We start from the raw sequence: 72,089 nt of genomic DNA on the forward strand, positions 1-72,089 counted from the left end.
CTGTTAACCTGAGTCTTGATGGGTGGAGCAATGTCCACAATGATCCTGTTGTATGTGCTTGTGTGACAACAGAAGAAGGGAATGTCTTCCTTACAGAAACAATTGATACATCAGGAAATGCACACACAGCAGAATACTTACAAAAAGTAGCAGTAAAAGGTATAACAAACTGTGGGAAAAAATTCAAACGTCCTATACACAGCTTGGTCACAGACAATGCTGCAAATGTATCCAAGATGAGAACAAATTACTTAGAAGAGAGTCTCAAGTTAATAACATACGCTTGCAGTGCTCATTTGATGCACCTCCTAGTCAAAGACTTCAGTGTTCCAGAAATAAAGGCTAATGATGTTGAAACTGCAAAATACTTCCATAAGAACCACTTTGCAGCAGCTGCTCTGAAAAAAGTGGGAGGAACCAAGTTAACTCTTCCACAAGACATGCAAAGGAACTCAGTAGTGGACTGTTCTGAGCACTATATCAAGAACTGCCCTAATACGATGACAGTTTGTGAACAAAATTGTGAAAAAATAGATGGCACTGTCACAGCTGAAGTTCTCAACATTGGGCTTAAGAGAAATGTTGAACACACGCTGAGTACCCTGAAGTCTATTTCTGTAGCCTTGAACAGAATGCAGGGAAACAGCTGTTTTATTGCTGATGCTGTTGAAATTTGGAAGGAACTGAGTGAGATCTTAAAGAGAGAAATATGCAATGACAGAGTTAAATTACAAGCATTAAAAAATTATATGGAACAAGCACTATCTCCAGTTCATTTTCTTGCAAATATTCTCAATACTCGGTACCAGGCTCAAACCTTAACTGCTGAAGAGGAGGAGCTGGCTATGGCATGGACATCCAGCAATCATCCCTCCATAATGCCAACTATAATACACTTCAGCGATAAGGGTGAACCATTCAAGAAATATATGTCTGCTGATAATGTTTTAAAGAAAGTCATACCAGTGAACTGGTGGAAGTCACTTAAGCACTTGGATTCAGAGACTGTTGAAGTGATAAGCTCACTTAATAGCAGTAGCTTCTGCCGGTCTAGAAAGAATATTTTCTTTCTTTAGACTAATTCATTCCAAATTGAGAAATTGCTTGGGACATGAAAAAGCAGGAAAGTTTCTTTTTCTTTTCCAAGTTATAAACAAACAGGAAAATGAAGACGACTGAGTTAGCTGCAGAAGCCAATATTTTAAGTTACTCGTGTTGACCTGGCTGACACAGTTTATTTAATTTTTGGTGTTTTTTTTTTAATATTTCATTTAACTATTTTAGTTAACAATGTTAACAAAAACAAACTTGATTTTAAAAAAATTGAACGTTTAACTACATTCAAAAATTCATATAATATTTTAACAAAACAAGCATATGTTTGCTGTTGAAGAAAAAAAAACAATACATAACAATTTGAATTTCTGTCTGGTGATTTTCTCCTAATACAACATGGCAAGAAAATCCTCCAAATATAAATGATTAACCTGTTGAATTGAAAATTGTTCACCTCCCAATGACTTCATAAATATCTGCTTCAATTACCTTTGGTAAATGAAATAACCAAACAATGATTCATTTTCTGATATAGCTGTAAAACTGAAAAGTTATCAAAATAAATCACTTTAAAAATGTATACTGTGTACCTTCTAAAAGTGAAACCTACATCTATCTCTGAGTTGTGAAGAATATGTATTAAGATTATAACAACCAACAAGAATGCACTTTTATGTAGAAATCCATGATTAAAACGACTCTTCCTGACTAGTGATTTAAATCAAACCCACCCTGGTCACAACACTTGTTTCTTGCTCTGAGAGGTCCTCAGATATCAAACCTTAAGATAATGACATTTTTGTACATGGAAAAACTCAATTAGGTAGTTTTTAAAATGTATTATAATTTTCTTCTGTTTCTGGGTTTTGTGCAGTAACTCAGGAAACCTGGCTTTAATAAGTGGAACGTTAAAGTGCCAACTAAAAGTATGATAAAATCTCTAAAATAATTCTGTCTGATGTGGCATATACAGAATATGTAATAGTATGGTGAGGGATAAAGATTTTTCTGACATCTGTTTCAGATGACCAGCTAACTCGCCTCTGAACAAGTCAGTCATCCCAAACTCATACCTGTTATAACCTTATTCCCACATTCTGGACCTTAGCGTCCAAAATATGGGGGTTAGCATGAAAACCTCCAAGCTTAGTTACCAGCTTGGACCTGGTACTGCTGCCACCACCCAAAAAATTAGAGTGTTTTGGGGCACTCTGGTCCCACTGAAAAACCTTCCCTGGGGACCCAAGACCCAAATCCCTTGAGTCTCACAACAAAGGGAAATAATCCTTTTTCCCTTCCCCCCTCCAGATGCTCCTGGAGAGATACCCAGACACAAGCTCTGTGAAACTACGCAGAGTGATTCCCCTCTCCGTTCCCAATCCTGGAACAAAAGCACTTTCCTCTTCACCCAGAGGAAATGCCAAATCAGGCTAGCAATCCAACACACAGCTCTCCCCTTGATTTCTTCCTCCCACCAATTCCCTGGTGAGTACAGACTTAATTTCCCTGAAGTAAAGAAAAACTCCAACAGGTCTTAAAAGAAAACTTTATATAAAAAAGAAAGAAAAAATACAAATGTTCTCTCTGTATTAAGATGATACAACACAGGGTCAATTGCTTAAAAGAATATTGAATAAACAGCCTTATTCAAAAAGAATACAAATCAAAGCATTCCAGCACTTATATTCATGCAAATACCAAAGAAAAGAAACCATAGAACTTACTATCTGATCTTTTTGTCCTTACACTTAGAAACAGAAGACTAGAAAATAGAACTACTTCTCCAAAGCTCAGAGGAAAACAGGCAGACAGACAAAAGACTCAGAGACACACTTCCCTCCACCCAAGGTTGAAAAAATCCGGTTTCCTGATTGGTTCTCTGGTCAGGTGTTTCAGGTGAAAGAGACATTAACCCTTAGCTATCTGTTTATGACAATACCAATTAAAAAAAAACAAAAAAAACCCCCAACCTTGCACTGCATCTCACATGTACATTTTATATGTAGACATATACACCATAATGCTAAAGCCTGATGATATTACAAGAAACTACTGCTAGTTAATCAAATCCTTATCTTGCAATTATGACCCCGTGTGATTTAAGTTACAGAACTAATAAAACGCATACATTGTGGAACATGTCATGTTATTCATATACTTGTTTATCAATATCCAGTATAACAGACAGATCGGTGAGGAAAGGCTCTCTACACAAGCCAATGACTTATGTTTAGAGGTTGGGAAAAATCTGAAGATAGAAAAACAATGATCTAAGTGTCTCAGACATTATATAGTTTTAATATTGCATTATTTTTTGCTCCAGTGGGAGAACTTTTACTTTAAATTTTTTTTTAAAAGTAACTTTAAAAACACCAAGAACAATTTTATAGGCTCTGCTAATACAAGCACAGTAAAACAGGTTATGGAAAAATATTTGGATTAAAACAATAATTGGTGATAAATATCAGACCAAAAAAAGAACACATTTACCACTGAGCTACACCTGCGAAATATAAGCAATCCAAAAAACCAATTCATTTTTTAAAAAGCTGTGCAACTTTACACAGAATTGCTGTACACTTAAAAAAATGAGTAATTTACTTTTCCAAGTAAATCATATATTATAGTGAGTCATGAACGCTTTTCCTGTGTGCAATGATTCATTAAAATTCCCAGCAGAATACACCTTAAAAGGTCAGAATCCGAAAGTAGGGTTGCGTCATTGAGCCCAGTGAGATGTATACGGTCATGCTCATTTCTAAAGACTTGAGCCTCAAAAACTCTCTCAATGTAACAAAGGAGGAATTTCACAAGAGCAGTTGAAAATTCATGCTGATAACACTGTCCAAAAAATAAGAAGAATAAGAATATGTACTCTTGTGGCAGAGTGGAGGGAGAAGAAAAGAGGGTGAAGAAAGTGAGTTTAAAGGTTACAAATCAGACTGCCTGTCCCATTTTAATTTGCATTTTAAGACTTCTGCCTATTTACTAAACAAACACACACAGTTTAACAATATAAGTAATCTTGGCTGATTCTTTATTTCTGTGAAATTTGATCTGATTATTAATGTTGCTTAAGCAAGTTCTGTATTTAATTTCATGTCTCTCTTTTCAGAGGGGACGAAGAAAGATCAGGGTTCAAAACACTGCATTTGCCCAATAGTGTGCAGTCCCCCTTCAGAGTTAGTTCAGACTAGTAGCAAATAAGAATCAGGATTTTTTTACAAAGCATAATAATGAGTGGAGACTGTGGATAGTATTCCAGTACAAGACCACTACATCTGCATTCTAAAAATCCCCATGAAATTTGATTGGAGAAGGTATATTTCTCACACTGCAATCCTTTTCAAAAAAGATACAACAAAAAAAGTAAACAGAGCAAAAGCAATTAATTTACATTATGTAGTCAGGCATGCATTTTTAGCATTACATCTGGAGTTGTAGCCAAAGTTATCATCATTAATGTTAATAGCCAAGAGCTGTGTGTGTGTGTGTGTGTGAAGTCGCGTGTTATTCCAGATACTGTACACAAAGATACTCATCTCAGGCTGTGGAATACCACTGCTCAATCATCCCCCTGTAAGCTTTGAAAAGAAGTGTAACAAAGAAGAGGAGGGTACTGTGTTAAACCATGGTAGTCACAGGGAGATCTAAGACAAAGTCAAGAAAGGCAGCACAATACATGGCTGGACATGGAAGCTATTAACTAGTAATGACTATGAAATAATAGTCACACACAGACAGTAGTATACAAGAATTATATGAGGCACTGAGCCAGATGGAAATATCAGCGGGGTACCACACAGTAAGGATAGCAAGCAGTGTAATCAAACACCAATCCAGCGACTCTCATGGCATCCATGGAGATCTGGTGTACTGAGTAGTAGTGAGATACACACGGCCTTTCCACTCTTATGAAACATGCTTCCACTTGCTCTCAGCCTGCATGTGCCCTGAATTTGGACAAAGTTCTAACAATATTCTCAGGAAAAATGTAATGCCTAGAAAGCATAACTCCTCTTGTAATATGTCTTCAATGATAACATTTTACATATTAGAATTTTTAAAACATTCTCACCCTCTGTCAAAAAAGGGAATACTTTAATTTTGACAAAGGATGGGAGTTGTTAGGGGAAAGACCACAGAAGGGCATCCTTCAATTAGTTCCATGACATGTTTTTATTGCTTTGGCAATGCAGTGGAAAGTGGCGGCTGCTGCTGCTGCTGCCACCACCATTACCCCACCTGAGTAAAAGGTAGCTAAGTTCCTGAAGAAAATGTGTACAATTTGTTTTGGGGAAAAACAAAAACAAAAAAGTCTTTAGTAATACTCATTTTTAATGCAGTTATTAGTTTGCCTGATTATTCAAATTCCACATTAAAGGCTGAAATCTTCGTGACTCTCATATTTCTTAAAGTATGTAATCAGAAGTTCTCATCTGCCTTATATTTTAAATGAATTATATCCAAAAATGGAAGGAAAGCAGATGCAAAAAAGAATTGAAAAATAGAAAGCAAAAGAAAAGAACGGATGAGCAGATTAATACAAATTGCACTAAAAGAAGACTATATCACACCTTGTAGCAAAGGCTTCCTGGAGGAGTCCAACACCTAAATGAAATTCACTCCATTACTACAGTCATACACAACAGGAATGTTTCAAGACAAATTAACAACAAAGAATTATTCAGTGATAACAGCATCTAGAAAACCAGAGCTATTGTGTCAAATGACTAAGTATAGCTTACATTATACATTAATGACAAGATACTAGGCATCTTCTAAGGTCCTTTTGCCCTGTTGAAACAGCACAAAGGAACATTAAACTAGCTATAAAAGGGATATTGATGATTTTCTCAGTGTGGGAGAATCCTCATGGGCATAAAGCGTGTGCAGCAAGTATATCGGGGTCCCCCTCCATCCCAGTAAGGACTACTCCAGCTAATGTATTCCAATGCTAGAGGCCTCAAGAGAAGGTTAGCTGAAAGATGGTTGTAAACACAGCTTTCCTCCAGCTGCACTGAGCATTAGCAACTGAAGATTTGGCCCCAATATATTTTTTAAAATACAAGTATGTAAAGAAACCATTGCTAGTTCAAAATACAGAATATTCATATACTGCAGGAAGTTAAACTATGCGATAAAGATCTGAGATATACAGGATTCTCTGAATCTGAAGATGCATTGAATAAGATCCTCTGAAAAAAATAAATTGGATGAAACAAAGGCAAAGAAATCCTAAAACTGTACAGAAGAAATTGAGTAAATGCCTCATTAAGATCACATAGAATGTTTGAATTTCAGCCAAATCTCCAGTAAGTAAATCAAACTTTTGTGTGTGCCAAACTTTGACCCAATAATAGGGCCAAGTTCAGAGCGGTTTTCATCCTTAAAAACAAACAAAAACAAACCCCACAGTTGAAAAAGCACATAAAATAACTACGATGGCAACATAAACCTTCCAAATATGAATTTTGTTAGAGGAAATGTAAGAAAAAATTTTGGTAGCTAAAAAACTAGAAGTTTTTAGACCAAACATACTAACAACTTAAGCAAGGAACATTATATTGTTCTCTTGGAATGAAGTTAACTATAACTCTCTACTCCCAGAAGCAACCTGTGCAATTGGGCTTTGTACAAGAAATTCCACCGTAGGGGGGAGAGCAAGTACATACATAAGTATCTATTCAGGCTGGCCATGCAGTTTCTCCATAGCCTATTTCAGCCTATACATTGGAGTACTGAGCAAAATCCCACCACACCATCATGAGGCACTTCTACACACTGGATTTATGTGAGGAGATGTTACTCCTTCCCTCCCCCCAAGTGCCTGCAATACACACACCACCTTAAATGAAGCTAGTGTAGAATTATTGCTCTCTACATTGCAGACAGGCAATGTAGAGCTTACATGGCATGGAGGTAACCTCTCTACATCTGGATGAGTGTCATCCTATATTAGCAACAAAAACAAAAAATTTCTTCCTGCTTACCTTAACACAGCTATCTGAAAGTTAAGAGCAACTTCTCTCACCATAAATCAATTGTTCTTGAAAACAGTGGTCCATATTCTGGCCAGAGCTATCATACAACTCAGTGGCAGGACATACAAAGATGGCTTTAAGACACCTTTAAGTTCTCCCAGTATTCTTGGATGGTCCTACCGCTGAGCCAGTTCCCAGAATAAATCAGAGTAACATCAAGGCTCTTTTTATATATGCTAGCTGCCAACAGCTCCCAAGAGATTGCTGGGTCATAGACATATTCTCACCACTCAAGAAAGAATCAGTTTAGGCAGGGGAAATCCTCAAAGTGCCAGTTTACAACTGCTTTGTGCTGACACAGTAAAAAAAGTTTTTTGACTGTAATTGATATTTCTAAGCCTCTAGTCACAAATGGTCACTTTGTTGCAGAATGGCATTTGTGATCATGACAGCATAAGACCAATGCAGAAAACATTAGAAATTAGTTTCTTAACTACTGGTCAACTCTAATGTGCTTCCAATTTTTTTTCAAGTGTATTCTAATATGAAACTATTGCAGCCTGGAAACTGGTTTCCAATTTAACATTTGGGTGCCATATTCAGTGTTCCAAATGATAACACTTTGCATCAATATGATGGTTCAGAGATACTGAAGATAATACACATTCTGGCACAATTCCTATTGTATTCATGTGAAAAATGTCATCTGTTTTGATTTTTCATATTACTGGATTGAGCCAAATATCTGTATTTTCGTTTAAATCTTGTTCTATCAAGTTGACTTACAGACTAAAATATATATATTTTTTAAGAAATGCAATAAGCACTACTGATACAGACGTAAAGTGACTGGCTACTAATATATTACTACATACTTATTTAAGGAAGAATACACACAAAGTTACAAACCTGTTTTGACTATAGAACACATTCACATTTACCTGATAGCTGCTACCTTGCCAAAACTTCTTCATCTCCTTGCGTCTCCAGGCAACAAGTGAGCTGGTAATGAGTGTACATGGTACCAAATAGAGAAGGGCTGGCTGTCCCATCTTCATCAGTGCCAGAACAACAAAAGTCAACACCATGCCAACAGCATAAGCTATTAAAAAAATTCAGGACAGCTACTGAATAGTATACAGCACTACATCACTCAATGTATTTCAGATATCCTTTGCATACAGGACTAATACTATAGCTATTACAGTATTTTCCATTTAATTATGTAAATGTGCAAAAATAGTAATTTCAGTGTGCTTTAAATATTCACGTTTTCAAGAGTACTGATTTCTAACAACGCAACTCAGATACAGACAAGTAAAACAAAACTAGAAATTAAAGTATTAACAGTATTCCCTTTTGTAAAATTTAAAAAAATGATCTAGTAATCTCACAAAACAGCTTACAGAAAAACACACTTTGCCAAAATAATGTATTAAAATTATTTACCTATAGTGCAGGAAACATAATATACAGAAGACGATCTTGTCTGAATATCAAATCTTCGACAATAGGCAACCAGGAGACCTAAAGAGAGAATATGGAGAAAGTATTTATTGGAAGAAGTTTAAGTTGCCATAACAAATTTACATTCATACTTCCCATTATAGCAACAATATGGAAGAAAACAGTTAACTATAAAATTGCAAGTTAAATACTGTGGACAGCTAGAACACAATTAGTTTTATTTGAGAAACCTTAGGCCAGGTCTATACTTAAAAACTTACATCAACATAGCTACTGTGCTCAGGGGTGTGAAAAATCCACACCGTAGCTATGCCGACCTAACCCCAGAGCAGACACAGTTAGTTCCACAGAAGAATGCTTTTGTTGACCTAGCTACTGTTGCTCAGAAAACCCCCTTCCTTCACTGTACTCTGCATCAACTGTACAGAATCACAGTGGCATGGCTATGCTGCTATAGCACTCTCAGTGTAGACATGACTCTAGAATAAGCCTGTCTCCAAAGTCAATATGTCCATTTAAATGAGTTAATGTGCTTTGCAACTAATTAAATATAAACGACAGATCTGCACTACACAGTGGTAACCAACACCCAATACTTAGCACGTATGCAGTGCCTTCCATCAAAGATTCTCAACACACTTTAATTAAATTTTGCCTCAGTACAGGAGAGAAAAATTAAAAAACACTCATATTTTACAGATGAGAAAGTCAGACAGAAGTTAAGTGATTTGCCCAAGGTCTCTAAGAAAGTCTATGGTGGAGCCAGGTGTAGCACTCAGGTTTTCACAAGATAAGCCTTCTAATCTTTTGTAAAGTGCTGTGAGATCTATTGATGAAGAAAGCTAATTACTATTATGATGTTGATTAAAAGGCAAATATATTTTCTCCTTCTATGAACACTGTAGAAATAATTTGGTTATGTAGTATACATTGCTCTTTTAAAATGAGGATTTTGATTGTACCATACATCATAGAATTAGAAATTAAGTGATGATAATCCTTTGCTATGTTACATTTCCTGTAAAACCCAACTTGATTTAAAAATCACTGATCCTGATTATTATTATATTAATGGCACTATATTCTACAAATACAAGTGCCATAAAAATAAATTTATATGAAAGCAGATTGTTTTACAAAATCTTAATACTAATTGTACTTAGACTACAGACTATTATAAAAATACAGAGATTGTTTTACAATGCATTTTTATAGATCAAAAGCTAGAAATCAGTATTTAACTCTGGAGTAGGCCTGAAATATAGAAAATCCACTTTGAGAATCAGGTTATTATGAAAAAGGTTCACAGATAATTTTGTTTATAGTTGACAAAAACATTTCTTTACCTGGTACAATGATGTCTCCGAAACCCAGTAGTGAAAACGGCATTCCACATATCGTCAGTGCAGAGTATTCAAGTCTAGGTACCCTAATAACGACTGGTAACTGTAAAACAATATTTTTAAATCCCACATGAATTCAATCTAAATCACATTTTTTTTGAAAGAAATATTAAAATATTAGAACTACTTATTCATCTAGTTTCTGAAAAACATCAAATTAGGAAGAACCTAAATTAAGAAAACAGGAACCAACAAACTGAGTGTTTAAAATGTGATTTTAAGATTTAGAGTAGAAAAAAATGGATTTGCAATTTTACAGATCATACACATGAAAAAAATTAAGAACAATGTAACCACAAGCAATGGGAATATTAGATATACATTGATATCCTGACTATAAACTATTGACCAACAATGATATCCAGGCCCTGAAGAGGAAAATTTTGACAGTCAGGTTTTCCCCAAAAGAACAGCCTTTTCAGAGGATGCAATTTAAAGTCCAGTGAACATATCTGAAATACAATCCTTACTTTCTCATGGGGAGCTGAGCGTTCAGCAGGGCCTTCCACCAAGTTTCCATCATTCTAGGATCAAACCCAAGTCAACAGGTATTTAATACTTTAACAAAAGTAGCAAAAGCTGGCTATATTTTGTGAGAAAATTATTCCTAAAAGCTACTTGAATTTACTGACTTTCCATAGCTAATTCAGTTAGTGTTATATCTTGCACATATGTATCCATATTGCATTCATAATACAGAATAAGACTATTCATACCTTTTCACTGTTACCAAAAGGACCAGCTGCAACTTCAACCATTATACTTTCCCCATTCTGAAATTTAAGGTTATTTTTCAATTAGTGATTTAACACTTATTTAAAAATACAGTGTAACACTTCAATATTACACATAGAATTGCTGCTTGCACCTCAACGTCCTCTAATCCTCTTAATGTACTACTGTATGCAGGATTATTTTGTCCAGGATGTCATCCAGCAAACCCATTCAAAATGGAATGCACTGATCCAAAACAGAACTTGTTCAAATTCGAGCAAAGTGCACGGATTAATGAAGTAAAGATTTATGCTTTTGTTTTGTAGTAAAACTGTCAGACCTAAACTGGCTACTATAGTTTGTTTTCTAATGAAAGCAGCTAAAGCTGTTATTTAGCTGAAGAACGTGTCAGCAATCTACTCCTGCCATTGTAGACTCTCTTTCTACTTTGAAATGTGGGCACTTGCAAATAATTTGTGCCACAACATGTTAAAGAATCAACATTCTACAAAGCACCAAAACCTCAACTGATACATAAGGGTCTTAAAGCAAAAGATGGGGTATAGAAATAAGTCAGAATTTAGATAGGATGCAGTAATAAAAAACTGAGAATTTGAAAAACTGCAGGTTGCTGTATGACTGATAGCATTTTTAGAATGTAAACTATAGCAAGTAAAAACAGAGCAGCCTTTTGGGGGCTGTAGCACAAAAGAGATATACAATCCCATTTTTGAAGGATTAACGACCATCCTGAGGCTAGTTTCCCTCTCCCCTGCCCCCTGCCATTATATCAGTGCTCCTTACCTCCTATTCCTACTATAATCCCTTTGGATGTATCTATTACTACTACTACTACTATTACTCCCCACCCCCTAGGCTGTATTTAGCTTGGATCCACCTTATTTTTGTTACACTGTTTCCATCCTTTCCCCTTTGTTTCGAAGTTTAAATGAATGAGACAAACATTCCTGTGCAACCCTTCATTAAGATGTTGGTAGACTGAGAAACGTAGGAGAAATTACTTCACAGATAAACTCCTGTGAGTAACAGACTGGAATGTCTAGAATGGTAGCCATGTCTGGACAATATTTAAATGCATAAAATTCAGTGCACAAAATATAAAATGCACCAGCAGGCCTCCATACCACAAATCTTTATCACAACTGTGGACCTACCTTGGTGATAAATGGTGTTATGAAGACGAAAAATACATCGTACAAAAGAAGGAGACCTAGAAGTATCACACATGACTGGCAAAGAGAGAAGGAAACATTAAACACAAGTTTTCAAAGACTGCATGATAATCATAATTAATACATCAATACTTCCTAAATGCCTCTAGGTTACCTTTAACATTCTCTCATAATATTTATGTAAACATTTTCTATTGGTAGTTTTAGTTTATGATTTATAAGAACATTCTGTTGAGTCCTTTTGCTAACTTTCCTTTTTTCCAAAAAACATTAAACATTATTTTTCATTCTTTAATTTACCTCCGGTTACTAGTATTTCTATGTGCATATCAACATGCTTTATTTAGGTAAACTGTTTACTGTACCTTAAAGTTGGGCATTTTCAGTGTTTTAATAAAGTTTAGGCAAAAAGCAACTCCCAAGATATCTTGTAAAATCCAAGCCCACCTACAAATAAAAAATGAACTCTTTACATTTTATTTTTCTATATTTTCAGAATACTGTAGGTTTGTTTGGTCTTGTTGGAATAAAAACCAAATTCTATAATCTTACAGCAAGATATAACAATGAGAGGAGTCTAGTTTTTATATCTACTTATTGATGTTCATTAATGGAAGACGGTCTTAACCTATAAAAGTCACTTCTAATGTAAGTCTTTTATCTGCTATTATAACAAGTAATACTTAAGACTAATGGAAAAAGGAGCAAAAATCTTCAATTTTGTATATAGTCAGTTTCTTATTTGCCATGCATAAGCAATTAGGCTTCATTCCTGCAACTTCTGGGAAATGAGTAGGCTGCTGTGCCCATGCTGAGCTTCAGTGGAAATCTGCACAGCTGCAGCAGTCAACTCACACAAAAGAAGTTTCAGGATTGGAATCTTAGGGTATGGCTACATTTGGAATTTCGCAGCGCTGCCGGGGCAGCGCTTTGAAGTGTGAGTGTAGTCAGAGCGGCAGCGCTGGGAGAGAGCTCTCCCAGCGCTGCATGTAAACCACATCCCTTACGGGTGTAGCGTGCAGCGCTGGGAGCCGTGCTCCCAGTGCTGGGAGCCGTGCTCCCAGCGCTGCTGCCCTGATTACACTGACGCTTTACAGCGCTGTATCTTGCAGCGCTCGGGGGGGTGTTCTTTCACACCCCAGTTGCTGCGCTGTAAAGTGTGAGTGTAGCCAAGGCCTTAGTAAGTTTCCCCAATTGTGTGGGGAAGAAGAAAGTTTTTAAAAAATGGAAAAATATGATTGTAAGTCCCACAAAAATGGCCAGAGGAACACGGGACCTAGTGCAGTACCCGAAACTACTTTGAACTTATTTTAAGAGTAAATTTCAAGTTCACAGTGTCCATTTAAGGGCCTTAAATCATTGCAATGCCAGGAAGGTGAAGACCTATTTCCTTACTCATACCAAAATTAACTCAGGGATTCCTCATTTCCTACCTCAATTAAGCCACTGAGAAAGCACTAATAGGTAGAATTTGTCTTTATAAACTGCAGCACTGAGCTTGTGTGTAAACAATCCACTCTTCACTATGAAGATTATTTTCAGTAAGTTAGCTGTTAGGAAGCAGCGTTAATGAAAACATGAAGAGACTTATTTCAAGATGGCCCATTTACACATGAGCAACCTCCTCTGATAGAATGGTCAGACTCCCCTGACCAGCATGCTGTAGAGTATATCAACTGCAAAGATGAACTGGGTGGGAAGATACTGATGAAATAGCTGCCAACGTCCCTCACCCATGTTAGACTAGTAGAGCTATATTTTGTGCCAACCCGTGGTATACCAGCTCCTTTAGCTTTGCTTCACTTCTGACGCTAATATTAGCCTTATAGGTTGTTCTGCACAAGGCTTCAAGTCATCAGGGTCAAGAGACTTGTTTTTAGTCAAGGATGGTAGAAGACGACCTGTCAGTCTTTTCCAAAAAAGTAACATGTTCCTGTTTCTGCATCCTTCTTTCTTCTCCTTCTTTCAGTATTTATTCTTCCGTAGTAAGAAGAATTATGATTTCCCTCACCACTATGAATTTCTTTAATTTAGTAACTACAAATAACTATATAAACATGAATTGTATAGGTTTGTTTTAATATTACCAGTTCTTTTCATTCATCTGTTTAAGTTTAGTAAAGTTTTATATACACTTTTTAAAAACTAACAATAACAAAAACTTAGAAAGGACACTGTGCTGCAGGATTTTCTATATGGATAACATTTGAGTTGTTGTCATGACACCATTCAAAATTTTCTCAAAAATCATCACATACCTATCTTCATTTCGAAACACTGCCCAAACAACAGCTGTGGCTATGCAGAATCCAGCAAGAAAAATAAGTCTCACTTCAATACTTTTGTTGCAACATGAAATCCTAAAAAATGAAATCGTTAAATTAATTTGTCTTAAATACAAAAAAGGCCTACAATATAACAACAAATAAAATACACAGTTAAATTCAACAGAGGTGCTCACAAGGCACTCTCTCTCTCTGAGGAGTCCTTCATTTTGAAACTCATTCTGCCCACTTGCTCCGCCAGAGTCCAGATTTATTAACTTTGTAATCACAGTGCAAAGCTCTCAACAGCCCAAGAGAAAAGCAAAGGCATGGGTACCTATGGGCAATTCTTTGCTTGTTTTGCTTTTTAGATTTATGAGACAGGCATCCAGAACACAACTTGGATGACTTTCGGTATATTATAGAAACTTGGAGAAATAAAAAATAGTTAACAGAACAGTGCAAATGAAGGACTGTTATGGCTTAAAATGTGCATGAAACATTTTAAAGAGGTTAAAGAGAGAAAATTATAATTAAATGTAGTGCAAATGACACTGGTGGAATAGGAAGAGTATGCAATCAGGCAGATTCATTTACATGCCACACATGCAGTTCCATGCTCACCACTAATTCCACAGCATGTCTGAAAACAGATGAGTCCATATAACCATAACACACTGCTTGAAAAATACATCTCAGATATTACAATTTAAACCCACCACTGCTGCCAAGAAAGCATAGGTGTGTTTGTTCAGCCATGGGTTTTCACGATCCCAGATTTCTTTATGCTAGTATTCCTTGCTGACACAGTAGTCCTAATGAAGTAAGTAAGGACTACTCAGGAACCATTACTTTAAAATTTTATTAAAGAGCCTCATTTCACCCCCTGGCACCCTTATTTTGTGTTACAAATCTAAAATATTGAATACTGTACATAAGCAGCTGCAAGTTTAAATTAGTTTCTCAAACCATTAGCACATTTCCTCCCAGCAGTTTTAGTAGCTACAGAAAAATATCCAAAACAAATAAACCATAACAAAGTAAAGAGACATACAATACCTGCATTGCCCAAATGATATTTTTCTAATTAGAGCAGAAAGACAGTTGTACAGGCTCATTGCAGATGCCAAACAGAAAACTGATATTATTACATACACTAGAAGGAAGAAAAATGAAAATAAATAAGTGACAAAATGTATGCAACACAAAGATGCTCTGGCAGGAAGGAGCCAAGAGCTAGGAAATACCTGTGATGACAGCCTCTTTAAATCGAGATTGTATCAATAGGTTTTCAATAAAACAAATACTGAAACTTCAAAGGTCTGTACCATGCTGTAAAAATTCCCATTAACTAGAGATTTGAATTGTAATGTTTTAAACATCATCATTTTTAAAGGAAAGATAAAGTTCATGCTCACATGTGGTTTTCTTTCCACCAATGCCACTAAGAAACAGAACAATCCCATCCTTGGAACACCAGAGCCTAGATTTGTAAACCTTGTGTGCACTCTCCAGGACTCAACTTTTCTTGCAGGCATCTAGAAAAGCTGGGATTTCACAGGTGGAGGGGCTGAGCATAGGCACAAACTCTGTGGGTGCTCCAGGGCTGGAGCACCCACAGAAAAAACACAGTGGGTGCTCAGCAACCACCAGTGGGTCCTTCCAATCAGCTCCTCCCTCTCACCTACAGTACCTCCCACCTGCTGCTGATCAGGTGCTCAGCAGCAGGCAGTGGAAGGGGAGGGCAGGGCACACTCAGGGGAGGGGGCAGAATGGGGAGAAGCAGCGCAGGAAGATGCAGGGCAGGGTGGGGCCTTGGGGGAAGAGGTAGAATGTGGGTGGAGCCAGGGACAGAGCAGGGCTAAAGCACTCCACAGGAAAATCAGAAAGTCAACGCCTCTGGAGCTGAGGACTGAAAGTTATTCAGGTGGGTTCTTATGAGATAGTTAAATAGAGTATCTTTAAATTTCCTAGGTGTCTCTCACTTAGAAAAAAAACTAACGAACTAGAATATTGTACTAAAAATTGTGTGTTATTAATTCTGCGTTTCAAATTTTGCAAAGTCCCTAGAGTTTTGGAGAGGCAACAGAAAAATAGAAAAAGTAAATAAGACATAATTATTTGTAGTTACACTGTGTTTCTCAGTCAGTCTTATCCTACCAAATAAAGGATTCATGCCTTTTGCCATGGAAGTTAGTGGTGAAACTCCCACTTACTTCAATAGGAACAGCTAAGAAAGTTAGACTTTGATAGAAATGGATACTTCACAGACATGCCCAATAGTTGGATTAAACACTAAAGGATCTATTACGCTCTACCAAGCCTGTGCCCCTCAGAGCCCCTCAATGCCCACTGGCAGAGGGCCCACTATACTGTACTCATAACAGGCCTGACACACTCAATATCCCCAACATACTGCCATCTTAATGTTTCCAAAAGGTATCTAGTAAGATATTGTATGTAAACTGGTGATGCACTGGTCAGGAATTTCACTGCATGATTTATGTATAGGTTGTGTATAAAGAATTATGTATGCGTACTGGAAATATGTTCTTAAAACATATTTGAGAGGCAGTGCATAAAATAAGCTTGCCCTGGACTAAGGAATGGGGATTTACCTGTCTGATCGACAGAGGACACTGAAAGTACATGTACATATACATATAACAAACAAAGCAATCAAGTTAAGCAGAAAACAGCTAAGTGAGCATGCTGTGGGACAAAGACAATGGACTTTGAGGAAATACGAGGAGAGCAAAAAAACCTTTTAGTTTTCCATCACTTAGGGAACAAAGGGGACAGCATCCTGTGATTCTGTGAAAATTGGCTCCGCAGCCTGGGGAGCTAGAGATGCTAGTAACCTGATACAAGTGAGAAAACTGCATAGGCAAAGATTGTAACTTGCTAAAAATTTAATTTTAGTCACTAGAAAGCATGGTTTTTGTTTTGTTTGTAACCATACCAGTCTCTTTTACTCTTGCTTAGTATCACTTACATCTGTTCTTTATGACTCAACTTATTCTTAATTTTACATAAACTATAAACCTCAGTGCTGTTGTACTGAAGAAAGTGTGAATTTTCAGGTAAGCTAACAGGCGGATTTGTGCCCTGTCTCTTTGGAGGCAGCAAATTTAATAATTTCTGAGAGGGAGATGTCTCTGGGCAACTTGGGGTTCACTGATTGTTACCTGCAAGGCAATGTTTAGCCTGGCAGAATCTCAAGGAATCTGCTGGCAAGGCAGACAGCCTGGAGTGCCGGGGAGCTGACAAGAGTTTAGCACGACTTTCACTCGCTGAGGCAGGGAGTTAACACAGTGGCTTCCACTTCTGGGTGTCCTGAGCAGAGCATCACAAAAACATCAGTGTGTAGAATAAGGATTTAGGTTCCTCATGAGTCAGTTATATATAACCAGGCTTAATATGCATATGATTTTCCTCAAAAGATGATTTCTCTCAAAAATACACATTAATCATTTAATTAAAATTTAATATATATTTTAGACAGTGTTGCACGATTATTATTTATTCAAGTCTAAATGTGTGTTCTACTATGCACCTCAAAATAATTTCCTCTTATAGTACCATAAAAAAGTTCAAATACCAAAAAACCCTTCCATTTAGACATCTCTGGGCCTTAACCTATAAAAATCAATGCACCTGTGCAACTTTACACATGGGTAACCCGGGGGGAATAACTGCTTGCCAATAGGTTCCTTGGTTGTAATAGAAACCATTAAAATTCAAGAAATATAAAGTTAAGGTGGACACTCCCTAAGTACACTATCTTATTTGTTTGTTTTTTCCTCCATGCCCATCAGGTAGTTAGAGCATTAGCATCTGATTTGAATTTCCTGGGTTTTAAACCATTTAGGCCACAACATGAACCTGCTGAAGGAGTTCACTCCAACTATTGGAAGGATGTCAAATAAAACCCTCAAGAATGCCATCTAAATTCAGATATATGGAAGGAATTTAGCAAACAGCCTAGAATAAAGACAGACCCAGAAGCAACCTATATTAGTATTTGTATATAACAAAAACACTAAGGTAGCAAAGACATGCATCCAAAAGTTAGGAAGTGCCAGAATTATTATGGTTGCATGAGCAACCTTAATTCAGCCTCCTTGTAGATATGCATTATGATGCAGTCCTCAATAACACAATTATACCATTTATTTTCTACAGGACTCCACACCTCATTCAGCACACAGGATGGACAGTGCTCTCTGAATGGATAGCTATTCAATATTTATTTTTATCCATGCCATTTAATATATACCACCATGTATTATTTACTGCACACCATCCAAACTCTACACCGTATACAGACTTATTAGTTCCTTCATGGGTCTCTCTATAGTACTTTCATATCATCTTAGCTCTTTACACACTTTAATTTTAACCTCCCTGTGAGGTAAGGTGGTACTACCATCCCCATTTTGCACATAGGGAACTGAGGCACAACCATCAACAGGCACTGTCAAGCAAGGGAGTTACAATTCAATGACTCACCTGCATAAGGCTACACCAGGGGAATTGCTCAGCTTTGCTTGGAGACTCAGTAATGCCCACCAGACATACCTGGGCTTGTGTTGTCCAAGCACACGGACTAAGGATATACAACAGAACAGAAGGGCCAACTTCTTGGCCTTTCTCCTTCCCCCACCTACTCTGCAAGCAACAAGGACACTCAGAAACTGAAGACTCCAACAGAGGGAACTGGCCCAGGTTTCAAGAGTGAGATCTGTGTACTGTGAACTGCAATATCCAGTGGGGTCAGAAAAACTGATTAATCTAGATGTTACTCAGTCTAATAGAGTTGAGAGTTTAGACTGCCTGCTTATATTTTTTCTTCTTTTGGTATCAAACTCTGAATTTTTCTCTATCACTTATAATCACTTAAAATCTATCTTTTGTTGTCAATAAATTTAACTGTTTATCTTTACCAGTGAGTTTGCCTGAAGTGTTTGTAAACCTGAGCAAACACCCTTACCAAAGGCTGGTGTATATCCACTTTCAATGGATGAAGTGGTGAATCAGTAAATAAATTTGCACTGCTAGTCTTGAGCAGTGCAAGATGGTACATTCCTGAGGTACCAAGCTGGGAGGATTTGGCTGGTGCCTCTCTCTGTGATATTAATGAGTGGCTCTGAGAGCATTCATGCATTCTAGCTGGGTTTGGGATCCACATGTGGTTGTGCTGAGTGACAATAGCGCCTGGAGGGGTTTGCTGCTCGTTACTAGCAAAGCATTGTCCCTATGCTGGAGAGTTAAGGGAACACAGCGATCGCACAGTCCCAGGCTGAACCCCCGAGATCTCATCACACGTAAGACCTAATTTTTCCAAGTTCTTTGCATTTATAGTACTTAGTGTGTTCAGAAAAGAACTCCCATGGACTTCTGTTGCAGTTGTGAATACTTAGTACTTCTGCAAATCAGATCCCAGGAGTCTCAAGATGGCAACCCAGAAAATGAGGAACACACAGTGGCCACCTATAGAATTTTTGGAGAAGACATTTCCCCAGCCTAGGAAGGATTAACGCCATACCCAGAGAGTCTGTTCAGCCCCTTTCTTCAGGACACCATTTATTGGGTGCACTGATGATCTTCAGAAAACCACAAAATAAACCAATTCAACATAAATCCATCAGCTAATTTTCCCCTGACAAAGGGACTTTTTGCCAGATCATCTCTGCTCCTGGCAACTCTTCCTATAGGCCTGGGTAGTCCCCCTGCTCTAGAGCCTGACATAGGAGCCCATCTCCTTCCTGTAACTCCTCCAGCCTTTATAGCAATCAGGTGTTCATCAGGCAATCACCTAGTCCCTTCCCAGCTGGGTCTGATAAAGTCTTTCTACCAGGTCCTAATGCTGTTCAGGGGGCTCTCCCTAAGAACAGAGCTGGCTGGCCTCAGGTTCCTGGCTGTAAAAGGGATAGACCACTCAGTTACACTCAACTTCATACAGAACTCTGTGGCAGAGGCAGGAATAAAATCAAGTTCTCCAGGGCAGCATTCAACTGCCTTAATCATCAGACCATCCTTTCTCTTCCTGCTATCCCCTGCCTTAATCACCACACCCCTTCCAACTTCTGTAACAAATGAGGCAGGGATCCTACAGACACCAGCTTCATTCATTACACAACCCACTGAACGAGGCATGGAAAAAAGTAGTACATGATTACGCAAAAGTTTCCTTGGGACTGCATCATCTGGAAAATTATTATGTCATCAGTAGCACGTCCAACTCTGTCTAATTACACCAGGTTTACTTAGGCCATTAGGACCTACCACAAGGAGTCTGATGAAACTACAAATCCAAAGTGAGTCTAGATACAACTCATTAATGTAGGTAAGCAGTTGCTCTAAGTATTCAGCTATCATGTTCCCTCTACAAGGATGAACAAAGGGTATCGTATACTCTACTACTTTTTTTTTTTTTTTTTTTTTTTTTTTTTTACCATCAAGGCAAGAGATTGTCTCTCATATATACTTTATCCAAAATAACTATTGCCTTGGCAACCTCAATGGAGAAACAAATTGGCAGGTGGGGGGAGACAGAGAGAGAGAGAGAGAGAGGTTGCCCCCTCTCCATCCCCCCCTTTTTAAAAAAAAATAACTCACCTTACTCTGCTCCATCAATAAATTGAGGGGAGAGTTATTTAAAAAGAAAAAAAAAGTTAGCTGAACTTTGACTCTGAAATAAAACTAAATTCCATAAAACTGTTAACAATGGCATTTAAAGGAGAAAATATATTTAAATATGAAATCAAATAAGATTATATATTACTTCTTACCTAGCCATTTGTAGAAGAAATAAAGTAAGAGTAGCATGGCACAACAGATTACCACAAATATGATAACCGTTAGAGGGGTGAAAGTAACGTTTTCCTCTTTCTTTCTTCTCGTTTCTCTGTCTTCAGGGTTTGTCACTGCCTTTAAATCCTCACTGTATAGACAAAAAATATTTCATTTATAGAAATTGAACATGGACATAAAAACAAAGTGCTTACCTTGCGCCCAATTTTTGTTGTATTAAGATTTAAGTAGTCACTGGAGGATCAATTTAGCAAGGTAATTAACCACACGCCTAACTTTAAGCATGTGCACAGGGCCACTGACTTCAAAAGCTAGGCATATGCTGAACTAACTTGCTGAAGCTGGTTTTGATTTGTAAAATAACCCACATAGCTGTAAGGGCAGATTCAGGCAGAACATTAAGATTTGATAGCCTAAAGGAAAAAACCTTGAGGATTTATTCTGATCTTTCATAATACTATTACTGCAGAAAAATATGAAGTTGGAAGAAAACGCCAAATTCCCATCTCATCCTTTGAAATTCTCCCCCAAAACTTTACTTTTCTATAGGTCCATGCTGTTGTTCCACAATAGGTCATGATGAAATATTTAATTCCTTCTATTAATCTCTGTTTTTGAGGAGAGGGAGGGTCGAACTTTAAAGAAAACATTCCAGCAAAAAAGTCCAAGTTAGCTCTAAAAGAACAGTCTCAAATGGAAGGAGCCTCTCACACCTTTTTTTAGGAGCCACTGGTCCAAAATCTGCTACAAATGCAAAATCTGGCATTAGAATAAAACCAGAACAACAGCTAGTTTACACTTGAAATACTACAACAGCCCAGCTGCAGCTGTGCCACTGTAGCACTCAATATAGACACTACCTTTGCCAACAGGAAGGGTTCATCAGTCAATATACCACTGTCTACACAGGGACTCGGACTGGCTTAAAAATCCACACCCTTGAGCAAATAGTTCACAACTCCGAGCAACACAGCTGGGTCAATCTAATTTTCTAGTGTAAAGTAGCCCCAATTTCACTCATTTTAGTGGAGTTTTCCTGATTAAGCCAGCAGTGAATTTAGCCCAGGAACTCAAAACCACTGAAAATGTATCTGTCACTGACAGGCACAAGATCCAGTAAGTGTTTTGGGACTTGTTCCATCTCATTAAGTGTCTCAACAACATTAGTGTCAGCAAAATCTAGTCAGTCAACCATCAGTTTTCTGCCTCTACAGTCCATAATTAAACAGGGAGAGAAAGAGAAATAAAGCAGTGTCATTAAAAGTAACATTTCTTCAAGGTTATAATACAAACGTGCTCCATATTTACAACTTACCACAAGAAATAATCACATTGAAACTGCTGAAGTGTTGCACCAAACAAAACAACTGAAACCCTTTAACCATACAGGCAAACTACCTCTCTCACGGTATGGGATGCTTGTGAAACTTTCTCTGTCAGACATCACACTCTCCCCAATCCCAAGGCCAATGTATTTACAAATGCTGACATGCTGAAAAGGCAATAGTTATCAACAGGAAAAAGAATTTCCTAAGTGTATTACATACTTCCTGTGAGGATTGGTTTTAAGTTAATGGCTTACAAATCTTACAAGGAAGCCCCGCCACCTGGGGCTGGAAGCGGAGCAATGTGGTCCCAGCCTGCTCCACTTTCCTTGCCCCAGCTTCAGCCGTGTTGCTGTGGGGGAGTTGGGGAAAGGTCCCACACTCACCTGCGGCAGGAAGCAGAGAATGACTTCTCGCGTCTTGCTCACGACACACCTGTTAATGCATCCCAGAATCTTGTTTGTTTTTGCAACAGCATCACACTGTTGACTCATATTTAGCTTGTGGTCCACTGTAACCCCTAGATCCCTTTCTGCCATACTCCTTCCTAGACAGTCTCTTCCCATTCTATATGTGTGAAACTGATTGTTCCTTCCTAAGTGGAGCACTTTGCATTTGTCTTTATTAAACTTGATCCTGTTTACCTCAGAACATTTCTCCAATTTGTCCAGATCATTTTGAATTATGACCCTATCTTCCAAAGCAATTGCAACTCCTCCCACTTTGGTATCATCTGCAAACTTAATAAGCGTATTTCTATGCCAATATCTAAGTCGTTGATGAAAATATTGAACAGAGTCAGTCGCAAAACAGACCTCTGCGGAACCCCACTTGTTATGCCTTTCCAGCAGGATTGGGAACCATTAATAAGTACTCTCTGAGTACAATAATCCAGCCAGTTATGAACCCACCATATAGTAGCCCCATCTAAGTTGCATTTGCCTAGTTTATTGATAAGAATATCATGTGAGACCGTATCAAATGCCTTACTAAAGTCTAGGTATACCACATCCACTGCTTCTCCCTTACCCATAAGACTCATTATCCTATCAAAGAAAGCTATCAGATTGGTTTGACATGATTTGTTCTTTACGAATCCATGCTGGTGTAGTAAGATGTGGCCCTGAAACAAACTCTTGTGTCAGAGGTCCAGTCTGAGGCCTGAAGCCTGAACCAAAGTACTTCCAGGCATTGCTAAGCAAAAGCTGGGCTGTGAGCCAGAGGCAGGCCCCTCACAGAAGTTGGCGAGAAGAGGGTTGCTAGAGGCAGGTGCATCCAGACAAGTGCTAATAAGAGGAACTTGTGCCAAGATAACATCAGAACACTCCACGGAGATAACGAGGAACAGGCAGGTGCATCTTAAAGACAGGGTCAAAAGGACAGCATGATGGATAGATCTGTTTGAAACAACATGATTGAAGGAGGTGACAGCACCTTAATGAGCCAAGGGGCTGTACTTCAATACATCAGTAGGGATGAGTAATCTGTCCTATAACTATAAAAGTAGGTCCCGGAGTGCACATCTTTGTCTAGCCTACAGGGCAGTGGAAAGTCCCGCCACTGACTGAGTCGGTCCATTGCCAGCGGGCACAAATTCATAGTATGTCTTGTAGAATGTATGGGAAACTATTACTGTGCTTGGTTTGACAATAAACCTGGCTCAGGTTCCTCCGTACCTTACTAGAGTCTGTGGTTTTTGGGGGTTCTCTTGGGGTTTGCTGTGTCAGCTATCTGCGCAGAGCTAGGGCAGCACACAGATGGAACATGCACGCAGCCGACTGTTATCATCAAACAAGAGCAGAGCACCACACCAGTGGCTAATGACAACAGCTGGCTATTCCCTATCACCTTACCACCTTCCAAGGGTTTGCAGTTGAATTCTTTAATTACTTGCTCCATTATCTTCCCTGGCACAGAAGTTAAACTAACTTGTCTGTAGTTTCCTGGGTTGTTTTTATTTCCCTTTGTATAGATGGGCACTATATGTTTATCTTCAGCATATAAATTATAGATTATAAAACCAGAAAGGGACCACCGTGATCATCTGCTCTCACCTCCTGCATAACACAGGCCACAGAACTTCCCCAAACTAATTCCTGTTTGAACTAGAGCATATCCTTTTAGGAAAACATCCAATCTTGTTTTTAAAGATGCCCTCTCATATCCATTACCACTACCACCAGATATTTAGATCTACATTTTACATTGCTTAATAGATTATATGGTTTAACAGAACTTACAGCTCTGATACTCCACTCCAGTAGCCTCCCAGCGCCACAGTGAGCACAGCAATTAGAAAGATGACAACCATACTGTAGTCAAACTCTGGCAAAGATGGTGAATAGAGTGTCACATTAATGCTTGCTCCAAGGGCCTGAAAAATGATAAATGTATCAGTTACATATAACAGCACAGGCTCTTTATGACAGGCAGAATATGCACTGTTTATCCTGTTTTTTAAAATCAGATGTTATCTTCACCTTCTGCTGCAAACTGGGTCAGACTGTCAATTTTACCTACCTACTATGTATGAAGATGTACTATACGTGACAAATATGACAAACACAGATATAACTTGGGGACTATTGTAGCAACTTTATAAATGTTACCTGAATTTTTGTGAGTTAGATCTCAGATGCACAAAAACGTCAAAGACTTTTTATTAAGACACACTAAATATGGGGTCCATAGAATATTTATAGACCTTTGTATCAGTAAGTTACGAGTATGTGTGTGTTCCTGATTGGGTTTCATGTGAAATATGGAATCACTAGAGAGTGGTTAATGCAAAAATCACTTGAGGTGGTTAATCCAGTTCTGTTATACAGATATCCAGCTGCTGAAGCTCCACACCCTACATATTTTCTGTGTAATGTTTCTGTCCTAAAATAAGTGTACCCTTCCTTGTGAAACCTGATACCTGGTAACTCTGCCATTGTTCCTGGAGAGAGTCAACTGCAGGTGCTGAGCTACATCAGACCTTCTGGGATAATCACAGTGAATTTCAAGAAGACGAGAGCCTACATCTCTGTTCTGATGAGAGATAGATGATGGCCCTGTCCTGAGAGAAGTAATGGCTAGAGGCTTAAGACCTAAGAGAGTATCCCCAGAAGAATCCAGAAAGTGGGTAAACAGATTATCCTGATGGGCCGCAGGCTGCCCACCACCTCCTTAGATGCTTTCACCCATACAGACAGAGAGGACTATAAAGATTATAAACTACCTAAAAAAGCCTAATTGTGAAAGTTTAAACTGACCTCCCCGGCCTAAAATCATGGTTAGCAGATAGAAGCCCTAGAAAATTGTGTTTAGCAGGGAAAATGGCAGACCATTAGCCAATAGTCAGTTTGAGAGGGATAAAAAACTTAATAGGGATGGAACTGGATCACAGAGCCTGGACTGGGCCCAAGCAGAGACCCATACTCAAAGGGGAGGATCTGCTCCAAGGCAGAGAGGCCACCTCAGAGGAAATCCTGGGGCAGATGCGGAAAAACAACATCATCTGTGACAAACTGCAAGGGATTTCCTAATCAACTACTGAGACCCAGCGCAGTCCTGCAAAGCCATCCTGCACTCCAACCTTACAATTAACTGGGTAACAATCTCCAGAGAAAGCAAGTTCAGTGGAACAGTTCACTTGTTCCATATGATGTGCATGCTGATGTGGATACACCTCAAAATCACTCCACCCATGTCCTGCTGACCCTCCTTGGTCAGATCCATACAGTTCCCAGTGGGAAAGGAAAGTGAAAATTAATGAAAAGACATTCCGAGACCACCGGGACCATAATTAAAAACCCAGTAGTGAAAGCCCCTGAAATGCTGAAAGGCTGTGAAATCTGGTTTTAAGTTCCTGATATAAAAGCCTTCACTCTACCTGCAGCACAGATTTCTGCACAGCCCCAGGAAGGGTCAGGAGTGCTCGCTGTAGGTGTATGAAAGGATACTATTTTTGGTCTGCATCTTGGAAATGACACTAACTGTCAAACAAAGCCCGCTCCCCTTCTCCTTGTAAAAGCTACAGGCCTGTATCAGGTGCTGACAGCTATCTGTAATCATGCAGGTAAGGGTGTCAGTGACTATGCAAGTGGAGGGGCTGAGAGAAGGGTGGGGGGTGTAAATTAACTGTAACATACAGGAAGCCCCATTAAGCTCAAGTCACCTTCTTAGCACAGCCAAACAAATATCTGATACTAGGAGGTGGGGAAAAGAGACAGCCAAGGTAAATTCTCTGAGACCTGGAGCGCAGGCAAGGGGGATCATTCTCTGCCCATCCATACCAGGGACCCTGAGACAGAAGAGTGGTGGCTAAGTCTTCAGCTGAAAGTGGGGACACTGAGGCAGCTAAAAAGCACTGCCAAAACTATGTCACCCACTCAAGTAAAGTGTAAAACAGCTGCCAGGGATATTTCAGAGGTTATTACAGCCAGGACCTTGGAAGGGGAATTTTCTTTCCAGAGTCTGTAACTGCCCAATGATCTCTGAAAATGTAAGTGCTCTGAGCAAGGCAGGAGAAGAAAAACACTGCTCACCTCATCTCAGTGTAGGAACAAAAGGCCAGCCCAGTGGAGTGAAGGATCAAGCTCAATACCCTTCCTCCTCCACCCCCAGAGAACAAGGTTATACTACAGGAGTCTCCTGGCCTGATGCCTGAGGTTGTGAGGCAGATAAATGAATTTGGTTACGGGGAGGATTGAAGATATCCTTGCCCACGACTTGGGATCCCTTGGCTGTTAAAAGCAGCATGTGGTTAAGAGCCACCTCACAGGGAGCCAGAACTCAACTAGTTCCCTCTTCTCTCCAAAGAATTGCTTCCTAGGCTATGCCAAGAAGATGTGGGTGGGGAATTCCCAACCCACCATGGAAGCAGCTGACACTTTGAGGAACAAAGCCTTAGCATCTTCACTCCCTGAAAGCTTCATGGGAGCTGGAAGTGCAAGGACCAAGTCTCAAGTTCTCACCCAAAGGTTTTGGGGTGACCAGGGCAAGCAGGAGTGCATGAAAGCTCCCCCTGCAGATCCATCCCATAGGTTCTAAAGAGAGAATATACATGGGATGGTCGTCAAATGGTGCCAAACACATCTGTGAATCATGCATGCCTGCTTGTTGTGAGAATGTTTATTATATAAGTAGGTGAAACATGAAATTGTAAGAGGTAATGGCAGACATACCATGCAGGAAATACACCTGTGTGTCCCGCTAAGATGTTGGTCGGGCACCCTAGTAATCCTTCTCTATGGTCATATCTGTCCCATCTCCCCCAGCATAGGCATAACTTTGAGACTATTTTTTCAACTTTAAAAATATTATCTACATTTTTGAAAGCCAGACTTGGAAGCATTAAAATTTAAAAAACTATTATACTGAGATGTTCCAAATGACATAGGTCTATGAATATGTTAAAAACTTTTGTATCAATAAGTGTGATATGTTCCTGGTTGAGTTTCCCATATAAGACTCAGGGAACGCTTTGTGCTAATTGGCTGAGAACACAGGAGAGCATAAATGTTACGGCGTCTGAGATCTACATACTAGTTCATGTAAGGTCTCCAGCAAAAGCCTGTGTAATACTGGTCATCATAATCATTGTGAGATCTATGTTCAGCAAATATGTGAGGAGTTATGTATATATACTAACAATTATGTTCTAAGTCTGTGAGTTAATGCAGGTCACCACCAGGCAGCTGGAAAGAGAGGAAAGCCTCTCTTTCTCTGGCTGGTCATGTGCAAACTGAGTATTGTATGGTTCACAATGGACGTCCATTTATAAAATGAGCAAAATGCTAGTCAACAGATTGTAGCCACTGCAGTAAAAAACAAAAACAGCAGGGGTTACCCCATTTAGGATTAAAGAAAATGATTTTTTGGAACTACATCTGGGGAGAGCAGATCAAGCCCATTATCCTTCACTGGGGGAGGCAAGCTGCCAGTGTGCTTGGCCTCATGAAAGAAGGGTCTCGGCCATCCTGGTCACACTGTGAGAAGGACTTTAGCTTAAGCAGTATCTTATTAGACAAGAAGGCATCTTATACGGAACCCTTTCCAAAGAAATACTCAAAATATTCTTGTGTTTGCTACCATATGAACCTTTGTTCTTTGTTAAAAAAAACTTGTAATTTTCTTTATTTATAAAGAAGTCTAAGTGCCATATATTGAGCAGAGCTTTGTTCTAAGGTACAGCTAGTAAGCTGTACTGTTCCCTTGGGAACAGCAGGCCTGCTAATTCTGTGAGTGTCCAGGCTACGGGGCTGAACACCATAGGGAGATGCTTGAAGGACTCAGGGGTTGGAGTGTACCTGTAGCATGTTGGTATGCATGACAAATAGCGGAGCCCACATGGGTTGAGAACACTTGTATTGCTGTGGCTGTGAGGGTCAAGCAGCTGATCCCTGGCAGACACGTACACGGTTTCCTCACACTAAGGGCAGGTGGTAGCAAGGTGCCTCACAACCTTGGGTAACCCAGGAAGTGTCACATTGTGGGGTGATTAATGCAAAATCCCAATGCTGTTATGCAGATATCCAGTTGCTGAAGCTTTGCCACCTAAGGAAAGGGGCACTGATTAGTTTTACCTGTTTCAGGAGGCCTCGGAAACAAAGGCCCCAAAATCATGTAAAGCAGCGTTTCCCAAGTTTGGGACTCCGCTTATGTAGAGAAAGCCCCTGGTGGGCGGGGCCGGTTTGTGTACCTGCCGCATCTGCAGGTCTGGCCGATTGCAGCTCCCACAGGCTGCGGTTCGCTGCTCCGGGCCAATGGGAGCTGCTGGAAGCGGTGGCCAGAACGTCCCTCAGCCCATGCCGCTTCCCGCAGCTCCCATTGGCCTGGAGCAGTGAACTGCGACCAGTGGGAGCCGCGATCGGCCGGACCTGCGGACGCGGCAGATACACAAACCAGCCCGGCCCACCAGGGGCTTTCCAAGTTGGGGAAATACTGATGTAAAGCATCAGCCTGAACTGACTAAGCAGCCCTGATTTTGAACCAACAAATGGACATAAACCTTTAACCAAGGGGGCAAACTCTACTCAAAGGGTTTGAAGGACTTTGACCTACTACATCCCCACATGGAAGTTGGGTAATATCTGGTAAACTCAATATGCGTTTAGACTGTTTATTGTTTTGTTATAGGTTCTCTGCATAACGGTTTTGTCCTTTAAGTGTACTGTGCTCTGTGAAAACGGTCTGGCCGCTGTCACTGCTCCTAGAGAAAGAGAGTGAACTGCAGGTGCTGAGCTAGGTCAGACCTGCTGGGATAATCACAGTGAATTGCAGGTGGACTGCAGCCTGAATTCCAGATCTGAGGGGATAGGGCACAGGTCCCTGCCCAGAGAGAGGTGACAGAAGTCTGAGACCTAAGGGGGCAGCCATAGAGCAGACGACAGCATGGGTCCAAGGTGCTGTTACCCTGCAACTGTAACGCTATATACTTATAATGAATTGATATAGCGGGATAACAGCATTTCCCACTGCGACGCTGGAGACAGAGACCTGGAAGCAACCTTATAATTCATGCTGTGGGAGTACACTAGGCACTCCAAGGAGGGATTACACTCCTAAAACAACTTGAGAAATTGTGCACCTGGCCCATGTACCTGTTAGTCCACTATAATATATTTAGTGCTGTCAAAGTAATCTGCACTGTACAAAAACAAGCAGACACAGAAGGAGGAAGCTGCAGTAGTCAAGGTAAAACATAACCATGGCATGGAAAAGAAATTCTGCAGTGGGAACACAGAAGGAAAGACAGATATCAGAGATGATGCAGAGGAAGAGCTAACAGATTTGTGAATAGCCTGGATGTGGGAGAAGAACAAGAGAGGAACCGAACATGACAAGGGAATACAGTACAGGATACAGGAAATACAGTAACTCCTCACTTAACGTTGTAGTTATGTTCCTGAAAAATGCAACTTGAAGTGAAACAATGTTACGCAAATCCAATTTCCCAAAATGAATTAATGTAAACAGAAGGGGTTAGGTTCCAGGGAAATTTTACACACACACACACACACACACACACACACACACACACACACACACACACACACACACACACACACACACACACACACACACACACACACACACACACACACACACACACACACACACACACACACACACAGAGTTTAATACTGGTACACAGCGATGACGACTGTGAAGCTTGGCTGAGGTGGTGAAGTCAGAGGGTGGGATATTCTGCCTTACTGCTAAATGATGAACTAGCAATCGGCTGAGTCCTCGAGGCTTAGCACATTGTTTTTAATGCAGCCTCACATTTTACAAGGCAGCATGAATGGAGGGAGGGGAGACAATAACACACACAGTGTGTCAGAGAGAGAGAGATGCACATTGCCCCTTTAAGTACATTGACACCACTCTAAGTACATTGCCTTTTTAAACAGATCAACAAGTTGAGACAGCAGCTCCTACCAGCAAGCCCCCTCCGTCCTGAGCCCTGTCACGTGTCCCCCTGCTCTTTGGAACTGGCGTAAGCGGAGTGCAGGAGCAGGGGGGAGGGGGAACACTCTGACATTAGCTCCTCTTCCTCCCCCTTTCCCTCCCATCCTCCCCCCCGCACAGAAAGCAGGAGGCTCCAGAAAGCAGCTCCAAGGCAGAGGGTAGAAGCAGCATATGGCAGTGGGGGAGGGACAGCTGAACTGCCAGCAATTGATAGCCTGCTGGGTGGCTGCCACACAGGGAACCTATGGAAATAGGGAGCTGATGGGGGGCTGCCAGTCCACCCTGGTTCCAAGCCCTCACCAGCTAGCTCCAACTGGTTGCTCTTCCTGCAAGCAGTGGACAAAGCAGGTGGCTGCCAGACATTGTAAGGGAGCATTGCGCAACTTTAAAATGAGCATATTCTCTAATTGATCAGCAACGTAACAACGAAACAACATTAACCGGGATGACTTTAAATGTGGAGTTACTGTACAGTGGAGTTGCCAGCAGAGATGAGGAAGGGAGGATTCAATAGTGAATGAATGGAGTGTACTAGCAACATAGTGATTATTTTACTTTCTATTCAAGAAATATCACAAATTTCACAAAGATATAATCTCAATTATCTGAACATCACAGGGGCATTGAATGCATTTGGAAATCTGAAGTAACTTTTGATGCAGTTAATAGAACTCAGGAGAAATTACCTTGTTTTGAATTACTGAGCTTCAGATAATCAAAGTTGTATAAAATATGAAAGAAAAGTCAATTGCTATCTGTTATTGAACGTTAGTATTATATATTGCATTATCACACTATAATAAAAGTAATTCACATGTAATGTTTGTTTTGTCTTACACAGTATCCCATATGTCAAAAGGAAGAGTTGCTAGCTATTGGTCATGACATGTTCAGTTCTATATTCTCTTCTAATTCAGTGTCAGTCTTTTTCTAATCTGTACATTTCAATAAAGTGTAAAAACAGATCACAGTGCATAACAAGTGGACAACTGAAATAAAGTCTGCTCTATAAGCTGAAGGAACACTCTTACAGATTAGCCTGAAAGAATCAAAGAGCGAGTTAATGCTTTCATGACTGAAATCTCAATCCCCTTTCTCTGAAAAAGATAGAAGACAGATATTGTCTAAACACTTGAACCAAGGAAAAAATACAATATGCATGCCTAACTGGCCACTACCTGATAAAAATATTAGGGTAGATCATAATAATGATAGATTAAATGATTACAGTATTTTATCAGTCACTTACCTGCTGCATATCCATTATATCATAATATCTTACAAGAGCAACTGGAATGGTTACGTTTTGTACATCAGTCTTGTTACCTGAAGGAGAAGACTAAAACATAAAACCTGTATGAGAGAACTTGATAGCATATTTGCAGAACACAACTCTATATGCAGATTATCCTCTGAATGCCAGTATTTATGTTCACAAACAAAAATCAGCAGACACGATTCAAAGCTACAGAGAAAAACTCTCAGATATTTTAAGGAAAACTATGCTACAGACACTGAAAGGCTGACATTATAGACCCAGAGATGTTCTGGTAAATGTCTTATGCTTTTATGTAGATAATCAAAACTCAATAGTTTGACTCTGATAACCCACCTTTTAGAACAAGTTTAACTCAGTTTTTTTTAAATTAACAATTATCAGTGATGCTATACTATCAATATTGTATTTTGCTGTATATAAATGTATTTGCGCAAACTGCAAATACAAGTATAATGTACATAAATAGATATCCAATATTTTAAAAGAGCAAGAAAAATAGGACATGCATGTCTGGCAAAGTGATAAAACAGGATCTAAAAGAACTGTTCTTATCTTGCAGTTATTACTGTCAATTTCTCTCCTTTTGTTCTTCTGTATTAGTTGATATTTTTAGTGATTTTGTTTTCTGTAGCAATGATTGTGTACAGGTACTGGATTATATTAATGCTTAATAAAATGTAAAATTTTCACTTAAAGGATTATGCAACTAAAATTAGTAGAAAACAACAAAGATAAGCCTTTTCATTTAGTAATTTTGAGTATAAAGAATAGACAACCACAGAGGTCAAAATACAATAAATGCAACTAAGACAATGTCACTTTAACAAAGATTAAGCTATAGAATGTTAGAACTTACTAGACCACTTTTACTGGCAATCAGCAGTATTTTAGCACCATGACTTTGAGCAGTTCTCGCTTTATCCACAAATGAGCAGTTTCCCCTCATCACTACAACTGCCTTGTCCTTTATTACAAGAGTAGAAGGAACTTCAGAATTACTGCAGAACACTTTAGAGGTCAAGTTCTCCAAACTACTGGAAGTCTACAAAAAATCAAAAGTTGTATAAAAGTTAAAACTAAAAATCAAAGATTAGTTTCCAGTATGGTTTCTCCCATTTATTTATAACACAAAAACATTTATTTACAGGGAGTAAAGAGACCTATTAAGAAATATAATGGAATAGTTGACTCAGCATGTTGGATTCAAAATAGGAAATCAGCAGCGGGAGAGGAATAAACTTTCTGGGACATGTTCATGCGAGTTCATTGCAATACTAAGATCACAAAAACAATTTAAAAGTATAGAAATAAGCAACTAAGTATATCTGAGATTTCTGAACCAGACTTAACCATTTTACAGCCTATTCCAAGGCCAATGCTACTCTGTAAACTAGTCTTCAGAATATGCTTATGCTGAGCAGCAGACAGCAACTCTCTAGAGAATCCAACTATGTCATAACACGAGTTTCACCAGCCAAAGAAGCAGTGACTCAGATACACATCCAAACTCTGGTTTTCTTGCAACACTCACACCAAGACAGTAGCCCAGCCCTAAAACAAAGTAGTAGTAGTTTAAATATTTTTTCCGTATATTTAATTTTAGTTTTAAAAACATTTACTAAGTCCTATTTAAAAAAAACAAGCTGTCTTCTTTGGCTAGTCAAGCTATGTTTGGCCACAGTAGGTCCTTGACAGAAAGATGGCTGTTACACTTCCTCTGGTTTTGTACAGAGTTAGCCTTGTTTATGAATCAAGGGAAAAAAACATTTCTCTCATTTCCAAACCTCTAGCATTTACCAATCACATCAAGGGTAGCAAAAGGAAAGGAAAAAAAACGGCTTTAACATGTATGTGTGGGATTTTTCTAATCTTGGCTCAAGGATAAGTTTTGATCAAGACTAAGGCATGGTGATATAAATTCCAAATAATCATTAAAATACTGACACCTGAAAACCCATTTGAAATTAAATATATTTTAACATATACATTTTAGTATTTTACCCAAATGCACACGCTGATCAATATTGGCAACTCTTGTTCTAAACAGATCAAGTTCTAAAATAAGGTGTATTCCATACAAAGTCACTTCAACTCAAAGTGTCTCCAAGAACACTTAACTGAAATATTTTTAAAATCTAGTTTATTTTTCTCCATTTTGACGACATTTTTTTTTTTTTTTTTTGAGATTCATTCAGTCTGGAAAACAACAAAAAAGTCAATTTCACTTTAATTTATAACTTTTTTTTTTTTTTGCCAAGAACTGACTTGATACTCAAAAATCAGAGTTACGAACACTTGGGGAGTAGCTGAGTATTTAAATCTAAACATGAAACTTTGAGAGAAATAAAAATCAGCAACTTTTATTAATGCATTTCAATATTAGGCTTTGAAAGGTTTTTTAAAAACATTAAAATTTGGTGTCTAAACAGCATGACAGTATCATTTGGGGTACTGTGGAAGTTGGGCTTAATCTTAAATATACACTCACAGTGCTAAATTCAAGAAATTCTTTTTTATGATTATTTTTGACAGCAGATAAGCAGTGGTACCCATTTAGAAGTTATCCTAATGAGAACATAGAACATAAGAATGGCCATACTGGGTCAGACCAATGGTCCACCTAGCCCAGTATCCTGTCTTCCGACAGTTGCCAGTGACAGGTGCCCCAGAGGGAATGAACAGAACAGGTAATCATCAAGTGATCTATCCCATCGCCCATTCCCAGCTCCTGGCAAACAGAAGTTAGGGACACTCTGAGTATGGCACTGCAGTCCTGCCCACCCTGGCTAATAGCTATTGACGGATCTATCCTCCAGGAACTTATCTAGTTCTTTTTTCTTCTCCAAGCTGAAGAGTCTTTCTAATCTCTCCTCATACAGAAGCTGTTACCTACTCCTAATAATTTTAGCTGCCCTTCTCTGTTCCTTTTCCAATTCCAATATATCTTTCTTGAGATGAGGCAACCAGATTTGCATGCAGTATTCAAGATGTGTGTATACCATGAATTTATATAGAGGCATTATGATATTTTCTGTCTTATCTGTCCCTTTCCTAATGGTTCCTAAAAGTCTATTAGCTTTTTTGACCGCCACTGCACACTGAGCAGATGTTTCCAGAGAACTATCCACAATGACTCCAAGATCTGTTTCTTGAGTGGTAACAGCTAATTTAGACCCCATCATTTTGTACGTCTAGTTCAGATTGTTTTCCAGCGTGCATTACTTTGCATTTATCAATACTGAATTTCATCTGCCATTTTGCTGCCCAGTTACCTAGTTTTCAGATCCCTTTGTAACTCTTTGCAGTCTACTTTGGACGTAACTATCTTGAGTAATTTTGTATCATCTGCAAATTTTGCCATCTCATTGTTTACCCCCTTTTCAGATAATTTATGAATATGTTGAACAGTATTGGTCCCAGTACACACCGCTGGGGGATACCACTATACCGCTCTCCGTTATGAAAACTGACCATTTATTCCTATCCTTGGTTTCCTATCTTTTATTCAGTTACTGATCCATGAGAAGACCTTCCCTCTTATCCCAGGACTGCTTAATTTGCTTAAGAGCCTTTGGTGAGGGACACTGTCAAAGGCTTTCTGAAAGTCTAAGTACACTATATCCACTGGATCACCCTTGTTCACGTTTGTTGACTCCCTCAAATAATTCTAATAGATGGATGAGGCATGATTTCCCTTTACAAAAGACATATTGACTTTTGCCCAACAAATTGTGTTCATCTTGTGTCTGATAATTCTGTTCTTTACTACAGTTTCAACCAGTTTTCCTAGTACTGAAGTTAGGTTTACCAGCCTGTAATTGCTGGGATCGCCTCTGGAATCTTTTTCAAAAATTGGTGGTCACATTAGCTATCCTCCAGGCATCTGGGACAGAAACTGATTTACATGATAGGTTATGTACCACAGTAGTTTTGCAATTTCATATTTGAATTCCTTCAGAACTATGGGTGAATATCCTCTGGTCCTGGTGATTTACTACTGTTAACTGTATCAATTTGTTCCAAAACCTCCTCTAATGACATCTCAGTCTGGGACAGTTCCTCAGATTTGTCACCTAAAAAGAATGGCTCAGGCGTGGGAATCTTCCTCACATCCTCTGCAGTGAAGACTGATGCAAAGCATATTTAGTTTCTCTGCAATGATTCTGTCTTCCTTGAGTGCTCCTTTAACAACTCGATTGTCCAGTGGCCCCACTCAATGTTTAGCAAGCTTCCTGCTTCTGATGTATTTAATTTTTTTGATGTTAGTTTTTGAGTCTTTGGCTAGCTGCTCTTCAAATCGATTTTTGGCCTTCCTAATTATACCTTTAAACTGGACTTGCCAGAGTTTATGCTGCTTTCTATTTTCCTCAGTAGGATTCAACTTCCAATTTTTAAAGGATGCCCTTTTGCCTCTAACCGCTTCTTAGTAGTTTAGCCATGGTGGCACTTTTCTGGTCTTCTGTTTTTTAATTTGGGGTATACATTTAACATAGCATTGATTTTACTCAGTACTTTCTCCTAGAAATTCCACTTGATCCAAAACTGTTCTTGGTTTTATAATTCTTAGACAGTATAGCTACATAATGACTTACAATGTTATCCAGGGTATTTGGAAGAGATACCCAAGAAGGACTGTAACGTATGCAGTAATCCTTTGTTAATGGGGGTATCCCATTTCCAGAAGCATGCAGGATTCCCTCCTGTGCATTTACCTATAATATGAAGTTTCTGCGTTAGACAAAACAGTTTACACTATCAGTGGACAAATAATATTCTTCTAAATAAGAATAGGACAACTTAAAAGTTTCAATATCCAAAAAAAAAAAAAAAATGGAATAGGTAACAAGATTAACCTTGACAACTTGGTTTTGATTCTGTAATACAGGTAAAAAAGTGGAAAACTGATAAGAGTTTGCATGGCTAACCATAGCAAGGAAACAGTGATGCTCAAGTACATTTCAAATGCAGCATATTCATCTCTCACACACACACGCAACCTAAAGTAACAGAAACCTTCAGGCAAGCATTCTTAGATTCTACACATAAGATTTTACATTCCCTTTAAACTGTAAAAAAGGTTATTAAAAACACAACTGATATAGCCAGCATAGAGGATGTGGTGTACAAATCTATATTTCAAGTCATGGGCTCCATCTTAAATACCTTCTCTCACATGCTTAGTCCTCACTGGGAATGCTCATATAAATTTATTTTTGTGAGCAGTAGATGTATGATTAAGCCTTATGTTTTTCCTGGAGTCATAGCAATTCTAAAGATTCAGTCTTGGCCTGGAAGTTTTGGTTTGCTAGTTGGTTTGGGGGGGGGAGGGGCTGTGGGATGGGAGAGAAGGGAGGATAAACAGCACCCCCACATTGATTTAAATTTTAGACTTAATTCTAAATTGTGGGAATACTTGGTTGCAGATTATTTTGGACACCTGTAAACCAAAGTAGCTATATTTTATACAGTCAGGAAAACTTGATATAATCATGGATTTCTACATAAAAGTGCATTCTTGTTAGTTGTTATAACCTTAATACATATTCTTCACAACTCAGAGATAGATGTAGGTTTCATTTTTAGAAAGTACACAGTATACATGTTTTAAGTGATTGACTTATTTTGAAAACTTTTCAGAGGAGTTTTACAGCTGTATCAGAAAATGAATGATTGTTTGGTTATTTCATTTACCAAAGGTAATTAAAGCAGATATTTATGAAGTCATTGGGAGGTAAACTAACTCCAATTCAACAGGTTAATCAATATTTGGAGGATTTTCTTGCCATGCTGTATTAGGAGGAGATCATCACTAGACAGACATTTAAATTATTTTATTTAAACTAAAACAACAACATTATGTATTCTGGATTTTTTTCTTCAACAGCAAACATATAATATTTTAACAAAACCAGCATATGAATTTTTGAATTTAGTTAAACATTCAAGCTTTTGAAACTTTGCACTTTTAGAGAGCGATAAGGGATTGACTCTGTGTACACAAATTTGCAGAGGAACCGTAGGGTTGAGGTGTTATTTCTCACCTCTATATATATATATTTATTTATTTATTTTAAAACAGTTTTGCTGATAACAAGCATGTTATCTCCGGAGACACAAATCCACAGTTTGAGAACCGCAAAACTAAGTATCTTTGACAGTATCTTCTAGACCGGGGTGGGCAAACTATGGCCCATGGGACGGATTCGGCCAGTCAGCGGTGCTAAACCAGCCCTTGAGCTCTCGCTGGGGAGTGGGATCTGGGACTTGCCCTGCTCCAGCACTCCAGCCGGGGAGCAGGGTTGGCAGCCACTCCACACAGCTCCCAGAAACAGCCACATGGCCCCACTCAGGCATTCCAGCCGGGACACAGGGTTGGGGGTTTCTCTATGTAGCTCCGAAAGCCGCGGCATGACCCCCCCCCTTCGATGTTCCAGCCAGGGAGCAGGGTCAGGGGCTGCTCCATGCGACTCCTGAAAGCTGTGGCATGGTTCCCCCTCTGACATGCCAGTGGGAGCTGCAGGGGCAGTACCTGCAGACGGGGCAGTGTGCGGAGTCACCTGGCTGTGCCTCCACATAGGAGCCAGAGAAGGGACATCCCGCTGCTTCTGAGAGCTTCCTGAAAGCTGTGGCATGGTTCCCCCTCTGACATGCCAGTGGGAGCTGCAGGGGCAGTACCTGCAGACGGGGCAGTGTGCGGAGTCACCTGGCTGTGCCTCCACATAGGAGCCAGAGAAGGGACATCCCACTGCTTCTGAGAGCTTCTTGAGGTAAGCACCACCTGGAGCCTGCACCTCTGAACCTCTCCCCATGCCCCAACCCCCTGCCGTAGCCCTGATCCCCCTCCCACCCTCTGAACCCCTCGATCCCAGCCCAGACCACCTTTCTGAACCCCAAACCCCTGATCCCCAGCCCTAACCCAGAGCCTGCACCCCCAGCCTGAGCCTGCATCCCTTCCCACACCTCACTCCCCTGCCCCAGCCTGAAGCCCCCTCCTGTACCCTGAACTCCTCATTCTTAGCCCCACCCCAGAGCCCACACCCCCAACCAGAGCCCTCGCCCACTCCCACACCCCAACCCCAATTCTCTGAGCATTCATGGTCCACCATACAGTTTCTATTCCAAGATATGGCCCTCGGGCCAAAAAAGTTTGCCCACCCCTCTTCTAGACTGAGCACTGAGTCGCATTGGATAAACAGAAACATTAACCTAAATAATCTATACAGAAGCCCCTGGAGCTCCATAAGATTGGGTCCCTAATCCATTAACTATTGGAACTCATTTACAAAACTTTTCTTAAACATTACATGAATATATTGTCTCATACTATAAAATTAGAATTTATAATCCCTATTCCATAATGAGAGATCTTTGAGCTATACTGTATCTTAACTAAAACTATCTTTAGATATGCTTTTTTCCTCAAAAAGTATTTTATCAAAAAAATCTGATTTAAAGAAAAAATCCAATTTTTTAAAAAAATCATTGATTTTTATCCACCCTGATTTTAAAGAATTTTTAAGACAGGATTTTATAATTTATAATTTTGCGTGTGTGTAGGCACAGAATGAAAGAAAAATGAAGATGCTAAAGTCTGAAAACTGATTTCTGAAAGTGCTCAGTAACCAAATTTCATAATAAATTTTCTGATATAGCACTCTCCACCTGTATTTCTCAAAGCTGGCCACTAACTGACAGAGACAAGGTTATTGTATGTCAATTCCTATAATTGTGTTTTTTAAAAATGAATATATTATTCACAATTCTTGCCAACGGTCTTTTGGCAAGATTGTTGGAGGGGCACATTACAGGATGGATTCTGAAACTATATTTATTATAAATACTTAAAAGTCTTTTTTTTTTTAAAGTTAAATTCCTAATTTTCCAGTTTGATACACACTTGATTAAATATAAAACAAACGTAGACTCACAAAATAGTCAGGCACTATATGAATTTGTCCACAATAAAGGAAATATGTAACATTTCTTTTCCATGTTCCAGATAAAGATCTATAATTCAAAAAAATTATATCTAGAAGGTGACTAATGAAAGAAAAGGTGTCATTTCTTGTTAGGTGTTGCCAGAAGAAAGAAATTGACTGGGAACTAAGGAAAATTAAGCCATAATTTAAAACTGGTCATCTTAACTCTTCTTGAAAGAGGCACTTACCTTAACATCAGGAATTAATTAATAGAACAAAAGGAGTCGGCGAGCCCTGTTGTAGGTTTTAGATTTCTTTTTGTTATCAGACAGGTATAGACTTAAGCCATATTAATAAGCAAGAGAGAAGTAGAAAAAAAAGAGGTTTGGAATTTGATGCGTGCCATGTATATAGGAAGTTCACTAATAGCTTTTATTTCTCTGTGTTATTGACCATCTCCTACAGCAAATGAGACCTTCAGATAAAAGGAGAGAAAAGCCAGAGGTGCTCCTGTGTAGTTGTTTCAGAGTTCTAGGTCTGTCTGGTTTGAATGGCAAAAATTCTTATTAAGAGCAACTCATTTCATCAGGCTCCAAGAGTGAACATCTGCTTACAAGGCAAAGTGTGAAAATAGTCAGAGCTTGTTACTACTTTAAAGGTACAGTCCTTCAGTTACTAGATAAAGTCAGATCTTGAAGAGTTATTTAACGATTTATAATAAGCAAAAGCAATGCCAATCTTTACCTCTTAAACTAAGCCCATTCATCTAAAAATATAAACTGCTGGCAATTAAAAGTCATGATATTCATCATCTTGCTTCAAATGGAGACAGGAGCAAGTCTGAGCAGCAAGAACTAGAGGCTTTCACATTAGCCCCTTCCATTTTCAGAACTTTCTTGTGTATGAATGAGAGAGGTATAAATAAATATGGTGTTATGAAAAATTAGCACTGCAGCTTTCCTAAGTAGTAATCTTTTTTCTAAACAAGTGATCACTTCTTCTTCAACACTACACTACTACATTGTTTCGCAAAACGGTCCCAACACTGCTATCACCATTTAACTTCCATTAGGAGTAGTCATAGTTTCATTGTTAATGTATATAGGCTCTAGATGACAGCCAGTGTTTTACGCATGTTGCATAATCCTACTAAGAGCATGTCAATACAACACTGTACTTCAAACAACAGTTATACTAACCTGCCCGCTGTGGAGCTGATAAGTTGTAACAATAGGGTGTTTATAAAAAGTTTCCTCCTGTGGGCAGAGGCCAATCAGCACTGACCTATCAATAGAATGGACCTCAAAAGAGCTGGTGTGAGGTTAGGAAGCATCTGAAAGTTTATATATTTATCTGACATTTTTCTGACCTTTAGTCAGCAGAGTTGGACTGGAAATACCCTGACAATCCAGGCCCAGTTAGAAATACTACCAGGATGGCCTGTCATAATGTTTAAAGCAGTTTTAATTCTGATCCTGGATACGAACTGGAAAACCCAAAAGAGCCAATCCATCTTTTTCAGACAGACATTCAGATCTTCAACAGCTAAGACTGAGTTTGGTTCTGAAAGTGAGCAGAGTTCCCAACAGGGGAGAAAGTGACTGGTTCTCATCACAACAAGTTCATCAGCTGGGAGAGAAAGACATCTTTTGCACACAGCAGAATTGACACAGAGTCATATTAGCTCACACAAGCAGTCCTACACCCAAACCCATTCACACCAGCCCACATGACTAGGACCCATGTCCACTACCACCTCATCATCCTACTCCACAGTCTTGCAATTGTGACCAGCAGCTCACACTGCACAGTCCAGGACCTTGAACTCAACCACTCTCCACATGATGCCAACCAACCTCTCCTCAACATGACATCATGCCACACCCCTCCCCCAGGTCTATCACCCCCTCCACCTCCACACTGCATCTACCCCCCCCACAGCTCCAGTTCTCCCCCACAGCCCTCGCCCCCCCTCCGCTCTTCCCACAGCCCCCTGCTGGCCCTCACCCTCCCGCCAGCTTCGCTCCACAACCCCCCGCCAGCCCTCACCCCCCCCCAACTCCAGAGTCCTCGCCCCACAGCCCCCTGCCGACTCTCGCCCCCCCCTTCCCACATCCCCTGCCAGCCCTTCCCCTCCCTGCCACTACACCGGCCCTCGCCTCCCCCTGCAGCGCCAGGTCTCTCCCACAGCGCCCTGGCGGCCCCCGCCCCACAGCCTCCGCGCCGGCGCACCCCCTAGGACCCTGCCGGCCCCGCCGACGGCCCTCCCCGCCATCACCGGGGCCGGCGGCCGGCCGCGGCCCGGCGTCGCCCGCACAGCAGCCCCTTACCCGCGGGAGCAGCAGGGCCCAGAGAGCGGCCCACAGCAGCCAGGCGCGCCTCATCCTGCTCATCCTCCTCCGCCCGCCGGGGCAGCAGCCGGCCCCCGCTCGCCCTCCACCAGCGGCCTTCCCGGACCCGCCGCCGCCGCCCGCACACGGAGCCTGCACAGCGCCGCCAGCTGAGCTCGCCCCGAGCGCGCGGCACTTCCTCTTCAGCCGGCGGGATAGGAGGGGGCTGCCGCTGCCAGCGCGGCCATGTGACAGCCCTTCCCCCGCTTCCGGGAGCACTGGGCGGCCGCCTCCTGCGCCTGCGCCTGCTCCTGCCCAGGTTGTGTGCCTCAGCCAGCCTTTGCCCGGCCTCTCTGCATGTCCAGCTCGCCCATCCCCTAGCGTCGGGGTCCCCTGAGCACCCGCAGCCCAGAGGATTCAGGGGGCCTAGGGCAAAGCAATTTCAGGGGGCTGATCCATAAAATAAAGTTGCAATACTGTAGAGTACTATATTCTTGTGAGGGACCCTGCAGGGCCTGGGGCAAATTGCCCCACTTGCCACCCCGGTGGTCCTGCCTGAGCATGCCTTGCACAGCAGGGGAGCTATGCCCCCCCCCAAGCCTGAATAACCCTTTTAGGTGAGGGTGGGGAATTAGGGAGGGTGTGCTCTTTGGTGAACCAGGGAAGAAGGGCAGGACTGTTGTCCCTATTGACCTCCAGCAAAGGGTTTGGCTGCTGCTTTGTATTCCTAAGGCTGTGGACAAGACCAGAGGGCCCCCCCCCCCATCCTGCATACTGCTTCCAAAGTGATCCTTAGCTGGGCCACAAAATGGGCCCCTACCCCAGATGAGTGTTTCCCCTTTCTAGGTGACCAGATGTCCCAATTTTGGGGTCTCTTTCTTATATAGGCGCCTGTTAACCCCCCATCCCAATTATTCACACTTGCTGTCTGGTCACCCTTCTGACAACTGCAGCATCCATCTGGAGTGTTGCTGCTGCAACACTAAACAAAGAGCCTGTGGCGCATGAAAAGGGCTTCTGTGATGGCTTCAGTTTCTGTTGCCAAACATAGGACCCCCTGCCTGTTGCTGAGCTTGCAGGTGGCCTTCACTGCCCTCTCAAACACATATACACTCAGGCTGGGCTTTCTGTACTACCTTCCACACTTTGCTCCCTTCTGGAGGCTCCTTCCTTTACTGCTGTCTCTATACTCTCCTCCTGTAATCAGGGAAACAGTTGATGTGCTTCCCACTCCACACACACTGTCTCTCCCTGTTTGATGCTTTTCTTTAGTCCCAGCACTCAAGTAAGAACATGACATTCTCAGCTTTAATTTTTAAAGTTTGTAACTCTATATCCCTATGAGGATAATGGCATATTCCAGTGGTTTCTTCGTGGGAGACTGATCTCTGTGTTTATGCCTTTTCCTGCCAAGGACAGAGCAGAAAGGGAAAGATAAACTCTTTTCAAAGGTTTGATCAGCAAGTGTTGCTGTAGAATCCCACGAAAACTCACAGGGGCTATGAAAGAGGTGGGGTTCTCGAACAATTTGTATAGTGGGGATGCTGAGAGCCATTGAACCAAACTAAACCCCATATATAATGGAAACCACTTCAAGCCGGGGGTGCAGCAGTACCCCTAATTCCAGCACCTATGGAAAGAGGGGAGGGAAAATAGTGAAACAACAGACAAAAAATTAAAAAGAGTATTAAATTACACTCAGAACAGCTGGGAGGGGGGGAATGGCTAGAGTTGCGAGGGTAGAGCACTTGGTATGAAATCAATCTGTCCTTTGGTTCTTTGATGAAAATTGCTTTTACACTAGCCACTGGAGCAAGCCCACCAACTCTTTACACAGAGCTTTGGATCAGGGTTGTGATGGTTCCAGAGGAACACTAGTTTCCAACTCCAACTGCATATGAAATAGTGACCTAAAAATGACACGCTGTTACCAATATTCCAAGGCATCAAGTCCCTGATGCATAGCTCAGTGTGTGCTGCCTTTCCTTTGTGTCACCTGACAATTTCTGGATAATAAACTAGTAGCCTGTCTGTTACTCATTTTTAATAGAACTGGTGTGAAACTCTTATTTATTCTTTATAAACCACTATGGTTGTATGGACCTAATCAAAACTGAAAACAAAAAGCTCAATCCTGCAGGATGCTCAGCACCTGCCAAAGTGTGAGTCAAGGACACTTAGCACTTCTCAGCATCAGGCCCAAGATCCCTGCAATCTTTTCTATTGAGCATATATAACTCTTCATTAAACCCTTTTCAAATGTGATTCATCATATGGTAATGGGAACGATGACTGATGAAGATAGAGACTTCTTTTATAGCAACAATGCTGAAAAAAACAGGGAAAACCACTGATATTATCAGCTTGTATATTAGCTTCAATAAGGTGAAGTAACTGGGGAACAAACTTAACAAAATTATAAAACTACTGTATTCAGGAACAAACAATGGTCATGTTGTTTTATGGGGGTGGGGGAAGAGGGAAGAGGGCTTGTGTGCATGTGGTTTTCCCCCTCATTGCATATGGTGGATTTAAAAACCAAATAGAAATAAAAATGTAGTATTGAGAGGCAATTCCCCACCCTATTGTTGCAAGTTTACAGTAAATCACATTTTGGCCCTAGGAATTTGAATAATCTCGAAATGTAATTCTATAAATAATTACTATTTTGATCTACAGAAGTTCTTTTTACTTTGACTATGCCAAACAAGCATTTTTTCTCAGTAACATTCAGAACTTTGTTCTTGTGTCAGCAACAGATAGACTGCAAGCAGTCCAGTCTCCCATTTTAGCATGCTTAAACAGTGAAAAGTAATGAGACACTGTGACAGACTGACAATATCCTGAACAAACCTTATGGAATTAAAATAAACTGTACTGAATTGGGGTTAATACTGTTGGGGTACTTTGTATTAAAAATTCAATTGTGCAGGTAGTGGTGTGGCATTATATGTAGCTTCTGTAGTAGAAAGGGTAATGAACTTCCTCCATTATCAGCCTTTGAAATCATTCCCTCTGGAAAAATATGGATGTATGACTTGTTCAAACTGGATTTTCTAGAGATCATGTGTTTCTAAAAGGTATACTCTAGGAATTATTTTGGGGAAGTTCTAGGGCCTGTCTTATACAGGAAGTCAGACTAGATGATCACAATGGAACCTTCTGGCATTGGAATCTATTAATTTATTTTGTTGAAGAATCTAGGTGGTTTCCATTCATATATTTTTGCTGGTGTGGTGTAGTGCTGAGTTTCTTACAAATGTCAGCTTTAACAAGGGAGATATTTTCAGGTACCAAAACCCACTCCTGATAATTATGAGTACATTTCAGATCAGGTTCTGGCCTTAGTTACAGCAGTGTAAACCCAGAGTCACCCTATTAATTTCATTTTAAATCCATATGGCTATTCCCATTCACTTATCTAGAGAGAGGACAGAATCTCTGTCCTCTCTCTAGATAAGCAGAAAGATGATCCCCTTTGTGCTGGCAGTGGCAGTAGGTTACTATTTTTTAGGTCAGCCACCTGGATAGATACAGAAAAGCAATCCCAGAATTAAAGTAGAGCACACATATTCTTAATAAACTATTGATTATGTATGTAAATGAACACATTCCAGCATTACTTCACTTAGAGGAAAGTATGTTATTTTAACATATTATGTGGAAAATAGCATTACAGGGCATAACTTCACTGGGAGCTTTGCTTGAATAAAGAGTGGGCCTTTAGTAATAATCTACCCGCATAACCTTCTTGCCTGTCCAGTATAGTTTTATATAGAAGTATAATAGGTGAATTTAATATTAGCCAATGTAAAAAAAAATCTAGAAAAGCTTCTTGCTTACATTTTCATGAAAAGTATTTTAAAATACAGTTGCCAAACCCTTTAGTAATTAGAATATTTGGAATACAGGTTTGAAGCCTGCAATTACTATGACATTTCAGACAGGTGATTAGGAACACAGAGCTGGCCCCTCCATCCATAGACTGCTTCCTTCTACCAGACAGAAGTTGAGCTACAAGGTGGGCAAAGTAATATATTTTATTGGACCAATTTCTGTTGGTGAAAGAGAAGCTTTTGAGTCTTTCAAGTCTGGGAAACTTAATCAGACTGGCACAGCTAAATACAAGGTGGAACAGATTTGGGCAAAGTTCAGTTTAAGTTTAGAAAACATTCTCTTTATTTTTCTTGTAACCATTTCTGACTTTAATACCTCATTACTTGTAGTATACTCACTTAAAATCTCTCTTTGTTATTAAATAAACTTATTTTGTTCTTTAATCGGAAGTAATCCAGTGTTGTGAATTGTTTTGGTAACTTCATTTAAAGTGGAAAGCTGTTGACTATTGGTTCCCTTAGAGGGACAACAGACTTAGTATATCTGGACTGTTCAGGAGAAGGCTGGACAGTGCAAAACATGTTTTTGGGGGAAAATTCAGGAGTGAGAATGTGTTGGGGTCACCCTGCAAATAGTAACAAAGGCTGCTGGAAGCCAGCGTGTGGCTGGTATTTGCTGACATGCTGCTGGGGTCAGAGCTGCTGGACCAAGACTGTGGCTCAGAGTGTCACCTGCATGGGTATGAACTGCATGCCGACAGGCTGATTATGAGTGACCCAAGTTGGAAGTTACAACAGCAAAGCATTATGAGGGCAACCAAGGTTGCAGAATTGGAGCTAGTCACACTAACAGCCATAGTTGAGTCTGCCTTAGCTGAAGTAGAAAGGACCTATACTTTTGGAGCAGACTTACAGCCGTTTGGTCACTTGTTTTCAGTGGCCATGGTGTATAACACGAACAACAGCCATGAAGTAGGCACTGTGGTAATTCCAATAAATAATACAGTAACATCTCACTTAACCTTGTAATTATGTTCCTGACAAATGCGACTTTAAGCAAAACAATGTTAAGTGAATCCAATTTCCCCATAAGAATTAATGTAAATGGGGGGTTTAGGTTCCATTGAAATTTTTTTCATTACACAAAAGACATTACACACACACAGTAAGTTTTAAACAAACAATTTAATACTGGTACACAGTTGTTGGGTCTAAACTTTTGGTGAACTTTGGGGAGCCAAAACACACCCAGACTGGCTGTCTCTGCATAATCCTTCCTGAACCCTTTTGAACAAAACACTGACCTGCAAACTACTCATGACACCCCCTTTCTCAAGTAGCCATTAGCCTTTATCTCTATGCATTTACTTGTTAACTTGCTTTTCCTGTAAAATCTTAATTGATTATGCATGACCATTATCTTTTGTTAATCACTTTGTTTACTTCTGTGTATAAATACTGATGCTCACCCCTAATAAAGGCGCCACACTTAATCTAAAGCTTTTAGAGCTAAGGATAGTGTGAGCCCGTTGATCAACGCATTGGTGTCTGGTCTCTGACAGAATTGTGTGCCCCATACCAACTATGCACGAACTCGGGTGCTGGAGAGGTGAGTGAGGACTTGCTTTATTTACCTAACAATTTGGGGGCTCGTCCGGGATTCCTTCTGGTGCGGTACCTCTGTCCAGTGGTCAGACCACTCATATATGAATTGGCAAGGCGCCACAGGAGATTTCTCCCAGCCAATTCAATATTGAGGGGTCGTGTGTTGGACAGCAGGGTAAACGCCAGTTGGAGGGCTCCTGTCAGACACCATGGGTCAAGGGACTAGCGTGCCTCTTGAGAGTCCGTTGGGGATTGTAAATAAGTTATGGAACGAAGGGAAACTCCCAGTACAGACAGGAATGTCTAGGAAAAAGTTGTACACACTATGTGTAAGGAATTGGACTGGGTATACCGCGGTATTGGCCGACCCGGAGATTAGGTGGCCTTCATATGGCTCTTTCGAACAGGCTGCCTTAAGAGGAGTAAAGAGCCAGATCGAAAAAGACCATCCGGGACAGTTATGTTACTGGTTTTGTTGGGACACAGCAGCAGAGCTGTGGAAATCTTTAAAAATTATGGCAGTCAGATACTCTCCCGAGAGTGAACCCCCCCCAGGTTATTTCGATGAAGGGTGTAGACCACGGCGTGTTTTGACTCGTCAGCTGGTCCCCTCTGCACCTGCCCCTATTCCTCCGCAGGGGGACTCTTTCCATGTAGCAGAGGGGAATCTGCAGGATCCCAGATTGAAATTTCTGCAGAAGGATGAGGAGGAAATGAAGGGGCAAACCTCGGGAGGAGTAGTTACTAGGCTAATGTCCAAGCAGATACAGCAGGGTGCATGCCCCCCCCCCTGAGGATAGCCCAGAGGATGTCCCCGTCAAATCTCTTGCGAGTAATAAAAGTATAGTTAGAGAGATGCCTTTACAGGTGCACGATCAACCTTATATGGGCAATGATGGACGGTTACAACATGCTAATATTGTGGAATATAAAGGATGGCTAGAATGGGATTTGAAAGAGTGGGGACGGTTGTCAGGGTCTTTTGGGGAAAATCCCCGAAAGATCATAGAACTTCTAGAAAGATTGTTTTTAAGTTATAATCCTACTTATACGGATGTGGATCAGTTGTTAAGTAGAGTTTTGACCGGAGAGGAACGTAGTAGATTGTGGATGGCAGAAAGGACATGGGGAGATAGCAATGCAGTTAATCTTACTTGGATGGATAGGCGGGATCTGGCCGCTGGCTGGAATCCCCTAGACTGGACTCAGCCAAGGCTGACTCAGCTGCGAACAGATCGAGAGCGATTGTTAGAGAGACTCAAAGAAATGGCTCGCCGCTCGCCTAATCAGGCTAAGTTCATGCAGATTCGGCAGGAATCTGATGAGCTGCCCAGAAAGTTCTGGTCAAGGCTATTGGAGGGGGCCCGAATGTTCACTCAGATGGATCCTGAGAGAGAAGCAGACCACCCTACTCTTATTTCGTTTTTTGTGAATCAGTCGGTGCCCCCTGTAAGGGATTACTTCTTAAAGTTTCGCCCTGGTTGGGGAGGTGAGTCAGTCACTTCAGTGTTGGACGTAGCTGATTTTGCCTGGGAGAAAGAAAGGGAAAGTAGTAAAAAGAAAGAGAAAAAGGAAGAATATAAGCTGATGGCTTTAGCTTTTCACGGCGGTGTTCGAGGCAAAGGCCGTGGCCGTGGCAGGGGATTCCAGGGTGCTCGGGGAAGAGGGTCCTGGCGACCCCAGCCATCAGGAAATTGTTTTCAGTGCGGACAGCCCGGTCACTTTAAACGTGAATGCCCCTGGGGACGCCCAGAGGGTCTGGTTGCATCCGCAGATGCTTACACAAGTGAGGAATACACCCCTGCACCACCAGCTCAGCCCATTCCCCAGGCCTGGATCAACTACGGGAAACAGCAGCAGCCGCAGCAAACTCAGCCTCCTCAATGACGGTACCCCGGGGGCGAAGGCAAACAATGTGATGGTCTTATTTCCTTAATGTCTTTAGCCGGCTCCTTTCTCACTTTCTCCCCCCCAGCAAAGAGCCTCGTTTAACCCTTTCAGTCCAGGGACTGCCTGTCTCTTTCCTCATTGATACTGGGGCTACTTTCTCTCTTTTAAATCATGCCCTCTCTCCCTGGCTATCCTCTGAGATTAAAACTGCGACTGGGGTGGAGGGCAACCCACAGTCTCTGGGACTCACTTTGCCTTTGAATGTTATTTATGCTGATAAATGTTTTCCTCACCGTTTTCTTTTTTCCCCAGCTTGTCCGATCCCTTTGATGGGCCGGGATTTACTCTGTAAGCTTGAGGCTACTTTAACCTGCACTCCTGAAGGGGTAGGATTATTGATGACAGTGTTAGGAGATTCGGCCCCTACTCAGGGTAATTGGGAAACACCCCCCTCTCTCTCCCCTGACCTCACTGACTTGCCTCCAACCCTCTGGGGAATTTCTGACACTGATGTTGGCCTGCTCCTTTCGGCAGAGCCCGTAAGGATTCAGGTGAAGCCTTCCTTAACCCCCCCGTCAGTCCCTCAATACCCCCTGTCGCTGGAAGCCCGGGAGGGCATCCGCCCCATTATCGAGGGATTCATTGCACAAAAGCTAGTCCGCCCTCAGCGCACTCCCTGTAACACCCCTATACTGCCTGTCAAAAAGCCTCCTAAAAAGGACAGAGACCCTGTTCGTTGGCGCTTTGTACAGGATCTACGAGTTGTTAATCAGTATGTGGTCCCCCTCCATGCAGTAGTTCCTGACCCAGCTACTATCATCAGCCAAATCCCCTGGGATGCTGAGTGGTTCACTGTTATTGACTTAAAATCAGCTTTTTTCAGCATTCCTGTGCACCCAGACTCTCAGTATCTCTTTGGTTTCACCTGGGAGGGACAAAGTTATGTCTGGCAACGACTTCCTCAAGGCTACAGAGACAGCCCCACGATTTTCAGCCAGTGCCTCCGCCACGACTTGGAAGGTTTCACCAGTCCGCAGGGATCCACATTGGTCCTATACGTAGATGACATCCTATTAGGTAATCGCGAAGAAGCTGCCCTCCGCATCGATGGTAAGGCACTTTTATTATACCTACACACCAGAGGCCACAAGGTAGACCCTAAAAAGATTCAGTGGGTCTCACAGAAGGTCCGATATCTGGGCTTCCTGTTAACCCCAGAGGGAAGACAGATGGACCCAGCCCGCATAAAGACTATTCAAAACTGCCCTCTACCGAACACCAAGAAACAACTTCGAGGTTTCTTAGGATTAATTGGCTTCTGTCGCCCCTGGTTGCCGTCCTGCGGGGAGTTAAGCAAACCGCTCCACCGACTCACTGCTAACCTTGCTCCTGACCCTTTGCAGTGGTCCCCGGACACTATTCAAGCCTTTCAGTTACTCAAGGACAGTGTGGCCTCCTCCATGTCTCTCCGCCCCCCCAATTACAGCAAACCCTTTCACCTTTTTGTCCACGAGAGGGGCGGAATTGCTAGTGGTGTCCTTACCCAGCTGAGCGGGCCCCACCATTTCCCGCTTGCTTTTTACTCTCAGCAAATCGACCCTGTCGCTCAGGGAACCCCATCCTGCACCCGGACTCTGGCAGCAGCAGCCCTGCTGATCAGAAAGGCAAAGAGCCTAACCCTGGGTCATTTTACCACGGTTTGGACCTCTCATGCCTTGTCAGCCCTTCTGCGTAGGGGCACAACCCAAGTCTTTTCGGCCCATCATCAGCAACAGCTAGAGGCCGAACTCTTAGAAGACACTAACCTAATTTTTGAAAGGTGTGGACCCCTTAATCCAGCTACCTTGCTTCCTGACCTGCCAGTCCTCCAGGATCAGCACGACTGTGTGGAAGTAGTTTCCAGCATCTTACAGATAAGAGACAACCTGTTTGACGTGCCACTGGACAATCCCGATTGCATCCTCTTCTCGGACGGAAGCTCCTTCTATGTTGATGGCAAGCGTTTCACAGGTTATGCTGTCACCTCTGAATGGGACATTCAAGAGGCCGCCTCACTGCCAGGCAACTGGGGAGCCCAAGCCGCTGAACTCTATGCCCTGGCCCGAGCTTGCCAGTTGGCCGCTGGTAAGACCGTTACCATTTTTACTGATAGCAAATATGCTTTTGGAGTTGTGCATTGTCATATCCACCTCTGGAAGTGTCGAGGTTTCCAGACAGCTGCCGGTAAACCCATTCAGCACCTCCCCCTCATCCACAAGCTTTTGGACGCCCTCCAAAAACCCTCAGTCCTGGCTGTAGTTCACTGCTGGGCCCATACTAAAGATAGTAGCCCCGTTACCCGTGGGAATGCCCTGGCTGACGCCTCCGCCAAGAAGGCTGCCACCTTACCTTTAGCCATGCCCACATTGGCTATTGCAGCCTCCTCCTTTACTCCACCGCACCCCGTACCAGTACCCGCTGCTGAACTACAATCGTGGGAGAGCCTCGGGGCCACTCTGGTCAAAGGGACCTGGCTTATGCCAGATGGCCGAGCCTGCCTCCCTCGCTCCACATACCCCGTGGCAGTTCGCTGGCACCATGATAAAGGGGGTCACTACGGCACGCACGCCCTCGTGGACACCATCGCTCGCTTTTGGTATGCTCCAGGCATTCAACCCTATTGCCTATCAATAGTGAAAGCATGCAGCACATGTCAGCGTAATGGACCTGCTCCGCCTCTTAACAAAATTAAGGGTGGAAGACCTCCGCCTGCTGCTCCATTTCAACATCTTCAAATTGACTTTGCAGATATGCCAAAGGCTTTTGGGAAAAAGCACCTCCTTGTTTTGGTTTGCCCTCTGACTTCCTGGGTCGAAGCTTTTCCTACTGCTAATTGTACTGCTGCCACAGTGGCGAAGATTCTCCTTAAAGACATTGTACCCCGTTTTGGCATCCCTCTTGTGCTCGACTCAGATCGCGGACCTCACTTTACTGGTCATGTCCTTGGCCGTTTAGAACAAGGACTGGGCATTTCACACTCCTTTCATACACCCTACCACCCCCAGTCTAGCGGGAAAGTTGAGCGTATGAATAGGGAACTTAAGTTTACATTGGCTAAATACTGTCAGGAAACAGGATTAAAGTGGCCTCAGGTACTTCCTTTGGTCCTGTTTCACCTTCGTACTCGCCCAACCCACGCATTGGGATTATCCCCCTTTGAACTGCTCTATGGACACCCCCCTTTCAAAGGCGGGGCGCTACCACATGCTGATGTTTCACTATTGGGAGGGGATCATATGACCGCGTGTCAGTTTCTCTCCCTACAGGCTCGCCTCCGTACCCTTTGGAAAGCCTCGCAGTTTTCCTAGACCGTGCCGCTGGAGGAACAGATCCACCCGTTCCAACCAGGGGACTTCGTCTGGGCCAAAAAGTTCATTCGTGACGACACCCTCCAGCCAAGGTTTACTGGACCCCACCAGGTTCTTTTGACAACCCAGACTGCAGTGATCCTGGAAGGACGCAAATCTTGGATCCACCACTCCCACGTCAAGCCAGCCGTAGTGGACCACAGTGACGGACCAGCAGCTCGTCACCACTGAGGACACTGCCTTCGACCAGTGGACCAGCTTACCTCTCTCAGACATTAGACTTAAATTGACTCGAAAAAAATGAGAGGACCCTTTATTCTGACAACTGTATGGTTTTTTTTATGCTTTTTTAGTTTATTTTCTGCTTATGAAGATAATGCTTTTATTAGATATTCCCACGAGGTTAAAACTCGTATTTTAGGAAATAGAAGTAATTGCTGGGTATGTACTCAATTTCCAGTAAATGCAGCACAGGGACTCCCCTTCACACCCATTCCCCTAACCACTGCTAATATGACTTGGATGCCACCAACTAGAATAAAAGATCCAGTCCAACCCAATCTTACATGGGACAAAACAGGAGTGCCAATTAACAAATATCTCAGGGTAACCAATCAAACAGGATCACTGTGTATTGTTAAAGGAAAAGGGTCAACTTTTGTGGGAACAAGTAAATGCAACATATATTTTAATGGCACCGCCTTTAGTAAAAATCTTGGCTTCAAGCCTTGCGCATCCCACTTATCCCATATGTGGATCCCTCACCCCGATCCAACCTTTTCAACTTTTTCATGGAAGGGCAGGTTTTCAGAGTCAGTTTTTAAAAAGCCCTGCTCAGAGCTCAAGGGTGTCCAACTAATTGTTAAAGGATACACAATTGCCTTCTACAACTGCTCAAGCAGTACTACACTGCCCTTTGAGAACAACACTACCAAATTGTGCCTCTGCAGTTCACACAACGACCCCTCTGCGTTACCAGGGGAACAGTGGTACCACGGGTGGTGGGTTACCTCCTACTTTGAGAAATGGAATACCCAAAACGCATTATATGGAACATACTGGGTGTGCGGGCCCAAAGCATATTATTTTCTCTCCCCTGATTGGGCAGGGTCATGTTATTTGGCATGGCTAGCACCACCTTCTCGCATCTCCCTCACTCCCCCTCATTTTCCCCACGTTCGTAACATCCGTGAAACTGACAGAGATATTAATCTCCGTGATGGTTTGTCCTGGCAGCGGTGGGCTGGTCACACTAGCTTGAAGGGTGCTATCATCCGTCTACAGGGACTATTAGAATCTTTGACCAATGAAACTGCAACCCTATTTGAAAATCAGGCCGGGGAAATGTCCCAGCTGCGCCAGTTAGCTTTGCAAAACAGAATGGCTTTAGACATAATGTTAGCAGCCCAGGGAGGAACTTGCGCCCTCATAAATGAAGAATGCTGTGTTTTTGTAAATGACACCTACTCTGACACTTTTCAACGTACCAAACACCTGAGGGAAATGGCTAAAAACTACTCCTCTGGCCAGCCACCTTATGATTGGTGGGGAGCCTTATGGAATTGGCTGCCCGGATTTGGGTGGGTTAAAAAACTCTTGGTGGGTGTTGTTGGGGCCATAGTAGTCCTTATAATACTGTGTTGCTGTATTCAGTGTGTCCCCTCCCTCATAAACTCATGTAAGTCAGTTTATTCTTTTCCCACTTCAGCTAAAAGCCTTACTCTCTTCGAATTGGCCCAGGCTGAAATTGCCAAGCGGCCCTTGAGATCTTGAAATAGGGTATAGCTTTATGATTAATAGTTATCCCAAAGCTACAAATGGAGGAATGTTGGGTCTAAACTTTTGGTGAACTTTGGGGAGCCAAAACACACCCAGACTGGCTGTCTCTGCATAATCCTTCCTGAACCCTTTTGAACAAAACACTGACCTGCAAACTACTCATGACACCCCCTTTCTCAAGTAGCCATTAGCCTTTATCTTTTTGCATTTACTTGTTAACTTGCTTTTCCTGTAAAATCTTAATTGGTTATGCATGACCATTATCTTTTGTTAATCACTTTGTTTACTTCTGTGTATAAATACTGATGCTCACCCCTAATAAAGGCGCCACACTTAATCTAAAGCTTTTAGAGCTAAGGATAGTGTGAGCCCGTTGATCAACGCATTGGTGTCTGGTCTCTGACAGAATTGTGTGCCCCATACCAAGTCCGCACGAACTCGGGTGCTGGAGAGGTGAGTGAGGACTTGCTTTATTTACCTAACACAGTAATGATGATTGTGAAGCTTGGTTGAGGTGGAGGAGTCAGAGGGTGGGGTATTTCCCTTACTGCTAAATGATGAACTAGCACTTGGCTGAGCCCTCAAGGGTTAACTCTCTCTCTACACAAGGCAGCAGGAATGGAGAGAGATATGTGCATTTCCCTTAAGTACACTGCCCTGTTAATTAGATCAGCTTGCTGAGATACAGCTACCGCAAGCTCCCTCCTCCTGAGTCCTGGTCTGTCCCCCTTGCTGTGGGGACTTATTCTCCCTACACTGATCTAGGTGGATGGGGTGCGGTGCTGGACCGGGGTTGTGTCCGGGCGCTTCGCGTGGAGCTGCCACCTCCTCACTGCCCCCTTGCTTCCCCCCGGGCCAGTCTCTCTGCTGCCGCCGTCCGGGAGAGGAGGCGAGTGGCTCGGGCCGCGGCCCCCGCTCCTCGCTCCCTCTCCCTCTCATACACTCGGGCACCGGGCGCTGCTGGGGCCCCGGCCAGGCAGCGCAGTGAACCCAGGCGGCCGGGCTCAGCGCCGCTCCCACTCTGGTCTCAGGCATGTGTGGGTCTCTGCGCGGGGTGCTCCGCAGGCAGAGGTGGGCGGCAGCTGCCACGCGTGAGTGCCCGTTGCCTCCTCGGCCGGAGCCCTGTGGCTGTGGCGGGGGGCGCTGGGGGGGGCCGGTCCGGGCTGCAGCTCGCGCCTCGGATCCGCTTGTTTTCTGTGTCTCACACAGAGCGATTGGTTCAGGAGAAGAGAGGGGAAGAGGCTGTAGATCGTTCTTTGTGTGGTCAGGGATTGCGTCATTGCGGTTGGCCAATCAGGGGTGATTAGAGGCATGGTAAGCGCGTGATTTTTCTTTTTGTCCAATTAGATTGCTAGCATGTATGATGTTAGCCCGCATGATTGGTTCTTATGTAACCAGATGTAACTATATAAGGGGGTAGTAGAAAAGAATAAAGGGATTCCTGACTTGTTTGCAGCTGTGTTGACTGTGTGAATTTTCTTCGCTCCGCATGAGATACCACACCTTGCTCTATGGAAGATTGGGTAAGTGGGGTGTAGGAGCAGGGAGGAGGGGAATACCTTGACATTACTCACCCCCTTCCTTCCCTCCCCCCTGCACAGCAAGCAGGAATCTCGGGGAGCAGCTCCAAGGCAGAGAGCAGGAGCAGCACATGGCAGTGCGGGGAGGGACACAGCTGAACTGCAGGCAGCGGCTGCATAGGGAACTTAGGGGAGCAGGGAGTTGATAGGGGGCTGCCAGTCCACACTGGTTCCAAGCCCTCACCAGCTAGCTGCAATCAGCTGCTCTTCCTGCAAACAGTAGGCAGACAGCTGCCAAACGATGTTAGAAGGGAGCGTTACACAACTTTAAACAAGCATGTTCCCTAATTGATCAGCAATGAAACATTAACCAGGATGACTTTAAGTGAGGAGTTACTGTATTAATAATTCAGGGCCAGATGTGTTACAGTATTCATTAATGTCTTCAGGCATGGATTAAGGTAATCCAGGACACAAGGCACACCATGACATGAGGCCCCTCATGACTCTATCCATGTAGCCCTGTCTCTGAGCTGTGGTCCCACCCTGACAAGGGAGTGGCAATAGCAATAGGTCCCCCCATTGCTTCCCAGAGAGTGAAGGGCTGCAGTCTAGGCCACACATCCCTGGGGAGCAGTAGGTGTCCCTCCCCACCACCTTGAGAGTAGCTGGGAACGTTCTCTCCCCCAGAGAGGCCAGGTAACATGGATGCACCTCCCACTATTTTACACTTCCAACTCTTCTTGGATGAGTCAGTCTAGCCCACTGCACACCTTTTCCCTTGCTAGACCAGTACTGGCCGAGGGCCCCAAGTGCAATAGGACTTGGAATTAATACCACACTGAGATGCGTGGGGCAATTCATACTTCACAGAGGCATCACTTCAGGTTCTCTGCAGACTTAGGTAGATATCACTGCATCAGTTACATTCAGATTAGGTTTTGTTTGTTTTGAAATCAATTAAATAGCTGGAAACTATGTTAATGGAGGGTAAAGTTGCTTTGTGGTAAATTGTCCCCTTCCAGAACATTGCACTGAGTAAAACCCAAACTTCTGAAAACCCATAAATGAGGAGGTAAGATTGCTCATGCAACCTTAACTCTGCTGTCATTCAACAATGCCCTAATATGCCCCATTAACACACACACCTGTATTCTGCCAAACCACAATTCACCTAGCATAGCTGAAGGGCACGAGGGGTGGGGGGTTGGCATACATGGAGGTTGAAGTGCACTGGGACAGCTGTGGGGTGCAAAGCGATTGGAGTACAGGGTGACAGATTCACTGGCAGGGCTAGGTCTGCAGGGGGTGAGGTGTACTGACAGAGCTGGGGATTCAGGATATTTAGCGTGCTCTGGCAAAGCTGGGGCTGCAGGGGGGTTGTAGTACACTGGCAGAGCTGGGAGCATTATGCCTCCTTCCCCTGAGCCCTCAACCTCTCTAACTTCCCTTACCATTCATCCCCTTCCCCATAAACCCTCTCCCTTCACTGCAGCCCCAAGCTCTCTCACTTCCCTTACCATTCATCCCCTTCCCCATAAACCCTCTCCCTTCACTGCAGCCCCCCCCCCCAACTCCTCTGTCCCCTAATGCCTCTCCCATGCAGGACAAATTCACACGTAATCCCCCCACAATACTTCAATTACATTCCCCCCAAAATGAAATTACCACTCATAATTCACAAATTACAGCAACCTCCACCCATTCAGTCCAAATCTCTCTTTGTCATAGGTAGGACTGGTGATTGATTTATCCCTAGCTATGTTGTGGCAAGGTAAGTTCACAGCCATCTCAAGGTCTGTGATTCATTCAGTCATTAATACCTATCAGTTTAACAATACAGAGCAACAGAAGGATACAAGTTGTGGTGATGGGTCTGTAACTAAGGAGCCCCACGGTTAAATAACCCCAAATCTGGGTCACTAATGCTACACTGTTACCCTATGAGGCAAACTTCAAAGCAATCTGATTAACGGTTTGAATTTTAAAGCATTTCCAAGAGTTGAGTTTCAAAGCATACTAAATGGCGGGAATGGAAACATTCTAACTGCTTTTCTGAATTGGCACGTACAGTGTAAAAATTTACTTTTTCTTAAATATTGTTCTCACTTTGGGTCTCCCAAAAATTTAGTGGGATTCATGCATTACCTTAGGAATACCATTTTGATCCACTAATAACGAACAGTTTGATCTCTACCGCTGGGTAAAAACAACCAAACAAACCCACATAGAAGGTGTTTTTTTTTAAATGGTTATTTTTTCACAGCTCATATCTCCAGGACCCCACTCTCAGATTTTTCCACTACATTTCAAACAAATTCAACTGAGCATGTCCATTTTCAGAGGATTTAGAATAGTCAACCTTTTAACAGATATCTTGAAACAGCTTTAACTCTGGCAGTGCTGGCATGCTGCTATAATGAAAGCTAAGATTCTGATGTAATCACACAATTTCATGAAGCTAGGTGCAGGTCTGTAATGCCTACACATTAATCCCACCCTGATGGTAGATAGTATGAGTCTTCCTACAGCATATGTAACCTAAAAGGTTAAATACCCACAGTTGCAGCATTAATTTAAAAAAAGTGTTATCGGAAACAGCTCTGTTCTCTAAAAACATTCCACTGCATTTATGGCTATTCTGTTTCCTGCCCTAAAGCCAATTTGCAATCTAATGAGCCAACCAGCTTTTATTTCAGGACTCCACTCCTCTGACATTAACTCTTTAATGCTGGAGTCATTCCTCCTATACTGTCTAGGGCTAAAGGAATCTACCTTCAAAAATCACAGGCAACAATTATGGAATACTGGAACATGTTGAAGAGTTAGAAGGGAGTTCCATCAGTCTTTTAAACAATGTGATCTTTTGAAAAACGAATTTTTAGAAAGAAGATGACATCGCAAAGTACAGGAGCTGAAACCCTTCTCAAAGCAAGTACTGATGTTTAATCCTTCAAAGAGCCAATAATCTAGTGCAGCTGTATAAAACAATATTTTGTCAGTGCAGGATATCTGGAAACCTTGCAAAATACAGCCCAGAGGAAAGAAAGCTTTGACAGCAGAGTAAAAAAGCACCATATCCTCCCTTTATCCCTCCCCCCACCCAAATCTTACCTCCAACAGCAATCATTATGAAGCACAGATAATTAACATTTGATCTTGGACTGTTAAATTTTCATGACAATTCCACAAGACTGATATCAAAGTAATGTCCAAAGACAACCCAAAACAGTCAGGTATTATAATCAGCTAAAAAATAATACGAATAAATTTTTTTTTCCAGAATCACTATAATTAATAACTTGTATAAAATACATTTCTTAAATAAAGAATCCCCGTCATCCCTGCCCTCAGGCTTCGCAACGATAGACAAGGAACTTTTACTATACCAATAAATTAAAAACATTGATTTAAGTATGAAGAATATCTAGTGTTTTCTAAAATAGTTTGTCTCCATTCCCACGGAATGGACATTAAACTTAACCAATTACCATATTCTCCTATGTCGTCATTGACCTGCAGCAGTAGTACAGTAATTACTATGAAAGGGAAGCCAGTTCTTGTGTTAGAGATTATCCTACGATAGGATGTGCTGACATCTCATTAAAAACACAGCATAGCACTATGCAAGTGGTATTAAATGCTTATACGAGGTATCTGATAATACTTTGAAAAAGAAAATAGTATTGGAGTCTGGATATTTTATAACCTGCCATATTAGACTTTATATGCAATGATACCTGTACTTTACTCCCCACTATATCTAGTTCTTACACTCATAGTATAAAACATAGAAACTATTCAAAACAGCTACCTCTCATCACGAGCGACTCTAAGCATTTTGCTGCCCCAAGCATGGCAGGCAGGCTGCCTTCGAAGGGTCCGCTGGTCCCGCTCTTTGCGTGCTGGGGCCTGGAGCTGCCCCTGCCTCTGATTCATTTGAAGAAATCTATAATATTAGGACTGTGGCACTGTTATATACATAGGGCCTGATCCTCTTCTCCCTTATGCATTGTGTTATTCCTTACACCTGTGAAAAATGAGTATAAAATACCATCAAGTCAGAATTTTGTATAGATGTGAGCATACAAGGTACAAAGGAGCAAAAGAATGAGGTCCTTTACATCTAGTTTGTGGCCAACCTACTTCACCTAGGCAAACTTAAAAATAACCTGAAGGGTGTGGATGGGGAGACGAGAACTAAAGGAAAGGAAAAGATTGCTCCTCAATGCAGAGCTTTGATTTCTTACAACAAAATGCGAAAGGAAGGATGCAGGAGCAATCAGAGGCTTAAGCGGGAGTGTCTTCTTTCATACCCTTGAGGATCTCCAGTCTGGCCCACAAGAACACATGGAGTGGCAGCCTCAGAAATCGGCAAGGATTCCTTGTACAGCTTTGCTGGAGATTTGTGGCCCTAGGATCGCCATACCCTAAGGAGAAAGTCTCAGTTTCCACAAGACTTTGGAGCAGATGGGAACCACTGACAAGCCAACTATTCTGAGGAGGTGAACTGGAGAACAGACACCTCATCCTGGACTGAGGAGGAGACTAGGACAGGGAGATCTTGGTGTATAGGACCCAGAACCTCAGCTGAGACCCTTCCCCTGCTAGCTGGCAGGCAACAGATTCTTAGAATTTGCCCCATCTGCTTGTGGATCACTAGTGGGCTTCAAGGCCAAAGCTATACAGATTAATTAGCTCAACAGGAGAGGCATGCTGGGGGAGCAGCTCTTGGTATGGGAGATAGGGTATGAGCTGGTCCAAGTGTTCATTGATTTGGGTTGAATAAGCAATTAATTGTGGCCAGATATCAGCCAGGCACAAGGTGGATCACCACTACACTGCAAGGCTGAAGCCACTTATCTTCAATGTTATGGCACTCAGGGCAGGTCAGAGCTAGTCTCAGTGCCTGTTGATGCTGCTTGTAATGTTGGTTTAAGCAATTATGGGATGGACATCAACTGGAGGATCACAACTGAGCTTCAAGGCTGAAGCCATTTGCCTGTGATGGTATGGTAGGCAGGGTATGAGCAGGTCCAGCACATGTGGATGGCAAAGCTACAGTCACTGGTGTCCTGAGATTATTCACCTGAGTGAAAATGATCTTGGATAGTGCATTGGATTAAATTTAATGACTGGACTACAGAGACATGTGGAGTTACTACACACTTTGGCCTTGCCCTCCATTGATTTAGTCAGGGATGTGCACAAGATGAGTTTGGGGGAACCATTGAGCCACCCCATGTCAATGAGGCAGGAAAGAATGTGAGCTACAAAGTAGCTAGAATAATTGAGAATTTTTCAGGGAGGCATGGGAAGAGGGAGAAGACAGTGATATCTGATACAATGGCACTGAGCTCTTTAAGAAGGACGGAGTTTGGTAGATGGTGGGGCTGATGGTTGGCTCCATGGTATTAAGGATAGGGTCAGGCAGGAGATGGGAGTACTAGGCATGATGGGTTAGGGTCCATCCATACTAAATCACTGGCACTCACTCTAGCCAGTATAGGCAAAGGCTAAAAGAACCAAAATTGCCAAGTTGCCTGTAAGAGAGGCACTTGAAATCTTTTTGGACTGAAGTTGCCCCTGTCGCACCTTGTGGCCTTTGTCAGACTACTCCTCATTACATGAGGGGGAAGAGGTTTCACATGTGAAGTGAGTCTGTGGGATAAACCATAGAGGGTCTACTCTGATTGTGGAGCTTACAGTAGAAACCCCATAGCCACCTCATACATGAAAGCTGGGGTGGGCAATGTAGTGCCCCTCCCCAGCTATAAATAAAGTTGAAGCCTGCTGTTTAAGCCCATCCCTACCAACCGTTTGCCTGTTTGTGCTGGTCACACAGAGAGGGGTGTAGGGAGAGGTATGGATAAGTAGGAGATGGGACTTGATTACAAAAAGGCTCAATTTACACACTCTAAGACTAGTGTTGAATTGATCCACTATTCTGTTGTTTCAACCATCAGCATATTATGTTAAAATGTGTATTCAAGGTGGTGAAGGCTGTTAACTTTGCTTCTGTGGTAAGAAAGTTGTACAACTTTCAATGGCCAACTTCAACTAGTTAGACAGCATGAATCTGTCAGCAATCTCCTCTACTCATACGACACTTTCACTACATTGACTAGAGGAAATGACTATTACCCGGCTAGCTTGTCTAGAAAGCGTGGATTCCCTGAAGACGATGGCTTAAATTCAGCTGGAGCAGAGCTATAGAAAAGATTTTAAAATCCCTTGGAGTTTTTAATAGCACGGTGGTGGGGAGAAGAGAGTAGACCCCTGCTCACCCTATAAGCTCAGTAGAGATTAAGTGCTGTCAGCTTGAGTTCCTTGTTTTTACACCACTAACAGTCAGATGTAATAGTTGTGATAAGGAACATTTCTGGAACTGGTTATGCCTCCTCTTTTGTCTAAGGTGTGGTAGACAATAAAAAAAATTACATTAGGATCTGTTCACGACAAGCTATTAAGGGAGTACAAGATTATTTTTCAAGTGTGTATAAGATACAAGCAGAAGTAGTTGAGTTTGCAAGGTGATGTTTATTGAACAGTTACAGTATTTATGATTCAAAAACCAAGTTGGAAAAACTTTAGTATGACAGATCTTGTATTAGAATTACAGATAGATACTCATGCGAGTCTAAAAAAATTAATCTTTGCTTTGTGTAGTTACTGCACAGTCAGTTTGGAAGAATTACAGTAAAAATAGTGTTCATTTGAAAGAAGAATGTTTCTCTACTCTGAGTGTACAGAGACAGAACAGCCCCCCATCTTAGGCCAGTGTTTTCCATACTTGGGATGCCACTTGTACAGGGAAAGCTCCTGGCGGGCCAGGCCGGTTTGTTTACCTGCCGTGTCTGCAGGTCCAGCTGATCACAGCTCCCACTGGCCGTGGTTCGCCACTCCAGGCCAATGGGAGCCGCTAGAAGCAGAATGGGCCAAGGGACACACTGACCACTTCTTCCAGTGGCTCCCATTGGCCTGGAGCAGCAAACCGCAGCCAGTGGGAGCCGCAATCAGCTGGACCTGCAGACATGGCAGGTAAACAAACTGGCCTGGCCTGCCAGGGTCTTTCCCTACACAAGCAGCATCCCAAGTTTGGGAAACACTGTCTTAGGCCTTCACATCAGGTCTTATAGCAATATGTATACACTGACACATTTCAGTCACAGAAGACCTCTTTAATTTATAGGAGAGTCGCATGACAGTGGTCAAATCACACTGTGTTGAAAGATATTTTAAAGACAAACCTGCAGGCCTGATCCTACTCCTGTTGAAATAAATGAGAGTTCCACTGACTTACCAGGTGTCTTGTCAATGCTCTAAAGTTGGCGATAATTCAAGTTCATGAACTTAAGTGAAATCAAGGAAGTTATGACCACTTTAAGTTGCTGCATCCATACCAATTGCATAGTTTGAGAAGACAATTGTCTATTACCCAAGATTCAAAAAAGCGTAAAGATGCACTTATGACAGTGATTATGGACCTAGTCACTTCAAGGGATACTTAAACTTGTTGCTTTAGTTAAATAGTCATGAAGGCCAGAGGCAACATCTCAAAATGCCTGCACTGCACATTATCAAGTATACCCAGACTACGATTTCGCATTTAAGTGTCAAATGTGGTATGTTTCTTTGAGAAGTGATTAAGACTAGTCTGCCTATTTCCCCACTTAATTTAGGCCATTACATCATCTACTTCGGTTTAAAAAAGTTATCTAAGAACTTCCAATGCAGTTAAAAAACAAAAAGTAATCAGACTGGTTTTATTTTTTGAAGTGTCTGGAAGACAGGCTGTCACTTGTAGTTAGATCTGGTGTCACTACTATTGGAAAAAAAACAAACCAATCAACTACCAAAACAAAAAAACCAAACCACCCACCCACCCACCACGCTACATGACTGCTTGATACCTAGAATGTCATCTCTAATGTCAAATTCAATTGGTAATCTAAATTGCTGTTGCATAAATTTAAGTCTGAAGAAAGTCGAGTATTCTGTTGAGACCCATCCAGCATTACCTAGCCTCTTTCAGAGACTTTGGCACAGTGAAGATCTGTTGCAGTTATTATAGTAGTGGGAGAGAGCATGCTAGGCACTGAAGCTCAGTGATGGAAAAACATACCTGTTTTTCCAGTCACCTGGACCTACTTTAGGATGGAGAACCCAGTTATTTTGTAAGCGTATCCATCACAAAAGCCTTGGTGTTGTGAAGACTTCACTGGGCTTTAAAGACAAAAAAAGTAAGATCTAATTTATAAAGTTAAAAGCAACACTAGTGTACAGTTCCAGCAACGAATTAGTTAGAATGTGGGCATCCAACTACTAGAGTCAGAGAAATGTTACATCACTATGAAATACTCCATTCTCCAGTAGAAAATCTTATACTATTAGTGCAAACAAGTGAGTTCTTCCAACAACATCAGTTTCCAGAATTTCTGTGAAAAAGAAGAAGAAGAAGAAGAAGAGTCAAGACTGTTTATGCAAGTGGTTTTAAACTAGTAACAATGCCTACCAAAAAAAAGGACCATACAATCTAACACTAAATTCTCTAGGGTAGGTTTGGGGTCTTGTATTTGGAAGACACCTAGGATAGTGTTCTAATTGGTACTGCACCATCACCATACCAGGCAGACAATTATAATAGCCCCTATACATATGTATATAAGCCATTCTACAAAGAAGGCTGACGCCTGAATTAAGCTACATAATATAGTTGGAGTTTTCCCTACCAGCTGCTAGCTCATATAGCTTTTAATGGAACTTTAGGAAGCCTTCAGAGAACAGAACATACCAAAAATTGGTGCATCAATCTCCTTTCGAGTTTTCTATAGTTCTGCACTTGCAGGAGTACCATTTGTGTAGCCACCTTTTGACTTCATATGGTCCTGAATTGACCCAGCCTAGAGAAGAATACAGTAGGTTAGTAGATGCCCTTTATTTGTCAAAAGCATTAAGTCTTAAATTAGAAAGGAAGAGAAAGTACTTCAAACATTAATCCTAATAGACAAAACATACTAGTCCACATATGGAGGGATGTCAATTGACAAAACAGAGATTAGCAACATGCTACTCTTTCTAAATGGGTGCGCAAGTCCTGGTACTTCAGTGGAGTGATAGAAAAATGAAGCCTCAGGAGTATTGACATGCTCCATCTCCCCCACTGTATATCCCAGGACTGCAGTGTGTCAGATGAGAAAGTGCTATGAACTAGCGTCAAGTTAAGTGACCTAACATAAAACTATTTTGGGTGTGTAGGATATAGAAGACTATGGTCTGTCCTGACACTATTCTGATGCATTCATTCTCTATACACTGGCAAGAGTGATATGCCTAACTGCTAAGACTGTCTCACACATATTTCTGCTCATCTCGAAGACCAAATACTTACTGATGTAAAACCACTATTCATCTCTCTTGTTCCAACATGGGCAGTATGGACAAAGTTCATTGGCTCTCCAATCATTTTTCGGTCTAGTCTCCGACGTCTCTTCTTTAAGAGAGAAGAGGAAAAAAATAAGTTCTTATGCAGAAAATCCTTTACATAAGACAGTCAAGGTTACTCCATCAGCAGGACTGCTATAGAGAAATTACTTAATTTTAACCTTTTACTATAGCCAGATAAGCCAGTTGCAAGACTGGGGCCTCTTTTTATGGAACTTTGCACCCTCAAAGAGCCTTATTGTAGTCAAGAGGTTCCATCTTCGGATTAGTTTCCAGGATAGGGGTCTGAACATTAATTTAAGTCTAAATAGTCAAAGTAAATGTGCAAAGGTGCAAAACAACTCCTATGTAACTGATCATTTGCAGATGCATTTTTGAGAGTTTGGGCCTCTTGGGTTAGAAATAATTGCATTTAGCATTGTGGTGCATAAAGGGACATTTATGTTTTGTTTTTTTTTAAGCTAGCTTCTTAGCCAGTCCTTGAACAATGAAGTCAAAGTTCCAGGAGTCAGATTTAGTTAAACCCAGTTTCTCTCCTGTCTTGCATTGGGATGACTTAAGAAAGCTTATATTGCTGGTAGGGTTGCCAACTTGTGTTAAACAAATTCCTTGAGATTGCCTCCTGTGAGGATCTTTAATTCCTGGAGACTCCTACGGTAAGAAACCCTAATAGCTGGTGGAACAATCAACTGACTATTGCAGTGTGACCAGCAGCATACTATTTGCATGCAGCATCTTTCTCAAGAATTTTCTCTATCTCAAGAAAATGGTCTTACTGAGATCAGACAACCCTATACAAGTATTTGTTAGAAGTTTGATTTTGTTTGAAAAAATATGTATTACTTCTGGGGATTAAAAAAAATATATATCTCCCCTTCCTGGGGGGGACTGAGGAGTTCCAAAAGAGAATCCTCTTCAGTTCCTTTGCGAGAAGGCTATGGGATCTGCATGCTGAGTATAGAGCAAGATAGAGGAAGAGTACATGAATAGGCATTCCCTGAACTATTACTGCTGCTCCTTTGGACAGACCACACCCTACCTAAGTAAATGCAACTGAACTGGGAGCAGAGATATCCAGTAAGCGTTTATATTAGTGTTAAGAAGCACTTTTGAGGAAGAGAGGGTCAAGTGTCCACATGGTAGTATGGAGGGAAAGAGCAGGACAGTCAAAAAAATAAATATATAAAAGGAGGGCAAGTATCCAAGTCAAGACTAAGGAGCATTTGCAGAGCCCTTAAGGTAATGATCAAAGAAAGGGTACTTCCAGAAGCACTAAATATATCTCAAGTATCAGAGGGTAGCCGTGTTAGTCTGGATCTGTAAAAGCAGCAAAGAATCCTGTGGCACCTTATAGACTAACAGACGTTTTGGAGCATGAGCTTTCGTGGGTGAATACCCACTTCCTCAGATGCACGTACATCTGAGGAAGTGGGTATTCACCCACGAAAGCTCATGCTCCAAAACGTCTGTTAGTCTATAAGGTGCCACAGGATTCTTTGCTGCTTTTAAATATATCTCAGTCTCCCTCCTTCGAAGTCTGCAGGTAGAGGCTAAGGGTTGCTTGCTTACTTCTACTACTGAAAAGTTCAGCCCTAGAGACAGTTGTTTAAATGTTCTTCAATGAGAACCAAGAAGGATGTTGACCTTTTTCAAATGTGTCACAGAGGCTGTAGTCACACCTCAAAGACAGTTATTTAGAGTAAAATGCAGTGCAGATCAAATATTGGAGTGTACCAATAATGTAAGTACTGTTCTATTCTGGAGACCTTAAATTGCACCTTTTAACTGAGATCTAGTTCTTGATTATTCCTAGTCCAGTCTGCTAACCAAAGACCCCCCAGATCTAGAACTCTGTCTGCATAGGGAGCCCCAGTGAAGTTACGGAGGACTCTGCAGAGGCACAAGAGGCCACCCACAGATCCAGTTTCAGCATCAAGGAGTTGGTGACAAGTTTACTGCTTTTTACTCTTAGCTCTGCTTCCTCTTCAGGGTTAGAGAGTGAGCCAATTATTTTCCTTTCCGCATCAATAGATTCTGACCTGTTGAAACTTATGCAAAGCTATTGAAGGCAATTAGTTGCCCATGCGTCCCTGTAGGCAAAATTTGGCCTGCAGAGTTTTTCCATGTTGTTAGCCTAGACTGAATTTGCAGAGTTGGCAATTTTTAACCATTTGTTATTACAATTAAAAGAAAATAGGAGTGTAACCTAAACACATTTGTCTCTATGATTAGTTATCAGACATGGAAGACTTCTGTAGCTCTCTTCCCCAACCCCAGTCTGGAATTGAACTTTAAATAAAAACACATTTAGAAGTTGCGCACAATTGTATGGATGTCCCATTTCTAGATCCTACTTCAACTTTTTTAAAACATTAAGTATTAAAACTGCAGATAGAGGTTGGTAATTGAAGTGTTATTGAAGCTTCAGTTATAGCAAAAATGGCAACTACCATAGCATATCATATATCCACTCCCCCAGAAAACTCCACTGCCTGTATATATTGTAAGGGTGGCTATACATCCTTGTTTTTCCCTCCTATTCTCCATTAATAACCCATAGGTTGGCATCTGAAGGCTTTATTAAGGGTTCTAGAATTCTCATCAACTCTTCTTACCAGACACAGTCTTTAAAGAACAGTTTTTATGAGAAGTCTCCCCAATTCACAGGGTTTAATTATTTTGACTTCCATCACATCTTTACAAGACATCACATTCAGGATTGTTTTGAAATATACCCATGTCATGTTTCATTAACAGAATCCGTATCCTCCTATCTGGTGCAGTCTATGCTAAGTCCTCATGAAACTACATCTTAATTGCAGAATAAGTATTCAGCAACTATGTTTCTCAATGTAGGAAAAGCTTACAGGTGCAACACTAATGTGAGTTAGACAATTAATTTCCTGTGCAGCTAGAAAATAGCAACTCTAATTAGTGTTATAACAGATCTTCCAATAGAGCTCATACCTTTTACTGCTATAGATCCCCTATCAGTTTTTATATTTTGCTTTCCTTAGTGTCGCAGATCACAAAAATAAAGGCCACACAGATGAAAGCTCTCATTGTAAATTCAAAACCCATCTTAAAAATCCAATACAAGCACGTACTTACTGGCTGGGGCTGCTCACCACTGCACCAGTTAAAGCAAACCAAGAATTCAGTCATTGTGTCTTTCAGTAGCTTCCCTACACAAGGTGGTTATGAAATCTTGTTAGCTTGTTGATTTTGCCGCATCAAAGGGAACACTGGAACCAGGAGACCACTTCTACACAAAAACTGGTTCCTAAAATGGAGTTTTAAAGGAATTATTTTAGGAGATACCCAGAAGGCAGCCAAGTCAGATGAACATCTGGGGATTAGCATGTTTAACAGCATTTTTAACACATACGTTTATTTTTACTGATATAAGCAAGAAGTGCCAAAATACTGTTAAATAGCAATTACTGAGCAATAAAGGCTTCAGTGGGCTTAGAACAAAAACAGAGACTGTAAGAAGAAATAGTTCTAAACATAATGCCTCTTAAAGAGTGTTAGAATACAGTTTTCATAGAAAGGAACAGAACAGATTAGATACTTGGAAACTCAAGCCTCTTCAGAAGATAGTACAGGTGTGATACAAGAAAGCTACCTTACCTTTCACAATAAGCTAGATACAGAATCTTCAAGTCTCAGAGAAACCTCTGATTCTAGTTCTAGATGGGAATAGATTACACCCTTTATAACTGTAATGAAGAGCTTTTTATGATAGAGAAAAAAGTCAACAAGTCACCATTAGTTTTATATACTCACTAGAGTATATAAGAACATGAATGAAAAACAATACTGAACTAGGGATATAGACAAGAAGTTAACTGAAAATAACCCTTAAAGCCACAGCATAGTCTGCCTTTTATTTACTCCCACATTAAACTTGCTTATTCTGTTATAAATCCATCCCTCTTCCAAACAACTTTACAGAGGGCCATAGAATAACATAATCCACACAGTAACACCTGTATCTTGGTCACCTAGATAACAAAACTATCACAGCTAGTTTTTAAATGTACAAAAATAGTAAAGCAAACATAAGCTCACAAGCAACCTCATTCATTCTGAACCAACCCAACTGCCTTCATCAGGAAACAGAGTAATAATAATTAGCCACAAGCATTCTTTATAAAGTGCCACAATTACCCAATTATCACATTTGTCTTCCTCACCTTTGCCTGTGTTTCTCCTCCCACTTTATCTGTTTCTTCTTATACTTCTGATTTTTTTTCTTTTTGAATGTTCTGTCATTCATTTTTCACGGTATCTATCTTATTTGTCTATTAGTTTTCAGTGTTCTATATGGTACGTTGTTATAGAATGCAAAGCCTTAACTTTATCTTTGGTGCTTTGAATACTATTTATCTGTCTTAATTATCATTTCCCACCTCATTTAATATACTCACAAAGGGTCAAATGCTCAAAAAGAATTAGGCCCCTAAATGCCATTGATTTTACTAGATGTTAGCAGCCTAACTCATGAGCATCCAGCCTAAGGTCCTTACCATTATACCTCAGTGCGGAGCACAGGGACTGTGGACCATGCAGGTGTCTGGATGCTGGCCTTTCATAAGATGATGAAGAAGTCTATGGACCAAGTGCTATACTGAGCTCTGTGAATGCAGATACCTGCACCTCTGCTAAGTCCCATTGAAGTCATCTGCAGGTTTGGGGCTTAAAGTAGGAGCAGGCCAAAAAGGGGCCTCAGAACTGATATTTATATGGATCCTGAAGGCCCAGTGGCTTGCATAGTTGCTGGAGAGAGTCTATACTTGCTATTCCAGACTTTAGTAGCAGCCCCAGTCATTGGCTCCAAATTGAGTGGGTATTTTTCACTTTTTCAGTTGCTTCACACTCCCTCCACATGGAGCCTGAATACTTGATTTATGTGGATGAAGTGGACTTCACCGTAATTGCACCATGGTGAGGAATTACCGCTCTGTCTTTTTTACAAGTAGTCTCCTTCTCCCTGATTTTATTTCCTTTGTTCTCTTATTGTTATATACACAATGTTAAGATCCTGGAATAGAAAATTCCATGTTTGCCTGTTGAACTATTTCATATGTGGCTCCTTTTTTGATTCCCTATTAATATAGAGTCAAAATCTGACACTCCTACTCACCCTGAGTCCCAATGTTTTATATGCTGTTCAATTTTTGCCTCCATCTTTTGTTTCTCAGGCCACTGGAATACTGAACTAGGGTCAGAGCCAAGAAGTTAACTGAAAATAGTCCTTAGAACCATGGCATAAGACTGCCTTTTGTTTGCTCTCTAGTTATGCTTGCGTATTCTGTTATAAACCAATCCGTCTTTCAAATAACTTCACAGAGGGCTACAGAATGACATAATCCATTCTGTGAGGGCAGCTGGACAAATTTCAGTCTCAGCCATAGCAGTGTAAATGCAGACTAACTCAACAGAAGTCAATGAAGCAGCTACAGATGCAACTTTCCAGTTGGAAGTCCATGAGACTTGTGCTCTTAAATCACACAAGTGCTGTTTAAAATCCCATCCACAATGTACAAAATGAGTACACTGAGAGGGCTGCAGGAGTAGCAAAAAAGCTACTAAAAAGGTGTAGCTTAAAGCTAACCCCTGCCTTCTACAGCCTCTCTCCCCTCCCTGCAAAGCTTCCAGAACCCAAGAGCCCAAGAACTGACTGTTGGAATCCAAGTGACAAAGTCCAACTGCCACAGAACCTCACCAATCTCCACATTCTATATCCTCTCCTATTCAATGAGTTATTTATTTATTTATTTAAGAATCTGGACTATAATCCCCATTTTGGGTTAGACTAGATGACCCTTGTAGTCTCTTCTAACTCTATGATTCTATAGAAGCTAAGCACCCTAAACCATGTCTGCTTCCTGGTCATATGCTAGTGTATTTAACTGCTCGTTTAACAACCTCACTGATTTCACAGGGCATAAATCAGCACAAATGTTATCCCAGGGTGTAGAAAGTGTTATGCTGTTTTTACCTTTGTTAGCATGTTGCACATTTTGAAAGCAGTAAGTGTCTGGCATCAAAACAAACAAACAAAAACTCTGTCCTTTAAATTTGTGGTCTGACTGAGAACCGCAGCTGCACCATGTTTTCCTCAAGCCCAATAATAAAAACTGTTTTACTGTGTTAGTTATTCCTGTTGTTCCAGCCTCAGTTACAACACTTCTAGATAAATATTTCTTGCTCTGAAACTTTCAATTGGATTTTTCTAATTTGGTGCAAGTGTTAATTTTTTTCCTTCTAACTTTGGGCTTTGGGCAGTGTCTGGCTTCCTTCTGTTCTTGTTTACATATGCTGTATTTGGGTTGTAACTTAAAGAGTTACCGTTGATCTGATGATACAGTTTTGCATCTGTGTTGGGAATTAGGGGTGCCATTTTCTCCTCCTGTTGAACTGAATTGGTAGCTTGATTTGTTTAGTAGTAA

General features: G+C 41.5%; 2 protein-coding genes across 6 annotated transcripts in view; both read right to left on the reverse strand.

The window, feature by feature from the left end:
* Positions 1-1,514: 1,514 nt before the first annotated feature.
* On the reverse strand, positions 1,515-42,350 carry SPPL2A (signal peptide peptidase like 2A). Of its 2 annotated transcripts, XM_030579030.1 has the most exons (17): positions 42,211-42,350; positions 36,554-36,673; positions 32,818-33,003; positions 31,932-32,021; positions 24,463-24,596; positions 20,876-21,027; positions 15,141-15,237; positions 14,076-14,177; positions 12,183-12,264; positions 11,800-11,874; positions 10,627-10,683; positions 10,381-10,434; positions 9,854-9,953; positions 8,490-8,567; positions 7,982-8,142; positions 5,634-5,667; positions 1,515-1,545 (listed from the first exon to the last, which is right to left on the reverse strand). In XM_030579030.1, the coding sequence occupies exons 1-17, from the start codon at positions 42,271-42,273 to the stop codon at positions 1,538-1,540; spliced, it is 1,593 nt and encodes a 530-aa protein (XP_030434890.1). In that variant the 5' UTR covers positions 42,274-42,350; the 3' UTR covers positions 1,515-1,537. The 2 variants fall into 2 exon arrangements, with proteins under 2 accessions (XP_030434890.1, XP_030434891.1); XM_030579031.1 differs by lacking the exon at positions 10,381-10,434 and having other exon boundaries at positions 42,211-42,349.
* Positions 42,351-63,230: 20,880 nt separating this feature from the next.
* Positions 63,231-72,089, reverse strand: part of LOC115658917 (CDC42 small effector protein 2-B-like) — a 10,136-nt gene continuing 1,277 nt past the window's right edge. For 2 of the 4 annotated variants that reach the window (XM_030578455.1, XM_030578454.1), the window contains exons 2-5: positions 68,743-68,914; positions 65,579-65,680; positions 64,982-65,090; positions 63,231-64,625 (exon numbers count right to left, since the gene is read on the reverse strand). In XM_030578455.1, the coding sequence (XP_030434315.1) occupies positions 65,016-65,090; positions 65,579-65,680; positions 68,743-68,796 (231 nt within the window). In that variant the 5' untranslated portion in view covers positions 68,797-68,914 and the 3' untranslated portion in view covers positions 63,231-64,625; positions 64,982-65,015. Of the gene's footprint in view, positions 64,626-64,981; positions 65,091-65,578; positions 65,681-68,742; positions 68,915-71,988 lie in introns of all 4 variants that reach the window. The other 2 variants (XM_030578456.1, XM_030578457.1) reach the window with 2 other exon arrangements.

The sequence above is a fragment of the Gopherus evgoodei genome, chromosome 10 (genome assembly GCF_007399415.2).
Source record: "Gopherus evgoodei ecotype Sinaloan lineage chromosome 10, rGopEvg1_v1.p, whole genome shotgun sequence".
Classification (NCBI taxonomy): domain Eukaryota; kingdom Metazoa; phylum Chordata; order Testudines; family Testudinidae; genus Gopherus; species Gopherus evgoodei.

Coding starts and splice junctions, on each gene's coding strand:
- SPPL2A (XM_030579030.1), bottom strand. CDS start 42,273: ATGAGCAGGATGAGGCGCGCCTGGCTGCTGTGGGCCGCTCTCTGGGCC. Junction 14,178..15,140: donor ATATCATTTGGGCAATGCAG/GTATTGTATGTC, acceptor TTCATTTTTTAG/GATTTCATGTTGCAACAAAA. Junction 9,954..10,380: donor GCTCAGCTCCCCATGAGAAA/GTAAGGATTGTA, acceptor ATTGTTTTACAG/TTACCAGTCGTTATTAGGGT.